This window comes from Aedes aegypti, chromosome 1 (assembly GCF_002204515.2).
Source record: "Aedes aegypti strain LVP_AGWG chromosome 1, AaegL5.0 Primary Assembly, whole genome shotgun sequence".
NCBI lineage: Eukaryota > Metazoa > Arthropoda > Insecta > Diptera > Culicidae > Aedes > Aedes aegypti.
The window spans coordinates 148266928-148324379 of record NC_035107.1 but is presented as its reverse complement, the minus strand read 5'-3'; the positions used below and the strand labels follow the sequence as shown (position 1 = coordinate 148324379).

General features: G+C 38.8%; 1 protein-coding gene across 1 annotated transcript; it reads left to right on the top strand.

Moving 5' to 3' along the window:
* The first annotated feature begins 18374 nt into the window (after positions 1-18374).
* LOC110678085 (CUE domain-containing protein 2-like) lies at positions 18375-50372 on the top strand. The gene is made up of 6 exons (XM_021850662.1): positions 18375-18657; positions 18868-19033; positions 42570-42717; positions 42775-43000; positions 43058-43227; positions 49312-50372. Exons 2-6 carry the CDS (start codon positions 18868-18870, stop codon positions 49502-49504), a joined length of 903 nt encoding a protein of 300 aa, XP_021706354.1. The 5' UTR covers positions 18375-18657; the 3' UTR covers positions 49505-50372.
* The last annotated feature ends 7080 nt before the right edge of the window (positions 50373-57452 follow it).

The following is a 57452-nucleotide window of genomic DNA, read 5'->3' as shown; positions in this document are numbered from 1 at the left end:
GCTTTTGTTTCATCAAAAGCTGTGCAGCCCTTTCATTTGTGCCCATAGACGCCGGCCGACGCTGATGAGGCCTGTGAGTTGACGCCTTTGTTTACTCTAAAATGTGTTGAGGCCTTCTAGTTGTGGCTTGTTTTTTCATCATCTTCTGATGTGGCCTTTTGAAAATTGGTTCAATTGAAATAATATTGCAATTGAACGTTATTTTTCATGCAATTGAAACCAAATCGTGTTTTTGTTGATAATTTGTGAAGTACAGACAGGCTGACACAGGTATTATTAGGTAGTATGATACAAAATACATCAGTCTACAGGAACCCGACGGAAAACTTGATAATGTTCGCCGTTTAGACAACCACTGTATAAAATAATACAATGAGCAGTCGCTCCGTAGTATAACCTGCATCTACTTAGTAAATTTGGAACGTTTTTCGCAATCTACATTGCAATTTTGATGTTTGTTTAATAGGCCTCAACTCGGTTTCCGTCAGATATAGAAATGAGGCCTTTTTGAGAAAAGGCCGCATTTGCGATGAATATCCTGGTTAGCGGAAAATGAGATGGGGCCTTTTAGAAAAATGTTATTTTTTCAACTTTTATGCATATTTTTATATGACTATTGTATGTTTTAGTAAGAATAGGCTCTTATACACTAAAATCAGCAGAAAACCGATTTGTTTACATTTTGGACTTGAGGCCTTTTCAATTGTTGGTCTTGAAATGGGAGCAAGTCGACAATTGTCACCTCATTCGACTCGTGTCACCTCACACGCCGCGCAGAATAGGCACGTTTAGCAGATGAACAGGCTTATTCTGCTCGGCGTGTGAGTCGAGACGAGTCGCTCTCACTGCGAGTGACGTGAGACGACTAATGTTAATCAAATGAGAGCGAGTCGACAATTGTCACCTCCTTCGACTCGTCTCACCTCACACGCCGCGCAGAATAAGCCTGGAAGTGTTGGAAATCATGGGTCATGGTGCTATGCCACCCGGCAAGTGATTCGAAGGAAAACGTTTTTTTTCTGTAATGGCGAATATTTTAGAAGCATATCAATGCCCGAAAGTGTATCTTCTTCTTCTTTCTGGAGTTACGTCCCCACTGGGACAGAGCCTGCTTCTCAGCTTAGAGTTCTTATGAGCACTTCCACAGTTATTAACTGAGAGCTTACTATGCCAATGACCATTTTTGCATGCGTATATCGTGTGGCAGGTACGAAGATACTCTATGCCCTGGGAAGTCGAGAAAATTTCCAACCCGAAAAAATCCTCGACCGGTGGGATTCGAACCCACGACCCTCAGCTTGGTCTGACTGAATAGCTGCGCGTTTACCGCTACGGCTATCAGGGCCGATGAGAAATGCGAATTTAAACGCGATCGATAGTGTTTTGTGATGAGTGGTCTCAAGCTCCTGTTTCCACGATTCTGTGGTAATTTGGGGGTGATGTCAGATGGTGCATTTAACTTCTTGTGTAACACGAGCGTGCTGTGATTGGAACGGGAAGTCGACTATTTAGGTCCAAAACATTGTGAATCTGCGTGGCGCGTGTGGTCATTCGATGAATGATTGCTTGTAGAACAAAGATACCGGGTAAATAAAGCTCAGTAAATTGTTGAATGGTCGTTTCCCACGTGAAAAATTCTCCCAGTCGTTTTTTGCTCGTGCTTATAAAAATGTTACCACTTTCGGCTAATGGATTTTACTGCCATTCCGGTTCGGCTGATAAATACTTTCACGTGTGTTCTGTTTTTTGTTGAGCTGTTGGAGTCCAGGAATCTGATGTCAACGAAAACAATGGAAAGCCAGTGTTGAATGTGGTCGTTCTACAACTCACCTACACGATGAGTAATTTTGGCTACAGACAACAATAGCGTTATTTGGTGAGTTCGTTCCTACTTATCTTTAGTTTTCGACAAATAAGCCCTCGAGTCTCCTCAATTTTTCGTAACACTGAACTACACTACACTGAACCACAGACAAACAGACGTAACACTCTAATTATTTCCATCGTACAGCATAATATATTTATTTATTTATTGTCGTCAATCATGTTTAAAGACCGTTAAGTTGAATTTCTTATGTGCTAGTTTCACTAATACATTCAATTTTCCTACTTAAGATAATGTGCGGAAGTATTGTTTTAGCTTCGCTTTGGACCAAGTTAAGTCAATTAAATCATAATGTTTATTATAAATAGTCATCATTTGGTTCATTGGCCCGAATTTTGCATAATTAGTACGGTGATAGTTGATTACAAATAGTTCTCGATGGCGTAAACGTCTGGATGGTACATAAAAGTTTAATTTAGATAATAATTCTGGTGAATCAACTTTATGAGAAACAATATCGTTTATAAATGAAATCATAGCATATTCACGACGCTCTCTTAGTGTTTGAATATCAATCAACATACATCTAGCTTTGTAAGATGGTAATGGAAATTCAGTCCAACCTAATTTGCGAAGAGCATATAATAAAAATTGTTTTTGCACCGACTCTATCCTTTCTTCATGAACCGTTGAAAAAGGTGACCAAATTATGCTGCAATATTCAAGTATTGATCTAACATAGGCAATAAACAATGTTTTTATTGTGAATGGATCATTGAAGTTATAAGCGAAGCGTTTAATGAAGCCTAACATATTATTGGCTTTATTTATCATAGTGTGATCAATGAAAGTAAGTTTTGAATCTAAAATTATGCCTAAATCTCTGATTGTATTACATTTTTCAACATTCTGATTGCCTAAAGTTATTGTTATATTAGGAATGTTTCTTTTCCTGTTAAAAGATACCAGGTTACATTTTTTTACATTCAGTTGTAGTAGACTTTTCTGACACCATGTGTGAAAAATTTGTACTTCATATTTAAAAGTATGTATATCCTGTGCAGTTTTTATTTCCAGATAAAGTTTCATATCGTCAGCATATATTAATACTTTTAGTTCGTCAAGAATAAAAGACAGGTCGTTCACAATAGCACCTAATCCTAATATTTGGTAGTTGGCCGACTGGCCACTCGTGGCGCTCGCATCACTTTTGTTCGAGTTTGACGTTTGCTCACTACCGCCACCTAGTTCACGGTTGGCCAAAATGAAATATTTTAGCATTGGGCGTAAATGTTCACGTGACTATGTTTTAAGTTGATAAATGTTCAAGCTGTTACGTCTGTTTGTCTGTGACTGAACACTTGTCAACTACCCTTCATAAAAAATAATTCTCTAAATTTACAATAATATTTGCTGTTCTTCAGAAACTAAAAGTACTTTTGCATTGTTTTACCCATTTTCTCGATTGTAATTAAGTTCTAATTTTTTGTTACATTATAAACATTCCCACGACATTTAATTTGATTCATCAAAATACCATAAATGAAGCTTTTAATCATCTATGACTGCTGCGGGAGAGGTCAGGATAAGTTTTTATCTCATTTCAGAGAGCGAGTAAAGGCGCTGTAGCCTAGGCTTTACCGCCAGGATATGAGTGAAAAATACCCATGTGCCATCCCAGGAAACGGAATAGGACCACAAACGGAGTGCGCATTAACGTTCTTAGCAAAGCCACTCGCAACGATGTATCTTTTCCCCTGAAATGGAACGGTTGGTACGGTTGTCCCCATTTCTTCTTGCAAAAATTGGAAAATTTTCGTCTATCATGTTATTCATACGTGAATAATCTGATCGCCGCAAATTTTCAAATTGTCTTCATACCTAAGTCTGCACAGTGGGCCTGGCCATTTTAATATCTGTATCATATCTCTGATATGCTGCAAATATTAATACTGTCAAGAAAATATCAGGAGACGTTCCGATATTTCCAGGATGCTTTTCATTATTAGCTGTGCAAGCACTTAGAATAGAATAGAATAGAATATGGGAATATTTGTGCTTATTCTGCGCGGCGTGTGAGTCGAGACGAGTCGCTCTCACCGCAAGTGACGTGAGACGACTAATGTTAATCAAATCGTGCATATTCTGCGCGGCGTGTGAGGTGACACGAGTCGAATGAGGTGACAATTGTCGACTCGCTCCCATTTGATTAACATTAGTCGTCTCACGTCACTCGCGGTGAGAGCAACTCGTCTCGACTCACACGCCGAGCAGAATAAGCACGAATGGGAGCGAGTCGACAATTGTCACCTCATTCGACTCGTGTCACCTCACACGCCGCACAGAATAGGGACGATTCCCAAGTAACCATGGAGCATTATATAATTGCAGCTGCACTGCCGTAAGCCTACCATTAAAGTAGTTTAAAAGTGGAAAAGGGCACATTTACAGTTAAATTAATGCAAGAAGGACGATAAAGCAATGAAGCAACTTATAAAGTAATATAAATGCAGTAGTACAATTTATAAAGTGATGTTAGTGCATTGATACATTTGTAATGTAGGGTTAATGCTTTATTGCTTGACAGCTCTTATAATTTGTTGAATAAAAGCAATGTTGCATCAATGGTGTTGATATGCAGTAGAATACGTGCAATGTTATAATGCTTGTGGTTACTTGGGTTATTAGTTGAGTTTTGGAAGCATTAGGAGAAATTTTTCATTTTTGCAAGTATGAAGAATCAATATCCAAACTTTTTTGCAATCTACTGCAAATGACTGGCGGAGAGGCCATTATATTCACTTCAGAGACCTTCCAAAACGACTTTGAACAAACATTCAGTTTTGTCGTTATAAGTAAAACAATTGTGTTTCTTCTCTTCAAGATGTTTGAGAAGAAGTTCGTGATCTTTAAGAGTTTCCGGCAAAACGCGACAGCCTCCTTTCTCTGAGATATAGATGGAAACCTTGGTTCCCCTAATGGAGTTCAAGATCTCCTGCCTAAGCCCTAAATCCCCCAAATTCGGAACAAATGACCACGATAGGCGCCACAACGTGTCTAGGACCTGATGGAATTCCCTCCCTGTTTTTGAAGAACTGCATTGACTGCTTACTCGTTCCCCTGCGAACAATTTTCAACAAATCTCTATCATCTGGAGTGTTTCCTGCGTGCTGGAAAAATGCGTATATGTTTCCAGTTCACAAAAATGGAGACAGGAAGAATATTGAAAATTATCGTGGAATATCATCACTGTGTGCTGTTTCCAAACTCTTCGAGCTGGTCATAGTAGACCGACTATTCTTTCACTGCAAGCAATTCATCAGCCCTAATTAGCATGGATTCTTTTCCGGACGATCAACCGCCTCTAATCTATTATGTCTCACCACATACGTGGCTGAAAGCATGCGCCTAAGATCACAAACAGATGTTCTATATTTGGACCTAACTGCAGCATTCGACAAAATCAATCATGAAATCGCGGTAGCGAAGCTCGAAAGGTTTGGTGTTCACGGTGCACTTTTAAGCTGGTTTAAGTCTTATCTTAATGGGCGTCGTTCACAAGTCGTCATTGGTGAGTCTAAATCAGCATATTTTCCGATTCCATCCGGTATTCCACAAGGCAGTCATCTTGGACCGTTGATATTCCTGTTGTATTTCAATGACGTCAACACTGTTCTTGATGGACCAAACTCTCTTTCGCTGATGACTTCAAGCTGTATTTTAAAATCAATTCTGACGCCGATGCCTGGTTTTTGCAACAGCAGTTAGACGCTTTCGCTCAATGGTGTCACAGTAATCGTATGACCGTAAACCCAGAGAAATGCTTTTCCCGTTTGAAAAACCCGAAATTGTTCAACTACACCTTCTCTGGCGTCATTCTGGAAAGAGTTGATCGAATCAAGGATCTTGGAGTGATACTTGACTGTCAGCTGACTTTTAGACATCACTTGTCGTACATGTTGCACAAAGCTTCAGCATCCCTTGGATTTTTTTTCGAGTGGCCAAGACGTTCACTGACATTCACTGTTTGAAGGCGCTCTACTGTGCGTTGGTTCGTTCAATTTTGGAGTATTGCTCAACTATATGGACTATCAAAATGGAGCTGAAAGGATAGAGTCTGTCCAAAGACGTTTCGTTCGATTCGCTTTTCGCCGGTTGCCGTGGCGCGACCCATTTCACCTCCCGAGCTATGAAAGCCGATGTCGCCTAATTGGCTTAGACACTCTCAGAACACGCAGAGATGTTGCCAAGGCCCTTCTGGTTGCTGACGTTTTGCAGGGCCGAGTCGATTGCTCGGAAATCCTACAGCAGGTTAATTTATACGTACGACCAAGAGCTTTGCGTATCACCTCAATGCTTCGGCCGCAAACCCAACGCACCAATTACGGAGTTAACTGCGCCATAACCGGTCTACAAAGGACGTTCAACAGAGTAGATGCAGAATTCGATTTTAACGTGTCACGTGACGTGCTTCGTGGTAGATTTTTTACTGTTTTCAGATAATTTTTAAGTGTTGTGACTTAAATATTTTTCGTTTGTAGTCTGTGTATTGTTAGTATAATTGTTAGTCTGTGTATTATTAATTAATTATTAATAACCATCATTGGGGCTCAATAGCCTGTTGATGAAGAAGAAATAAATAAATAAATAAATAGATCAATTATCACTTCTCACTTGAATCAAAAAACCTGGGCTAGATGCTGCTTCGATTTGAAGTTCGAAAACATTGTCTAGAGCAGTGCTTCCCAAACTTTTTTGACTTTCGCCCCCCTGAGGCCAATATATTTTTGGAATCGCCCCCCTGATATGTTTTCGAAATATTTATATTAGACGATCTACTTTGCTAAAATTCAGACCAATATAATATTGCTGTTTGCCTTTGAGGTGCAAATCTTCACCAAATGTACTCCAAATGCGGTAACACTAATCAATCAAAGGACACCTGGCAACGATTATCAAAATCAAGGCCGACCTAACAAGAAAATCTTTATTTACCATCGCATTTCTTGTAGAAAATCTTACCGCGTTTGGTGCTCCCGCATTTAATATTTGCATTTCAAACGCACACTTCTTCTTCTTCTTCTTTTCTGGCGTTACGTCCCCACTGGGACAAAGCCTGCTTCTCAGCTTAGTGTTCTTATGAGCACTTCCACAGTTATTAACTGAGAGCTTACTGTGCCAATGACCATTTTTGCAAGTGTATATCGTGTGGCAGGTACGAAGATACTTTATGCCCTGGGAAGTCGAGAAAATTGCCAACCCGAAAAGATCCTCGACCGGTGGGATTCGAACCCACGACCCTCAGCTTGGTCTTGCTGAATAGCTGCGCGTTTACCGCTACGGCTATCTGGGCCCCATCGCAATATGATAAGTTATCAAAAATTGATTTAGTTATCAAGTTTACTGATGTCAAAATTTCAAACTTATGTGGTTTTGAAGCTAATTAAACATATCATATTCATCGATATTCTTGTATCATTAACGCTATCTGAAGATCTGCATAATATCATCATGATAGATTTTCTTAAATTTCAATAAACGACCGTTTTTTCCAATGATGTGCTGATAAGTAATTCATAACAGCAAACAACCTAAGTGCCACTGCCCCACTGCACTAAATAAATAAGACTGACTTTCTGAATTTCGAAACTTAGTGATTTGATTTATTAAATATGTTGTTTTTGAAATTGTAAAACAAATTATAGAAATTTTAAGAAATACATGTTTGAGAATTTAAAAACTCCATAACTTTAAAAAGAACATTGATTATGGCCGCACGGGACGTCATCATAATCACCCTATCCATTTCAAGAAGCAAATCCCAAGAACCACTCCATATATCGATGCGAAAATGAATCACTATGATTCTATATATGTAGTGCACAACCCGATAAATTTTCAGCTTCATCGGTTCACTAAAACTCGAAATTTGCTTCCACAACGTTTTGATGATTATTGTTAGAGTGAGACGAAAAATAGGGAAAATAACACGGTCTCCCGTGTCTCCTTGTTCAAAAAAAAAAAATTTTCATTGCCTTGTTGACTACAATGTAAGAACATTTCTTGTTAAAAAAATAGATTTTGTTTTTTAAATCTTTAAAGTTTTTATCCGATAATTCTTCAAATATTTTTTTAGTTGCACGATTAACGTCCACGGTCATTATCAGTTTCATCATTGGCACCTGATTTATGCAAACAAAATTTTCTGTATTAATTCAATAGTTTGTGCTATAAGTAACAAGTTTTGTCGAAAACTTTTCATGTGATGACCTGCCAATAATCGTAACACTAGCTGCCCAATTCCGAAGCTCTTTTATAGATAAAACATCTACTTATTAAATTTAGATACTTGAACCAATATCTAAAAATTTAAATAGTTAAATTAAATTGATCACTTTAAGAACTCTTTCAAACCATCTCCGACTACAAATCTATATAAATAAAAATGGAGTGGTGTTTGTATGTCACGAAATGGCTCAAGAACGGGACAACATATTTCCACAATTCTTTCACTGTTGTCCTCTTGAAGGGTTTCGACGTGTTCGTGCGACGAAAAAGTTTAGGAATGTTTTCGGAAAATTTGGTGAAACGGGGGAGTACTAATATGTTATTTTGTATGGGAGCTCCAATGACATTTTTCAACAGCCTACTTGATGGCAAGACGAAGTTTGCCGGGACCACTAGTATACAATGAAGTATTAATACGTTATGTTTTGGGAAAATTTCAGTTTCCAATTCATAATTTATAGCGAATTTCAACACTTATGCTAAAAAAGTAGATGTTTTACAAACATATTATGTCTATGACAATGTGTGTTCAAGTTTTGTCTATCCTGATTTTGAAGAAAATGTTGAAAGATACAAACAAATAGAGGGAAAGATTTAGATGTGGAATCATCAGATTATTAGAAAACAATCTCCTTATAAATTTAATCTCTTCTCCAAATTCATCGAAGTTTTCAGTTTCATCCACTTTCGCCCCCCTTCTAGTATTTTCGCCCCCCAAATTCCATTTTACAAATTTTCGCCCCCCTGGACCTGAAAATCGCCCCCAGGGGGGCGGATTCGCCCACTTTGGGAATCACTGATCTAGAGCATCGAACTGCTCAATTTGATGCAAATATCAAAATCAACCATTTCATCCTTGGAGAAAGCGCGCATTCCGGAGAAACGTCCTTTCTTCCATTTTCAGAGATTCCCCCTTCCTTTTGTTTGTGGTTGCAACCATGTTTTAGGACTGTTCATTTTATAAAGTGGACACTTTGTTTTTGCTATATCTTTTTTATTTATTGATAAAATCGTAATCGGTTTTCTGTGCATCTTTCAACTATTATTCTACAATACTATTAAAATATAAGATCTTAGAAAATGCTTTTGGTTGAAGAGCCAAATAATTTTTCCAAAAACTCCTAAGAAAAGCTGTTTGTCAAAGTTTAACATTATTTTTCGCAAAACAAAAATCCTAATTTTTATGAACATATTGTATGTTTGTATCCTTTACTATTCTACAAAAGGTATAGCTTTAAAAAAATCAACTATATTCTACCATTCTCTGACATTAGGTAACTTTAGTGATGTACCCATTTATGGCCAAATTTGCTGATACACCATCCTTTCACTCCCTGCAAAAGAGGAAAGTAAAAAGCGTGTTCAAAACTGGTCTGGTTTACTAAATAACCTATATTTGTGCAAACGAGAGCCAAATCGTGCGTTTAAACCACAGTCCTAAACACAAATTTTACTGTTTATGGTAGTTTTACTAAAAAGTCTCATACTTTTAAAATCGTGTACGCATATTTATCGATCTGCAGCAAATTGTAAATGGTTTTCTCCGAAAATTTCAATTGGTAATCTCAGAATAACATATTACAAAAATAATAGGTGCAAAATGAAGTCGATTTTATTACAGCAGTGTTGCCAATTTTGGTGATTGTCAATGTACTTTGAAAGGTCTTCTAAGAATAAAGCAATTGTGTATCTATTGTGCTTTAAATGTCACCTGGGGACTTAATAAGTAACTCTATGAAGGCGTAAGTCATTTTTCATATTAATACTATATTAGGACTTCCGTCAGGACGTACTTTTAACCAAAAAAATTCTACTCATACCGATCCCCTTCAATTTTAAAATGGTTTTCTCTAAAAATATAGGGGGAAAATGATGTTATTATATCTGTAAAATTGTTGTTCCAAAAATAACTTGATTTTTTCCATCAGGCTTCTAGTTGATGATACTTTTGAAGAACAAGCCCTTTTTGAAAATAAAAAATATAAATTGTCGAATTTTCCAGCCAATTTCTAACAATCATTGATTTTGATAACCTCCAAAAACCGACCGTTCTAATCGTTGTTCCATATTCGTGTGAAATTTAATTAATTTTGGAGAATTTTTATTATCACAACATTGTACAATACTAGTCAAACGATGTGCAGAAAACCGATTGAAATTTCATTGATAAATTAAAAAGATACAGCATGCACAAGGTGTCCACTTTATAAAATGAACAGTCCTTAGTGTACACTCGACGAATCCGTCTAAGAGGTTTTTCCCAAGACGGTATCCAGACGGTGACAGATTACCACCGCTAGCTTTCGCTAAAGAGTCCAACGAAAAATCGAAGGCACAGATCCAAACAACGATCGAAAAGGGATCAATATTATCGCATTTGCTCAAAAGGACAGGCGGAGTTTCTCAGAGGAAAGGAACAACCGCGATTTTGCTCCCTTTTTACTTCATTCTTATGGGAGATAACATTGCGGTGTTTCGTCAAACGCGGTTGTTCCTTTCCTGGACCATTTGCCGCGTGGAATTTTGGGCAAATGCGCGTTTTGGAAACTTGACAACAGCCGCGCAGTGTATCATATCCAGCGGACCAGACAATAGTAGAAAAAATAGTATTGAAAAGTGTTAGCAGTGTATAAGTGAGGCAATATTTTTACCCGGCGCCACTACACTGCAATCATTACTGCAGTAGAGAAAAAGTGCAATCAAAACTCCTGTGAATTTTCGTTCCCGTGTAACAGTCCGATCAATAAACACGTTTCTACAGTAGTCGGTACGAGTACGTTTTATTTCCTCGTTATCACAAGTTCCCCGGGTTAATACCGTCCGCTTTCGGTGTTGGCCTGTCCACTTCGCTACCTGCTGGGTGTCCGCCGGTGAATCCCACAAAAAGTACTGTTTATGGAGCACTGAAAAATACCGCTCAGAGAATACTTAACGGATTCAAATATTTGTTGTCAGTGTACTGGTACACATATCTAGTTTCTAGAAATGGCCAGAGGAACTCGTAAATATTCCTGTGGCCGCAGTTATTCCGGTGGGTCACTGGGTCAAGTTGGGTAAAAAAGGGACATGTCAAGTTATCTTTATTCATTTCCAATGGCTATCACTTTAATTTGCATAAATCATTATTATCTTATATTCAACATTTTAAGTGAATAATTTTTCACCGTCTATAATGTACCGGATATGGCCACTCGGATTGAACCTTCATCCAGCCAACATACTTCTCACACGCAAAAAACACACTAAAATGTACATAATGGATTTTGTTGAAATTTTCAGAACTTCTCGAAAAACTACACGGGAAAAAATTCTGTGGTAAAAATAACTATTTTAGCTGACTACACCCATTCTTGAAACTACCATGGAAATTCAGACCAATTTACTATGTTTACGGTACACCCCACCGCATTACTGGTACATTTGACAGAAATAATTTACAACAATCTGATTCCGACTATAGACATGGTAAAATCAAGCGCATTTCTGGTCTGCTGAAAATTGCCGGTGCGAGCGCTTAAGTTAACCCCCTAAAATGGTAGTTTTTACCGCACAATTTTTTTGCGTGTAGTTTATGGTCCAGGAAACTTGGGAATATGGTCCCAGTGATTCCGGAGTTATTCCGGATTGTCTTGGGGTATCAAAATTGGCATCATCGGCAAACTTGTTCAGCAAATCAATGGCTATCCGGCAGTAACCAATCTAATTCAGAATTTATCCCCTAGGTGGCGCTAGTGACAAATTTTCCTCAATCTTCTATAACTTAAGATCCTGATGTGCTAGAAGGTTGATGTCTTCGGAAAAGTTGCACAACAGACCAAGAGCAGTCCAAAAGCTCATGTCGAAAACACTATACAGTCGACTCTCCACATCTCGATGTTCTACATGTCGATGTCGATAATTCTTTCGGTCCCTTCATTCTGCATACATTTTTACTCTTCATATCTCGATATCTGGATGCTTTCGACGGTTATGAGTTGCACCGGGGATTTTCTTAGCGGCTTTCAGTCTCAACGAAAAATCTGGACAAGTAATGTCCCAGAAGAAAACCTAAAGTAAACACTGATGAAACTTGTGTAAGGTTTAAAGTACATAACTCTTGATGTACAAGGATCCCTGAAAGAACTTCTGGACACATGAGGAAGTTTTAGAAGATTTCGTAGATCAATTGTTAAGCTATTGAAAAAAAAAATCAATGAAACAGCTTAACCCGTAGAATCTTCTGAATTCTAATTTCTTGAATAACATCGGAAGGAATACCCAAAGAAGTTTGTGTGAGAATGATCAGAGTAATTTCTGGAAAATTTGCAGTGGTGTTAACTGGTGTGGAACCTTAAATAAACTTTAGAAGAAGAAAACCCTTGGATTTTTATTCCAGAAATGCATTGGAAAACGTAGATGAAAAAACCGAATTTAGTACTATACCATTTAATTTCCCTAGAGTTTGTATCCTTTGACAGATACGCGTATTTCGACCTCAACAGTAAGGTCGTCTTCAGTTTTATGTACTAGTCGAGTCTAGTAATGTTATCTTTGATAAGCTGTGTAATGTTACTGCTACCTTTGAAAATTTATATCATGCAGATTCATAACCTGCAAGACATTTTTTTGAATTACGGATAATCAATGGTTTTAGTACTTTATGATAAATATATGCGTGACTATTCTGCGCGCCGTGTGAGGTGACACGAGTCGAATGAGGTGACAATTGTCGACTCGCTCCCATTTGATTAACATTAGTCGTCTCACGTCACTCGCGGTGAGAGTGACTCGTCTCTACTCACACGCCGCGCAGAATATGCACGATGGTGGATTATTTGAAAGCATTTCACGGAAAACATCCAAGTTTATTAATGAACTGAATCGTTCAAGTAGCATTTTTAAGCGGCGCAGCAAAAATATTTCCCTGAGTGAGACCAAAATTCCCTGAGAATTCCAGGTTTTTTCCAAGTTGAATAAAATTCTCTGAGAATTCCAGGTTTTCCAGGATTCTCCAGGTAGTATCCTATCGAGATGTAGAGAGGCGACTGTATGGCATCGCTTTGAATTTCGAGGCAAAGGGATCCAAAAATAGGACTTTTGTAATATTTTAGATAAAAGAAATTTTGAGTGTAGTCAAAAATTTCAATTTCTGCTCAAACATGTTTAGTTGACATCTACAAGTAGATTCATGCCGAAAAAACTACATATTATACCCTTCAGTTTTGATTTACAGACAAAAAATCTCAGGAATTATGTTTCTTGTGTGGTGTTCTGGGTAAAATAAATTTTGAGTGTTATCAGATTTTTTTACTCTTACATGTTCACTTGACTTTCAAAATCAATTTCATGTTAAAAAAAACTATATGTCATCGCTTTGAATTTTGAGTTACAGGCAAACGGGTCCAAAAAAGGGTTTTTCGTAATATTTTAGATAAAAGAAATTTTGAGTGTAATCAAAAGTTTCAATTTCTGCTCAAACATATTGATTACACACAAACAAGCAATTTATTGTTGAAAAAACTACATGTCATCTCTTTAAATTTTGTTTTATTGTTGAATTTGTGACAAAAAATGCGTTCGAAATAATACAGGTATGTTCCGTTTTTATCACGTTCCGATTTTGTCACGCTCCGATTTTGTCACGTTCCGATTTCGTCAACAAATTATTCCGTTTTTATCAACACACAAAAATTGTTTATTTTTTTATTTTTAAAATCTTTAGAGTATAAACTAAATACTTATCTTTAAGCAATTTAAATGTTTTTCAATAGCCTTAGAGATGATTTTTCGACATTATGTTAATGTTGAGCACCTACGATACATGATAGGTGTCAAGTTATATACGATTCAATAAGGTTTGACTCCTTCTTATGCACTAATCAATTGGAGTTTTCAAACTTAGCATGGTCTGTTGGACAAGATTAACCCAACAACAATCGGGCTTGGCTTCAACAATCGAGAGTTGCTCTGGCCACGGCCAATTGTGGAATTTGTGATTAGTTGAAAACGTACCTAAGAGAGTTGCAGAGACCTCTCCTTTCTCTAATTTTTCTTTCCCATGAAAATTGGATAGACCCTATATTCTTTAATTACGTAAGACAATTTTGGCGGTTTTTCGACCCCTTCTCCTATGGTATGATTTTTTGTATGAAAATTAAACAAAAATTGTATGGCACGTAAGATATATCAAACTCTCTCCTCCCCTTAACCCTTATGTTCAGTTCTTTTTTTATAAGGGATGCACTTGAGAATGAACTCAAGAATGTTTGAGCAATGACAAGAGACATGATCGAACTTATTTTATGTTTGATAAGACTGTCGACCCCGTCATATCTTGAACATTATCTTCTATTTCTTGAAATCGATAGCATTGATTAGATCGATTGATTAGATCCTGTTTAAGGGGTACAGGAACGGGCCCAGCAAAACTAAGCAATCTATAGAACATTTTGAAGTCTCCATATACTTGATAAGTTTGCATCGAGGAAGAGGATGAAGGGCTGAAATAGCTGAAATTTGAAAAACTGTTGATACTGGACGTTCTCACATTACGCACGTTACCATCCCAATAGGGTCCTAAAATGTTTAATGAAATCTTGTTTTTATTCCAGGCTATCGACATGATGGAGACACCATCTTCTATGGTGACAGAGGGCTCGATTGGTTTGTCAGATAGATCGGGCCCGGGACATCCTGTCTACTGCAAATCGCTGCAGTTGATATAGGGCATGTCCATTGCCTGTTTTATTCAATACATGAATACATGAATACATGAAAGAGCATGTTACTGCAACTACTTTAGCAATTTTTCCCGCTCAAATAACGGTTATATCATGTTTAAACTTTAATTTAAAAATTGGATCCATTAAATGAACGTTGACACTTTTGATCATGTTTGACGTTCGCTTAATCGACAAAAACACCACAGGGGTTTTAGTTTTAACACTGAGGTTGTTCCTATCTGACATTTCCGAAGAGACACGGAAAAAAAATACTTCCAAAAATTGAGTTTAAGCCAAGGGGTGTGACAAAATCTAAAAGAACATAAAAATATGTTTTTTTCGTCTTAAACAAACGAAAAACATAAAAAAATGAGTAAACATGTGTTTTTGGCCTTAACTCAAGCGGTTGGCACTAAAATTTGGACAAGGCTTTAGGACCCTATTTTACTGGGATCTTGATCTTTGAGCAGACATGAACCCCTTCCCCAGATGGAGACTAAAATGTTAATTAGGAGTCTCATACCAACAGCCATACGCTTATTCATAAAACTTTACAAAAGGGTTTTTTACCAAAAAGTTCTAATTTGTTGATGCTTGTTCTAGAGTTTATACACTTTTGTGTATTTTATGATCTTCTATATAAATAAGAAATGGAATGGTGTTTGTATGTCACGAAATATCTGAAGAAAGGGCTAATAGTCTTACATGATTATTTCACTGTTGCATTGGTCAAGAATTCTGACGTGTTTGAGTGAAGAGAACAATTTGGAATATTCTCTGGAATAACTGGAAAAAACAACTGAAAGCTAATCTCTCGTGTTGTATGGGAGATTGCATGCCATTTTTCAACCTACTTGATGACAAAATGAAGTTTGCCGGTTTGACGGGCCACTAGTATTTAATATTATTTTTACTTTACAAAAAACTAGAACTTTAGGTTTATTCATTGCCAGTCTCTTCGTGTTCTAACGTAAAACTAAAAGGCGTAACTAACGTAAAGCTAAAAAGATGACGCTGTTCCAAATTGACAACTAGTGCATCCCTGTCGAAGTTGGTAGTATGTAATAAAAAAATAAATAAAATCAATAAAATAAACATTCCCACAATCATTTTACTGATAACATTTTGGCAATTCAAAGCACATTAAACCGTAAATATTCATTTCAGTTTGCAAAACTTTCGTAACATAACTCCACATTAAATCACCAATCGGGTGTGGCCAAGAATGCAAAAAAGTACCTTGGCAGATCTCAGTTGATAACTGCGGAAGTGTTTATAAGAACACAAAAAGAAAAAGCAGAAGGATGAGGATGAACAGTGGAAAGAGAAGATATTTCTTGTATATATATATATTTGTGTAAAACTAAAACTATTAATTATTTATTACATTATATTGATTGATAGGAGTCTGCAATCAACTTTCATTACCAACCTAAAGGAATAAACAATCTAAATGCTCTTCACAGCTCCTAAACATCAATACTGTGCATTTATATGATGCAAATGTGTATTATCCTGACAAAGTGCAATTTTATTTTCAAATTTGTAAAATATTTTGCCTAAGAAAATTATTCCGTTTTTGTCACGGTTCCGTTTTTGTCAACTGAAAATTGCCGATCGTGTTGATAAAAACGGAACATACCTGTAGTAGTGAACAGTCTTCAAAAAATCCCTTTCCAAGAGCTGCTGAGATTTAAAATCACCAGAGCAAGATTTGTTTCGCGCGCATTTTTGGTTCAAATCCAGGCATGCAATGAATCATGCCACGTGTATGGGAGGATTGAATCCCAGGATTCAATCCTTGATCAATTGTTTGATGGTGAAATGAATCGAGCCAGCATTGATATTTCTGGCAATGTTAACTGAAAATTCCTGTCAGACAGGACGTTTGGGATGAGTCTATCGTCAATTTCTGACAGCCTTCTGACCTAAACATATGTACTGAAATGACTTCCCATTTAGATGGGACCGCTTGCTTTTAATCAGAGAATATGAACAAAATGGTATCAGAATTTTAGAATTGACATCCACAAGACCACGACTTAATTTACCAATCATAGTGCTGTGATGGTCAAATATTACACTTAACCAAGGCTGGTAATGACCTTCAGTAGAGCCAACTAGTAGGGTGGTTTGATACAACTCTTGGGCGTTTCAGATGACCGATATAATTTTATTGCTATCCTTACTACTGCGCTTCTCGTTCCATAGGCTCGGTGCTTCCCAATCTCCATAGAAACGTCGAATATTCATATTGGACACGAGGAACATTTTGTACTATTTCATTCGGGGAGGGTGCTGTATTCTTGTATTCAATCAATCTCCAGTGCGCTTTAGTGATTCAATCCTGAGATTGAATCCTGGCACAAATCCCGCACGCTGAGATTGAAAAATTCAGGATTCAAAACGATTCCGCTCATTGAGCTGAATTCAAAGCATGCTTATTTGAATCTTGGAGCAGAAGGATGATCTTAGAAGACTGGTAGTGAATGCCGGCTTTCATACAACATGCTCAACTGGGGCATGCTGCAACCATGGCATAAATTACGCATTCTTAATATTTCACTATTTATAGCCATTACAAGTGTTTTGGAACATGATTTAGGGTTGAAGACTCTTTTTTGGGCGTAGTCACTATTTTTTGGTTGTCATAGGGCGAAATTCTAACAAAAATGCTGCTTTTGAATCTATATGAGATCAGAAAAAAAAATTTATTGAAACCCATATTTTTCACGGGTTTCGATGAAAATTGATTAGTTAAGTTTTTAATCAAAAATTTAGGTCAGCTATTTAACGTCTGAACATGTAGAAAAACATGTTTATTTTTAACTTTTCGTATGTATTCTCAACTATTATATTAGATGAATGTTTGATTTTGTTTTTCAACTAAAAAATAAGTTTGGAAAAGGGGTTTTTGCCAGCTGTTTGAAAATATGAACCAATGTGCACTGGTCAAAAAGATAACCACCATGTGAAGAGGCTCAAAATAATATTCGTTTGAATAATTCAAATAGTTGCTGTTTTTTGAGTTTAATATATATTTTTTATACATCATTTCAACAATTACAAATGCATTGATTATACAAAATATTTGGTTAACAAAAATTTACAAAACAAAATCTACTATTATTTTGAACAATTTCATCTAATGCTTAACTTCTGAACCGGTACATTAAAATAATTCAAATTTTGCTACAACTGTGTAATAAAATAGAGCATATTTGTAGTTCTCTGTCAAAATTTCATGCCAATGGCTCAATGGGAAATAATGTTACAGCATGTCCGAGTTGAGCATTTTGTATAAAAATCGGCTTTCACTACTTACTATTATTCTGAACACAACTGTAGGTTGTTTTTTAAACAGTGTTGAAGTATTTGTAACGTAAGATGCACATTGTGCTCGTACCTATCGTTCCTCGTTTATAACTTGAACTTGCGCATACAAACGCGTTCGCATCCAGCTTCTCGCAATATATGTAAAGCTTACGTTGGGTAGTTGTATGCTAAGGCAGGATGTATGTATATGTTGCCGACCAGAACTGTAATCAAAAATCGGCTTTTGTTTGAGACTGTCCACCTATCATCCTACTATAGTGTAGTTCAAATCCATATCTTGCTACTGGATGTACAAAATTGGGTGTACTGTGCAAAAAATATTTCATTTGAGTGCGTGAATCCGTTTCTTAAGTTTATTACCAGTGGTAAAAGCTTAACAGTTATTACCGTTTCTGTTCGAAACAGCGACTAAACCATTTTAGTTAGAACATCCCAGAACCATAGGAAATTAGTTTTCAGCTTCCACTATAGGGCGGAGTATCAGACATTTTTATTAAAGCTTCAAAAGTAAGCAATTTAAACTTCTATTTCTTAATACGATCAAAGACAATATTCTGAAATGGAGTATATGTCTTTAAACCCCAATTACAGCATAGCAGACGATTAGAAATCAACATAGAAAATGCTTGACATATTGCATAAAACATAGCACCTACAGGAAAAATCGATATTTCCTTCAGCCTCATATTAACATCAAAATACTTTCTTCCTTCCCAGATGACAAACATTGCTCAACAGCACGATGTTGTGAAAAACAGTTTCTTTCAATTCATAAACACTCATATTCCGGATGCCGATCTCAGCATTGTTGACGACATTGTGCTGTCCTATGTAATCTCAATATTGGAGGAAGCTTCTCAGGATCCGTGCTTTGATGTGGAAGGTAAGTATATGGTATTTTGATTCCGAGTAATCTGTATTTATCGGATAAATATTTATGGTGTGGCTAGTTTCATACAAACAATATTGATTTGCTTCTATGATAGTCAAAATTTGATATTGATTGTCTAATGTTTCTGAAGGTACTTTGTGTTTGCTATTCAGAAAGTAAATTTTGTAAAGGTCTTTATGATGTGTATATAATTAAAAATTCAAGTAAGAAAAAATAAATTATTCTGAAAATGAGCAGGTTCGATAATCAAAGTATGTTATCACAAACATATTGATAACATGTTTTGATTTGAATTTCCTATATCATTTTTACTTGAAAATGTAGGTCGTTTATAAGGGTAGGCGGGTAAGATGAACACTAGACTGATGCAAATTTTGAAGTTCGTGCTCCCCTATGCTTAAACGATGTCAATTATGATAAAAATCATTCTCCCTAAAAGTAATTTGGAAGAAATTTAGTTGTGCACACGCCATTTGAAGTTTATATGAAAATTACTATGGAAAAGGCAAACCTTTTGTGTTCGGTCCTCTGACAGCTCGTAATGGACAAATGCATGGGCTCACTATTTGACGTTTTAGCGGTGCCGTCTTATTTATGTGACCATGGCAATGAGTGAATTCGGCACCGCTCAAACGTCAAATTAGTGAACTCGTGCATAGGTCCATAATAATCTATGGAAAAGTGAACATACTTTTCTCATGTGAATTCTTCCCACTTATAACTTTGCCGAAGACCACATTTTGATTGGACGTAAGGATAATTTGTTATTATTGCCAACAAAGTCTGATCCTTGCTGAGATGATCATTCAATTACTTTCAGAGCAACACTGCTTTTTTGCTGTACTGCCCATAACTGCATATTTGTAACATTCGACAAAAGTAGGCATTGAGTAAATTGAACACAACATGTGCATTTTATGGCAGTATGGGAGGAAACTAAAATTTCTAAAAATTACCAGGAACTCAAAAGTGCTTAATTGAGGCTGATATTTTGTACAACTCATATCACATATTTTGTGAATAGTCAGAAAATAATTCTGATAGAAATTTCATTGCTATTAGGTGTACCGGGGGCAGTATGGACACCCGGGGCAGAATGGACACCCCCTGTATCTTCGCATATGCGAATAATTTTACACTTTAGATGCAAACAATATTTCAGTTGCCTGTCGAATAAGTAAGTTGGCCACTAAAATTTCAGAAAAAATGTTTTATACATTGATTTTAAACCAAAAAATGGAGCATGATTTTATTGGGTTTAAAAATTATAACATTCACACCTCACCAAATAAGGTTTCAGAAGCAAATGACTGCAAGTTGACCGAAAATGTAGCTCTTGACTGAATCTTCAATTATTTATGGTAAATTCAAAAATATAGTAGATTTTTTTCTGCTACTTTGAGACACTGAAAAACTTATATGAAAATTTCCTGTACTGTTGGGGCAATATGGACACCGAGTGACAAAGTAGAGCTGACACTTTAAAGAAAAAGAAATGTAACTTCATACACAAAACTATCCAAAAACAATTAAGCATGCAATGCAATGATTATGATTCGGAACCACAAATCGGTTGAAAATCATCAATTCTGTATTAAAATTAATCTGGAGGCAATATTTAAGGCATCACTACGAAAAATGTCGTAAATTGGTTTGAATCATGTTTTCAGTGGTACAGTGATCTATCGCTATGGTTTCCTGAATGTGTACTTCATTTTTCGAGGTTTGGGAATGATCGTGGGACAATTTTCTTATAAACGTTAAGGTGTCCATACTGCCCCATGGGGGTGTCCACTTTGCCCCGCTAGCTTGATGGTGACTACCAAATATGAGCTTTTTTTAAACCCATTTTTGCAAACAAAATATTTTTTTCAAAATTTTGCAACAATGTTTAACAAATGCTTGAGAACTCTAAAAAGCATACTGCGCATGAAAACTGTATAATATTCGTGTCTTTACAGTCAAAATAGGAAAATTCCTTAGGGTGTCCATACTGCCCCGTGTTCCCCTACGTTACGAAACTCAATGTGACTGTTATGCAATTATAATTACATTAGAACTGACGTAATTTTTGGGTCGGAAGACTTGAGGTTTTTCAGTGAGGTGAATATCGTTATGATATGATGTCAAATCTGATACATTTAGAATTCTTTTTGAATGGGTTACAATCATTATTGGATGTATTTTTGGTGGGGCAATGACAATTTTCAGAAATATTTGTTTTGCTCACGTATTTTGCATGGTGTTCATTTTACCACCAACCCCTGTTCATTTTACCCACATAGTGCAGGTAAAATGAACATTTGCATCGCTTTTCGATAGCGATGAAAATATGTGAAAATTTAGCTATTTTAGTCTGAATCCATGTAGCTGCTATAGATTACATCCCTATTTTTGATGTTGTGCGGTTGAAATATACAAATTCCTCGTTTTTCTATCAGAAACAAGATGATTTCCTTAAGGTGTTCATTTTACCACCCCTTCCCCTATTTTTTTAGACTTTTCTAGAACAATCTCACAGATTTCAGTAAAATGATCGAAAGTATTTATCATTTGATGACTCTCCACGGTATTAACTCGAAATCTACAAACATGACAAATGTGACTGTTATGCAGTTATGGGCAGTGTAGAACATAGTAGCCTGGATTACTTTGATCTATTCTAACCGCCAGGAACACCACTGTTGCCGAGCAGTTGGTTAAGCATGCAAAATGCAAACCCACTTCATGATTATGAATAGCAATTTATCCTGATGTCCAATCGAAATGTGGTCTTCGGCAAAGTTGTAGCTGAAAGAATTTCACATGAGTAGAGTAACAAACACTTTTCCATAAAATATTATGACGGCGAGATAGATGGCTGTACACAAAAGATTGGCGTTTTCCATAGTAATCTCCATAAAAACTTCAAATGGCGTGTGCAGTCAAATTTCTTCCAAATCACTTGCTATGCTGGATTTAATGGATATTTAACATAATAAAAGCCGTTTATTTAAGCATAGGTGAGCCAAAATTTCAAAATTTGCATCATTCTAATGAAAATCAATGATTAACTCAGCTCGCAGGTCGTTTTGATATATACGACTGTTTCAAACTTACATAAACCGTTAATGCATGGAAAATGTCTTTATTTTGATTGAAATTAATTTAATTCAACTAGTTTATCCATGTAACCGTTACAACACGTTACTTACATAAATTAAAGCTGTCAGATTTTTTTTTAATGTAGATAAACATGTTTGGTAAATTTATGGACTAAAAGCGTAAAATTCCTGCGGTTTTCCATTGTTAATCGAATGATTGGAATATGCGCAAGTATATGAAACAAACAGCATCTTAGGCTGTGTTTCCAATCGAATGTAAAAGCCAGGGGTCCAGAATGTTTTGGGGGTGTCAAAAATAATGAAAAACAGTGATTTACAATGAAATTATTTTCTACGTCTTTTGGACTACACATTAGTCATGTGAGAATTTTTATCTCATAGAAAATAAATTTCTCTAGGGGTACTGTGGGTAAAATGAACAGGGGGTGGTAAAATGAACAGGTTTGTGTTTCACGGTAATTATTGCTATAAATCTATGCAAAACATAGCACTATCCATAGGGCCCATATAGCCGGTAGCGGTAAAAGCGCAGCTATTCAGCATGACCATGCTGAGGGTCGTGGGTTCGAATCCCACTGGTTGAGGATCTTTTCGTAAAGGAAATTTTCTCGATTCCCAGGGCATAGAGTATCTTCGTACCTGCCACACGATATACACATGCAAAAATGGTCAATCGGCAAAGAAAGCTCTCAGTTAATAACTGTGGAAGTGCTCATAAGAACACTAATCTGAGAAGCAGGCTTTATCCCAGTTGTGACATAACGCCAGAAAAAAGAAGCACTATCCTGAATCCTCAGATAAAAAAGCTATTTCGACAACTCCAGCGCAATCTTGAACTGTCAAAGCTGAAAAAGTAAACAAAAACAAAGTACGCCTCTCCGTTTTCTCATATGATGTAAATTTTCAATCGTGGAATTTAGGGTTTTTAAGACAAAAATCATTAAAATCTATTGAACAGCATAACACATCATATCTTTAAAGTATTTATGATAAGTAGAAGGAAATTTGAAGTATTTTTATCTTATAAATTCTTAGAACAAATGATTTGAAGATGTTGATTTTTTGGGGGTAAAATGAACCACTCGAGATGGGATTAATATGAACACCATTGCAGCAAGAATACTGCCGGATTTTATTTCGGATGCCGAGTGTTTTCAGGAAGAAATACAAAGACAGACATGGAAATCCATCCGTATGGTCACGGCTTGACGTTCCATCGATTCCGGAATGTCTGTGAGATATGCATTGATCATGTACCAAATGCCGAGAATCATGCCGCAACCCGTTCAATTTGAATGATGTTCATTTTACCCCCAGCATGTGTTCATTTTACCCTCAGTATATGTTCATTTTACCCCCATTGTATGTTCATTTTACCCCAAGTACCTCCAATTTTACTCACATGTTTGGAACATTGACTCTGTGGAAAGAAATTTTCAAAATTATAATAATGTTGATAAAATTCTATTTCCATCACAATATTTCAACTTGTTACATTGCATAAACATCCTTCTTCAATGCTGAGCAATTGAAAAATAATCTGACATAAGCAAGAAAACATGAAAATTGCTTAGGGTGTTCATTTACCCCCAAGTTGGCAAGTTCATTGACTTGGTTATGCTGTGCAATTAACAAATTAGGAGGAAAACTCATATTCACTTCCTAGGGGGGTCTAAAATACGACCGTTACCCTAAATAATGTCAAAAGTGCAAACCCGGGTTGAGGTGAATGACAAAACAATGATTAAATAACAACACATTTTGCAATCATATCTAGTTTTATTATTATTTATTAATAATACATGAGATTCAATATTACATCAATAACAAAACATGCAATCATGGCAAAATTTGTTGTTGATATGTTATCTTTTAAGATCATCGAATAACTAATTAATAACAAAATATACTATTAATAACGGTTAATGAAACGGCCAAGGAATGATTCCACAGCCGAAATTACTTGTGCTGTACGCTGCTGAGAAGTAAAGCTGATTTTATAATGTCGGTAACGCCTGCCGTACAAATCGTACAAATCAAATGGCGCTGTCACTTTTCCGTACGGAAAAATGCGAAAAATGTGCGGCTCAATTATTCCGCAAGTAAAAGTGACACTTCGCTCATACTGGATCAGCTGTCAAAATTACATTCCCGGGTAGAGGTGAATAACAAAATAATGGTACAATAACAACAAATTTTGCAATCATATCTAGTTTAACCCTCTAATACCCAACCCCGCCTTTAGACGGGGTACACTTTGGAATTTTGTGTATTTTTTCGTAGCTCGGAAATTAAAATGATTTTATTTTTGGCTTAAACCTTGACTCATAACACGCATATAAGAAAAGTTTTTTATGGTTTTTGAAACTTATTTGTATTATTGAAAATTGTTTGAAAAATTGTATTCTTATATAACCAACAAATGCCTGGGATTCATTTAACGTGTATTATAAAAAATCGTAATTTTTATATTTTTCTACGATCAACCTATCACAGAAGAAGAGCCTGATGGTAATGAAATAATTTCAAATCTGTTTTTCCGTTAATTACACGGAAAATGAAAAATGTTCCAGAAAAAAATTAAAAAAATCATATTTTCAAAAGTATAGTAAAAACTCAAATTTTTATTATTGTCAAAAATCAGTAACCAGAAGAGGCTTCAAGAAAAATATTAAAAGGTTAGGGATGTTCAAAAATAAAAATAATAAAAATCAAAATTCATAAATTTGCGAAGAAAAATAATTCATTGCCCAAACCGTGTTTAGAATGATTTTAGAAAACGAAAAATAATATTTAGATCGAAAACAAAAATTTGGGTATTAGAGGGTTAACCATTATTATGTTATTAATATATGACATAAATATCTCATCAATAGCAAAACATACAATCATAGCAAAATTTGTCATTGGTATGTTATACTTGAAAGTCATGTAATAACTAATCAATAACAAAATATACTATCATGGTAAAATTTGTTATTTGTGCAAAAATACTAAAAACACATTAAATATCTAAAGAATAACAAACATCGCCATCACAGTAAAATATGTCATTATTTTAATATTTGAAAACTTTATTGAAATAATTCATGAGAACAAACCAACATCAAATTTTGCCATAATAGCTCATTTTACAATTCGTATGATATTCATTGAAGATTTAAAAAGCAAATGTTTTTTGTAGGAAAGCTAAAAGTTTATTTTTCAATCATGCTCAATTTAGATATTAAAGTCAAAGAACTAAAATTACCATTATTTTGATTTACTCGTGAATAGCTTATTTAGTTATTATTTTGTTATCAATATTAAAATAATAACATATTTTGTTATTTACTGTTGCCCATATTTTTACTATTATTTTGTTATTACAATGGCAAAATATGATATTATTTAGTTTTTATGCCATATAAACTTAGTTATTATTTTTGTTATTTTATCTCTTATTTCAAACAAACAAAGAACTAATTTTGCTATTCAAACATTCTATTTTAATGGTAAGTTTTGTTATTCTTTTGCAATTTTCCTCTACCCGGGTTGATAAAAAAGATAAATTTTACTGGAGTGCTTTACGTTTCAGGTGGATACCACGCATAAGACGACGTGCACAAATTACGTAACGCTAGAGGGCTCAAGCGCAGTGCTGTAAAACGGTGAACAGAGTGTGTTCATGCACACCAGAAAAATGCCACCGCATCGGTGGTTCATTTTGTGCGATTGCGTTCTTGCTTTCTTTGCTCACGATCGCCCGAACACATATACTGTAAAGGGCATCGCATAATTTTATTTTGACATGCAATCACGCGTCCGATTCCCTGTGATATTTCTACAATAACACCACATATCGGTCAATTTTCTCAATACTGTCGTACATTAGTTTGTAATCTATCTATTATTATCATAATACATCCAATTATTCTCAAAATTAGCTATGAAAGGAAAAAAGAACGGCTGTGAGCAGACTCTGCTCATCCAGCAATCACGCTCTTTTTACATTTGTTTTGTTCTGGTTCTCCGATGCAAGAATCTGTGACCAAATCGGTCGCTGTTGGTTCGTGAGCGTGTGAGCGTGGATCCTGCTTAATATTGGTTCATTTTGCGTAAACGACATGATTCTTTCCACCACTGCTCAAGCGTCACGGCTCTCACAAAAAAAAATTACAAAAACGTTACGGACGGGGGGAGGGGGTTGACAATTATCAATTTTAGTGGTACGTAATAAATGAACACCTTATCAGAACAAAATTTACCCTTATCTGTGAAAGCTCATTAAGTTATTAATTTGTCATCAATATCACAATAACTTATTTTGTTTATTCCCTTGTCGATATTTTTCATCTAATACTCGTTTACCGATGTGAAATTCCATGATATTTCCAGGTTTTACAAATAATTCCAGGTTCTATAAATACTCCTATTTTTAAGTGTTTTAAATTTAATAGCTATATACAGTCGACTCTCCATAACTCGATATTCAAGGGACCATTGACTTATAGAATTATCGAGTTATAGAATATACCGCAAAAATCAAAAGAACAATTTTTTGTATTTCATATACATATATTCACTTCTGTATTTCTTATTTTGTTAATAGTTTCTTGACAACTATTTTTTGGTAACTTTTTTCGAAATGCTCGAAAAATCACGGTATTTTTACTGACATTTTTTTTTATTATTTTTTGCATGTTTTTCAACTTTTATTACAACTTGCAAGTATTTATTCACATCCAAACAAGAAGTGGTATTAGTTTCCCCGAATTAGAAAGGTTAAAAAATGGATATCGAGTTATGGAGGGAAAATTGCCTCTCACGTGACATCGACTAATGGAGATATCGAGTTATAGAGATATCGACTTATGGAGAGCACGATGTATGGAAATTTGAAGGGACCGAAAAATCCATCGAGTTATAGAGTATATCGAGTTATAGAATATCGAGTTGTGGAGAGTCGACTGTATATACTTCTAGACATATTTTTTTTGGGAATTTCTCATGACATTACGACAAATATTTTTTTCATGTTAAGATAGATAACATAATTTAAGAGATTTTCATTTTTCTTCATGTGATCATTTAACGATCAACGCTCCGTCATCGTAATCATCATCATCATCGAAACTTCAAAAGCAGTTTTTCTGTTCAAAACTAAAAATTATTCGATAAAAATGTGTTCACTCTGTTTCGATTGGAGAATAGAATACAGTGAACGCATTATCCTGTAAATTTTATTGATTTTGAACGAAAAAACTGCTTTAAAAAATTCCGAAATCAATGACGTATCCTGCCCCCTTAATGATTACCTATTTGCTATGAAAACCCTCAAAAAAAATCTAAGTAATTCTTTCAAAAATGTTTGTTCTCACACAAAAAAAAAACTCAGGAGTACCTTCATATATTATTTCACAAATTTTTCAAATATCCCTCAGTTCTCCAAAATTTCATTCAGTGATTCTCCAAGAGGTTTATCTAGGACATCCTTCAAGACTTTCGTTTGAAAGATGTGAGAATATTCATCCAGAAAGTCTTCAAGGTCTTCTCAGGATTTTCTACAAGATTATCCTACAGAATTTCTTTAGAATTTCAATTAGAAATTTCTCTAATGATACCTCCAGGAATTACTCCAGAGATTGCTTCTAAGATTCATTTTTTCAAGCATTCTTCCAGAAGTTTTCAATGCATTTCTACAAGAAAATGTGAATGAAATTGTCCAGAAAGCTGAGAAATTGTGAAAAAAAAAAGTTATACGTCACGAACTGAAGCTAAAGCAAATCGTAGGGTAACTTCTGTTAAATATAGTGTATGGTCTTAAGTCACCCTTGAATAATAAGGACTCACTCTTGAAGAACTTTAGAAGATATTCATTACCTGTTGCTAAAATAATTGAAACAAAATCAGTTGTATCTCTGAATAATATCTTGCAGGCTTATGTGAAGGAACTGTTGGAAAACCATAGAACGAAATCCCAAAAAAGTGTGTAGGAATGATCGGATGATTTCTGAAAAAAAAAGCTGTAGTGTTAACTGGTGTGAAACCTAAATAATCTTTTCAATATTTCATGGAGAATTTTTTGAAAAATTCTTTGAATTTTTTTTGAAAGAACTGCAGTAATCCTTGAATGCTGGAAAAAAATTCTAGAGAAACTCAATAATGAAACACAGGTCGAATTTAAGGAATTATTTGAAAATGTTCGTAATAGATTCACTCGAAAAACTTCTTTAAGAATTTTTGGAGCAATTCTTTGGAATAACCGTAGAAATTCTTGTCGAGTTTCTTGAAAAAAAAAATCGTTAAACGAATTTTACCAAAAACTGTGGAACTAACCCTTACGGGTTTTCTTGGAAGAAATTCTGTGGAAATGTAGCTATTCTCGAAAAATGTGAGAAGACATTTTGCATCATAATTATCTGCAAGCAAGATAAGGAAAAAAGAGATTTTGAAGACCATTTCGGTTAAAATATAGAATTCATAGACCTTTTATCAAACAATATATCTTTAAAAATATCTTTTAAAGACCTGCATAAAAATAATCTCTAAAAAGAAACCTGCTACCAGCCCTAGATATGTTAATCCTTTACTAATTAAAGGCTTCCCCAAATCAACGCGATCAACGCGCCACAGCAAAAATCGCTGTGAAATCGCATCGCTGTGGCTTAGACACGGTCATCAAACTGCAGCGAAACATCAGCAAAATCGTGGCGATTGTTTGTCGCTGTCGTCGTAAAAAAATCGCGTTCATTTGGGGGAGCCTTAAATATAGAGATATTATCAACATCAATCATGTTTTGGTAAGTCGATAAAAGTTCATACTCGAAAGGATTCTCACTGAACAGCTCAAATAGCGGCGCAGCCGAATTTTTTTTTTCGATTGAAGAGAATTTTCTTGCAAATATTGTGCTCTGCAAAAGAAATCCACGGAATGCGTTTATATGAAAATCTCGATATACCGTCGCAGTGAAAATAAAAATCAACAAATGTTTCAGATTTGGCAACTTTGGAACATTTGCGTCCTTGCAGAACGGAACAATCCAAGCCTACTTGGAATTTGACGTTGCGTTTGAATTGCGCGCATATTATCTGCGCGTTACCGCCGCCGCTGGATGTGGATTTAAAATGAGCGCCGCAATAATAATGGTTGCTCTGGATTATGACGTGTACATATTCTACACAGCATTACTGCCTCAAAATAATTTCCCTGATTGTGATCGAAACTCCCTGAGAATTCCAGGGTTTTTTTTCCAGGTTGACTAAAATTCCTTGATAATTCCAGGTTTTCCAGGTAATAGACACCCAGTTTTTGTCACTGGTTCGTTATTACAGTGGCAAAACGAGATATTTGTTAGCTTTTATGCCATACAAACTGAGTTATTTTTTTTTTGTTATTTTGACTCTTAATTCAAACAAACAAATAACAAATTTAAACATTCAAACATCCTATTTTAATGGTAAAATTTAATATTCAGTTGCCTGTTCATATAAGATTTGATAATTTAAAAATTATATTTTTGATACGTATACAAATTCGTTCATACTGCGTAGTTATAGAAAATGTTAAAGCAAAATTTTTATAAAATTTCAATATTATTCAGCGCATTGCCTAATTCATAATTATGTATATATGAAAATACAAATTAATATTGCAGCAACTATTAATGTCATTTTATGCTACTACGATTTAGAATAAGTTTGAATCACAGATAAAAGCAAATAAGGCTTTTTTCGCGGCCTATAACAATAATCAGTGGAGGCCCGTCTAAGTAGAAACATTTTTTCTAGTTTCCTAAGCGTCCATGGTCCATGCTAAGACGCAATGTCATATTCTGTGTTAACAATTTCATTTCATTTATTTTCTTTTTTTTTTTTACTTATTCGTTTATTTGGTAGGCTCAAGCGCCGACAGGCATAACGGAGCCGAATTCATTTGATTTGGTTTACAAAATCTGTTTGCTTCTTACACATCTGTTAGTTTTGGGGAACCGTAAAACTCGCGGTTTGGTCGAGGTTAGGGAATACAATTATCTTTTGGAAAAGGATGGGATTTGAGGGTTTGATTGATCACAGACAGCAGCAAAGTGGCGGTATGATGCTGTTCGTCAATCATGGGGCGGACTTAAACGACCTGTAACGATACAACAAAATGGTTTCAAGGGGAACGAGGCGGACAAGCGGAACGACAGACAGGGTAATCAAACAAAAACATCAATTTTCTTCAAAAATTTGAAGAGGAGGAACATGTAATCGAAATCTAACCTACCCAACACATCTCTAATGTCTTCCTTATCTGGTTTTCCTTGGGCCCTGAGGGATGCACATAAATTGGTTCTGGCAATTTCGTATTCGGGACAGTACCAAACAATATGATTGATGTCTTGGTAGCCTGCGCCGCAACTACAACGATTGCTGTCTGCGAGGCCTATTCGATAAAAGTGTGAGCCCAGGGAGTAGTGATTGGACATCAGACGACACATTACCTTGATAAAATCTCGGCTCATGTCCAACCCCTTAAACCACGGTCTATTCGATACCTGTGGGAGAATAGAATGTAACCACCTGCCCATGTCCCCTTCATTCCATTTTTGTTGCCAACTGATCATGGCTTGCTGACGAGCAATTGTGAAAAATTCATTGAAGGTAATACGCCGTTCGTAAATATCACCTTCCATAGCGCCCACCTTGGCGAGTGAGTCCGCTTTCTCATTGCCCGGAATCGAGCAATGAGAAGGGACCCAAACCAAGGTGATGTTGTGATTCGATAGAGCACTCAAAATGGATCGTATTTCCCGTAAGAAATACGACGAGTGCTTTACCGGCCTCATTGAACGAATAGCCTCGATGGAGCTAAGACTATCCGTGAAAATGAAGTATTGATCAGAGGGAAGAGAGGCAATTCGCTCTAATGCGTAGTGTATTGCCGCTAATTCAGCAACATATACGGAACAAGGATTCTGAAGTTTATGGGCGGCGCTATGAAATTCATTAAATACACCAAAACCAGTGGAATCATTTATTTTTGACCCGTCTGTGTAAAACGTTCTGTCGCTGCTGACTTGGCCGAACTTGTCTGTGAAAATTAATGGTATATACTCCGAACGGAGTGGATCTGGAATTCCATGGATTTCTCGCTTCATGGTCAGATCAAAAGCTACAGTTGAACTGGAGAATACTGGGAAGCAACAACCGTGGGATACATTCGAGGAAGGATTAATCTCCAGAGTCATGTACCAGTAGTACAGTGTCATGAATTTTGTTTGAGGATTTCGTTCGATTAGCTTATCAAAATTTTCAATTACCAATGGGTTTAACACTTCACAGCGGATGAGGAACCGGAGCGACAATTCCGCGAAACGATCTGATAATGGGAGAACTCCTGCTAATACTTCTAAACTCATTGTATGAGTTGAGTTCATGCATCCTAGAGCGATTCGAATACAGCGATACTGAATACGCTGCAGCTTCAAGATGTGAGTTTTCGCGGCGGATTGGAAGCAAAAGCTACCGTATTCGAGGACCGAGAGTATTGTTGTACGATATAGCTTTATCAGATCTTCCGGATGAGCTCCCCACCATGTTCCTGTGAGTGTACGCATGAAATTGATTCGTTGCTGGCACTTCTGATGCAGATACTTGATGTGCTTTCTCCAAGTGCATTTGGAGTCGAACCAGACCCCTAGATACATGTGCGAAAGGCCTTGAGTGAGTTCCTTACCCATGAATTGAAGCTTGATCTCTACTGGGTCACGCTTCCTAGAAAAGACAACTAACTCAGTTTTCTCCGGAGAGAATTCGATACCCAGCTTTACAGCCCAAGTAGACAAATTGTCTAAAGTATCTTGCAGTGGTCTTTGCAGATCATCCGCCCCTGGTCCTGTTACGGAAACAACGGCATCATCTGCAAGCTGTCTTAACGAGCAATTTTCCACGAGACAGTCATCGATGTCTCTGACATAGAAATTGTAAAGAAGGGGGCTTAGGCATGAGCCCTGGGGGAGACCCATGTAACTAATTCGTGAAGTTGTTGAGGTTCCGTGAGAAAAGCTCATACGTTTCTCAGACAACAAGTTATGCAAGTAGTTATTTAAAATTGGAGAAAGACCACACTCGTGGAGTTTGTCTGAAAGGACGTCTACATTTACTGAATCAAAAGCCCCTTTAATGTCCAAGAATACTGAACCCATTTGTTCCTTTTGAGCATAGGCCAGTTGGATTTCTGTAGAAAGCAACGCTAGACAGTCGCTCGTTCCCTTACCTCTGCGGAAACCAAATTGCGTATCTGATAGAAGGCCATTCGATTCAACCCATTTGTCAAGCCGAAAGAGAAGCATTTTCTCTAATAGCTTTCGAATGCATGATAACATCGCGATAGGTCGATACGAGTTATAATCCGACGCGGGTTTACCGGGTTTTTGGATGGCTATTACTCTCACTTGTCTCCAATCATCCGGAACAATGTTGCCCTCCAAGAATCGATTGAAAAGATTCAGCATGCGCCTCTTCATGACGTCTGGGAGGTTTTTAAGCATGCTGAATTTAATTCCATCCATGCCTGGGGCAGAGTTGTTACATGAGAGGAGAGCAAGTGAAAATTCAACCATCGTAAATGGTGCATCCATCTCGTTTCTGTTGGTTTGCGTGTCGCGAATGATTTGTTGTGTTGGAACGGAATCCGGGCAGACCTTCTTGGCAAAGTCGAAGATCCACCGAGGAGAGCTTTCGCGATCCTCATTTACTTTTGAAGCGTTCCGCATTCTTTTCCCGACGGTCCAAAGTGTTCTCATTGACGTTTCGCGCGATAGCCCGTTAACAAAATTTCGCCAATATCCGCGTTTTTTCGCCTTTACAAGGCTTTTAAATTTTCGCTCGAGCTTGGTAAACCGGTCGTAATATTCTAGTGTACCGTGTTTGCGAAATTCTTTGAACGCGGCGGATTTATCGCGATAGACCTTAGTACACTCGTCGTTCCACCACAGAGTGGGTGGCCGGCTTCGTACTGCAGATCCTGGAAAAGGGCGACGCTGGGCTTGAAGAGCACTCTCAATAAACCCGGAGAGAAATTGGCATTCTTACATCGGAGGAAGAACATCCACTAACTGTTCGCCATCGGAGACCCCCTTGGCGTATTTTTCCCAGTCAATGTGCTTGGTGAGATCATACGCGAGGTTTATCTGACGAATTGGATTCGAATTATTGGTAACTGAAATTCTGATAGGCAAGTGATCACTACCATGGGGATCTTGAATTACTTTCCACGTGCAATCCAATGATAGTGAACTCGAACAGATTGAGAGGTCTTGCTTGGAGGATCTGGAGGTTTTATTCGTGTTGCTTCCCCCGAGTTTAAAATTGTCAAGTTGAAGTAGTCACAAAGGTCATATATCAAGGAAGCGCGGTTGTCGTCCCTCGGTGACCCCCAGGCTGTACCGTGAGAATTGAAATCCCCTAGGATCAACCATGGTGCAGGCATAGCGCAGCATATGGCCGAAAGATCTCTGCGAGATACTCTGACATTAGGTGGTATGTACACGCTGGCTATGCTGCAACTTTTACCTCGTATAGTAACATGACAAGCAACTACTTCAGTGCCTACCATCGGGGGGAAATCAATTCTATAAAAGGAGTGGAGTTTATTGATCCCTAAAAGCACTCCTCCATACCCATCCCCTCGATCTAGACGAATAGTATTAAAATCGTGGAAAGGGACATCTTTATCGGAAGTTAGCCATGTTTCACAAAGGGCAAATACGTCACAGCGCATACTGTGAACTAAAAATTTGAACTCGTCTATATTTTTTAAAATGCTTCTACAATTCCACTGTAGCACTTCGATCATATCCCCGACCTCGTTGGTTAAATTAGCCATCGAAAGATATGAACGAGTCAAGAATTGGCCAATTTGAAGCCAGTTGCTTCAGAAGAGGTTTTACCAAAGGAAGAATCATATTGATAAGGTTCCTTATTGCGGGCGAGACTTCGAACATTTGGAAGATGATATCCACTAACCCAGAAAGAGTCATTTTTCCGGAAGCGTCGACCTGTTCATGTCGACTTTTCTGGTGACAAGATTGTTGGTTTTCTGAGCAAAAAATGGGGGCATCCGGGGTTTTGGATGTTCCTGGAAGTGACGGAAATTCTCCAACTGAGAATTTAAAACCCGGAGGTACTGCATTAGTAGAGTTTCTGTCCCTTCTTGATTTTACCAGAGATGGTTGGAGAACCTGTCCAACAGAAACGTTTTGAGGATCATGCTGGCGTTGTTTGAGCCGCTTTGCAATGGCTCGCTTCCTCTTGGTTCCTGTGTTAATGACAGTGTACTCTTCTCCATCCTCAGTGCCAGAGCCCAGATCGTCAATAGGCAGGGAAGTGAAGAGGTTATTGCTGTTACTCGATTGGGCTGGTGGATCATTGGTCGGAGCGATCTTTTTCAGAATTTCTGCGTAGGATCGCTTCGATCGTTGTTGCAAGGATCGAATGGTGTGTTTCTCCCGCTCTATAAACTTCGGGCATGCGACTAGTTCATGTGGAGCTTGTCCACAGCAGGTACATTTCGGTTCGCTTGGACAAGGGCCCTCCACTGCTCCTGCTGTTCTCCGCACTTGCTGCAACGAGGTTTGTTACAGCAGTACGTTGCGGTGTGCCCTAATTGTTGGCATTTTTCGCAGTGCATGACCGTCGGTTTATAGAGACGGACAGGTAAACGAAGAAGCCCAATCACGAGGACATCCGGGAGGGCTGACCCAGAAAAAGTCACTCGAAACGAATTTGAAGGTTTTTTGGTGCCATCAGATGACACGTGGTTCATTTGTTTGACATCAATTATCTGTACTGGAGGAACGGCACGATTTTTAAAACCTCCAGTACCAGATCTGATGTCCTCACATGTCAAAAACGGTTCGGTAACTACTCCTGAGCACTCGATCTCTTGACTAGGCAAGTAGACATGGTACTCCCTCAGAAAAAGCTCGTAGGCAGCAATCCGATTTGCTTGTTCGCGGTCACTGACGGTGACCCGCAATTTATTACGGTTGGGCGAAGACACCTCGACAATGTCTCGAAACGACTTTGCCAGATCCTTCTGAATTTGAAGCTTGTTTAACGGTTTGCCTTTGGGCCGAAAAAAAACCAGAAAGGGACCCTTAGATCCGGGCGGATAAGCTTTAAGGCGGGGGGTCGCAGTGGAAGAAGCGCTAGAAGAACCATTTGTCTGGGAATGAGGAAGACTTATTGCTTGGGGAACCACAGAATGCATTTTCAGTATTGCTCATCCCTGAGGTGGAGGGAAGCACAGCATTATCCTCGACGGACGTATCCATCGATTCTTGGAGCTTACTCAATAGTTCAAATGAGGGAGATTCTACTGATTCTACATCATTTATTTATTTATTTATTTATTTATTTATCACCGTCTTGAATTAAAAATAAATTCCCCAGACTGTATCTTACTCTAAGTTCCTTATTCTATTTTTAAAAACAAACTTTGAAATATTGAAGTCGAACACAACACTCACATTATTGAACGCACGAAAACATTTATCCAGAGGGTTATGAAAACCGTATGAAGTCCTATGACGTCTAACAAAAAGCAGGTTACGTTCACGTAGTTGACGAGACGGGACATACAGGGACACATTTTCCAACAGTGACGGACAATTGACATTTCCTACAATCAGATCGAACACAAGCAGTCTCTGTAGTTTTGTACGTCTGGCAGAGAGCGTTTCCAAAGCGATGAGGTTACACCGGCTCCTGTAATCCGGCAGATCAGTTGGATTTGCCCAAGGCAACTGCGAAGAGCGTACCGAACGAAGCTACGTTGAACTCTTTCCATTCGGATGATCTGCGTAGTATGATGTGGAGACCACACACAGACGGCATATTCCAGAACGCTTCGAACTAGAGCACAGCACAACGACTTCAAAGCGTAGATATCCTGAAAATGTTTTGTACTACGTCGAATAAATCCGAGGGCAGCGAATCCTTTGGCAGTGGCGATGCTGATATGTTCGTTGAATTGCAGTTTATAATCGATTATGACACCAAGGTCGCGGATGGATTCAACGCGCTCCAAGATATCTGGGCCCACCAAATATTCAAAGTCGATTCGGGACTGGCGTCGGGTGAAAGAAATTTGTTTGCACTTCTTAGTGTTCAGCTCCATTCCATTTTCAACGCACCACAGTTGAATCTCGTTAATATCGGATTGAATAGCACAGCAGTCGAGAAGGGACGAAATAGTTCTGTAAATTTTCAGATCGTCGGCAAACAGCACTTTGGGTGATTTAAGCCGGAAGCAGAGATCATTCACGAACAGCACGAAAATCAGTGGCCCGAGGACGCTACCTTGAGGCACACCAGATGTAATAGCGAAATTTCGAGATTTTGCTCCGTTTACTTTGACGAACGCCTCACGGTTTGTCAGATATGAATGGAGCCAATCAGTAATCCAGCGCGGAAATCCCAGATGGTTCAGCTTCGCAACAGCGAGATCATGTGGAACTCTGTCGAAAGCTTTGGAGAAGTCGAAATAGATGGCATCAACTTGTTGTCTGTTCTCGAGGGCCGTCGATACGAAATCAGTGAACAACATCAGATTCGTAGTGGTTGATCGCTTTTTAACAAACCCGTGTTGCGAATCTGAAATTAACGGTTGAGCAGCTGCATACAACGCGTTATGAACTAAGCTTTCGAAGACTTTAGCCACGCAGCACAGAATGGAAACGCCGCGGTAGTTCTCGGCAATCTGATTGGAACCAGATTTGAAAATCGGACTTATTGAAGCTACTTTCCACGGCTGCGGAAAAGTACCGTCACGGAGCGATCTGTTGAAAATAATGCAAAGAGGCAATTGCAGAGATGCGGAGCATTCTTTTAGGAACACTGGAGGAAGATTGTCGGTTCCTGGTCCTTTGGAAATATCAAGTTCATTCAAGGCTGATGAAACATCGTGTTGATTAAATTCTAACAGCGGGAAGTTTATATCAAACACAGGAGACTGCCTGAGGTTATCGGGAATAAACGGTGGCGAGCTGTTACGGTAAACGTTTTCGAAGCAATCTGCAAACATGTCAGCTAATGTTTCAGGAGAGTTAGCGGTACAATTATTGTGTGTCATCTCAGCTGGTATCCGATTTGAGCTTTTGCGGTTACGAATAAAGTTCCAGAACGAAGAGGGGTCTTGTTTAGCAGTCGTCTCCAGTCGTGAAATATAGGCCCGAAATGTTTCCGTTTGGCATTCGTTATACCGATTTTCTATTGAACGGAGATTGTCATAATCAACAACCGTTCTTGTCCGAAAATAACGCCTACGAGACTTCCGGAGGACATTCCGTAAGTTCTGTAACTCGGAAGTCCACCAAGGGTGCTTAAATGGTTGGCATCTACGACGTCTTCGCGGTACATTTTCGCTGAGAATTCCATTCAAAGTATCATAGAACATACGTACCGTCTCATCTGTAGTCTTACCGTGAAACAGCGTAGTCCAATCGATGGAGGAAATGGTGGTGTCGAGATCCGCGAAGTTGCAGTGACGAAAATCGTAGTCATATGTTTGATTCGAATCCATAACGTACTGCAATTGATAATCTTCTGCGTTGATTCGAAGAAGGAACGGCATATGGTGGTTGTCAATCCCGAGGAGAGGTGCTGGCGGTTTGATTAACTCTACATCACCTGGTTCGTTGACGAATGCCAAATCGAGTATTCGGCCGTTCGTGTTTTGCAAGCTATTGATTTGGTGCAATCCCGAAGCTACCATCGTTTCAACTAGGACGACTTCTTGTTCGGATGATGCGTTAGAGGGCAGCAATGCGTTAATATCGTCATCGATTTCCCAGCTTAGACGAGGAAGATTATAATCGCCCACGACGACGATCGTATCTGCTTCCGACATGCCTTCACATATGCACTGGATCGCTGAGAAGTGTGCAGAGTAGAGAGTGACTTGCGAGTTGGGACGTAGATAAATGCAACATACATAGATCGACGACTTCTGGAGTTTAATGCATATAACAGCCTGTTCGAGGTTCTCGCAGTTTTGCAATGCCACAGACTTGCAGTTGAGAGAGGCTTTAACCGCAATTAAAACTCCGCCACCACGTTGAAGGTCACTGCTGGCCGAGCTCCGATCACAACGAAATATGCAATAGCCTGTAGCGAGTTCCGAATTGGATATATTTGAGTGCAGCCATGTTTCTGTGAGGACCACGATATCATAGTCGCAAGACGAAAGCCTCAAGAACAACTCGTTTGTTTTAGTACGTATGCCTCTGACGTTCTGATAATACAACGTCAGATAATTCGGAGATGAGTTTGTCGAGCAAGATGGACGACTTCGGAGTGCGGAATGATGTTCTTCTACGTAGACATCTGAAGAGCGATTTGTGGCTGCATTACTATCGAAGAAGTTGCTCCCGGATCTAAGCGCAGTGCTGGTCTCCAAAAATTCTGAACATTACTATCGTGGTCGATAAACTCACGGAATTGTATCCCTTCAGGCCAGGTAGCAGGATCCATAGCCTTTGATTTGAGATCCTTGTGTACACCAACCTTGAAGGATACAAACGACAACATCGAAAGCGGTTTTCCTCTAGGTACCAACGATTTCACAACAACGTCGGCAGTCTGTAGTCGATCCTGAGCAAGACACTGAACATCACTTTCAGACACTTCGGGTGATATTTTTGTCAAATACACCCAGAACTTATCGTCAGCATTCGCTGCCAGTCCTTCTGATGTACTCCCAGCTGATTGGCCGGTGCCGCAGAATATTTTCGATGGTTGCTCCGAAGATTGTGCGGATTCTTCATCACGAGTTCGCTTGGGTGTGTTACGATCCCTGAACTGGAAACGACGTGGAACTGGTGAAAGAATAGCAGGAGACAATTTGTTGAATCCTCCTTGTATCTCTTGTTTCAACTCGGCCAAAAGGGTATTTTTAATCTCCGCTTTCAAATCTTCAACCACCTTCTGGTATGCATCTCGAAGTTCTAGAGAAGCTGCATGCGTTGATGTCATAGCATTCTTGAAACGAGCACTTTTCATAATTTCGCAACATCCCTTGCAAAGCCAGAAGACAGAAGCATTTCCGCAAATATCCTTATATAACGACTCCGACAAGTGGACGCATTTGTAATGGAAATTTGCTTTACAGAAGCCACTGCACACCACTTCAGACGAGGTCATGCTTACTGCGCAGCTGTTGCAAATTTCCATAATGTCAACCGTCGATTTAAACAAAAAACGTAATCGAATTTCAAGCGTCACTCAAGCGTTACAGCGTTATTGATGTTAGCCGCTAAACTGGCAACACTGCCAGGGACAGATGCGAAAATGACTGCACTCACACAAATGTCGGTTCTTGGAATGGTTGACGGCGCAATGTTTGTTTACCTTCGTCGATCGTTGAATGAATGGCTACGATGAGATCCGATCAATGGAACCGATGAACTACCACGGATTATTTCTGGTGGGACTCCGGTGGTCTATTCGGATTGTTGAGTGAGAAGATGGGCAAGATCAGGAGTAGTGTATTGGCTTGATCTTGGTTACAGCAGGGTGCTTAATGCAAATATGACGTTTTTCGGAGGAGGTATTATGCTCGGCAAACGATGGCAGTTGATGTTGTGACGAGCGATGTTTGTACACAGAGTAGCGGGTCAGAACAGGTGGAGAGTGGCGAGGTGGGAGATAATTTATTTGGGCAATGGCGGTGGGCAGTTTTTCTCAAACCACGCTCTAGCCAGCTCGGAATAACTTGGATTCACTAATCCTACCTGACTGAACGCTGCTTTAAACTGCTGTGGGAGGAGGTTTGAGCGGTTGTGGGCGATTTGATGCGGCTTCAAGCGATTTCGGGTGGCGGTTTCGATGAGATTGACGCAAAAATTGTTGGAGCGACGGAAGAGCACAACTAAATAACACGGCAGGGTTGCCAGAATATCATCAGAGATATCGAACCTTTTCGGCCCCCGCCGTCATCGGTTACGTCCATTGAGATGGCTTAGCACCACCCTAGTGGACAGCCGAAACCAAAAACAATAGTAAAACTATCAACAACTAACCTAATATTCACAAAACAAAACAAAAAAAAAAAAAGAAGAAGAAGAATACTAGTAGTAATGATAATGATAACTGGGGAATCAATCCAAATATTAATAATAATAATAATAAAAAAAAAACAATTAAACTTACTAACGTGGGCCGTGGGCCGTAAGTTGGCAACCACTGATATGTACCCGAAAACAACTATCACGTGAGACGGTGGATGGGAAAACAATAAGGCGAAAAGCAATAAAGAGTCAAACTACTTATCTATCCGTTCGGGGTGTAGGTAGGTTTTTTGTTGCTGCGCCAATTTCCAATACAGCAGCCGTACTCGTCTATGTCGCCGTCGTCGTTGTTGTTATTGGCGACCAGATGATGACGATGATGGACTTCGATGATCGTCTTTGGTTATAGATGAACGATGCTGCAATGGCATCGCCAATGCCAGCTCGCTTCCCGTCGTCGGCAGGAATCACCTTGCGAAGAATTGCACAAGCAGGATGGCAAGGATATAAAATAAAAACCTCAGCGTGAGGAAAAAACAAAAACTCCACTTGTTGAAAGATTATCGCGCGATGAGAAACGGAACAATGCGTCTGACTCGTCCGAAAGCTCGACAGGGAATGATTTCATTTATTTAGTTAAAATCTAAACAGATAACACTGAATCAACAATGTTACGCCATAATACTCGAATCGTTGCCGCACCTCTCCTCGGTACTGCGCCATGCTCGCCAAATCGTTGTACCTTTCATATCACAGGATATCCGCTACCTACCTCGGATACTCATCTTCTTGTATCAACTGTATCCGAAGCGAATACCATCTATGAAGGGTTGCTATCCGCCATTTTTGTATCATGCCCTGACTGGGTTTGCCATAGAGTTGGGAGAGCTTGTGGTTCATCCTTCGCCGCCACACATCGTTTTCCTGCACACCGCATAAGATCGTCCTAAGCACCCGGTGTTTGAAAATTCCAAGATCTTGCAAGTCCTCCTCGAGCATAGTTCACGTTTCATGCCCGTATAGGACTACTGGTCTTATGGGCGTCTTGTACAACGTACATTTGGTGAATGAGGAAATCTTTTTTGACCGCAGCTTATTCTAGAGACCATAGCAGCCTCCACTTTCACTGATGATGTACCTTCGTATTTCACGGCTGACGTTATTATCAGCCATCAGCAAGGATCCAAGCATAGCAGCATAGATAACATAGAGCCGTCAGCTAGGATTCAAGGTAGACGAAGTCGTACCTCGAACGTAACCCCGCCCATCGTCACACTGCTTCTTAGGCGAACTCTGTCGCGATCGACTCCACCTATTAACATGTACCTTGTCCGACTTTTGCTGCCTCGCGTTCCAGGAGGATGTACAGGTCTGCCTATTTTTCAAATATTCGGCTGACAATGTCCATATGATTCGCGAAGCAAACAAATTGACTGGATCGCGTGAAGATCGTTTCTCGGCTTTTAAGCCTGGCTCTCGATATTGAACAAGAGGTACATAAGTCCATCACCTTATCGAAGTCCCCGGTGTGATTCAAACGAACTGGAATGCTCACCTGGAATCTTCAAACAATTTTGCACACCTTCCATTGTTACTCTTATTAGTCTTGTGAGCTTCCCGGAAAAGCTATTCTCGTCCATGATGTTCCATAGCTCTACGCGGTCGGTACTATCGTATGTGTAAAGTAATAACTATCCAATAAGTATTATATGGTACTATCAATTTGTGTGATTTGTGCTAACGTAAGAACAACACGACATTCACGAAACGCGACGCGAGACAAGACATAACACTTATAGTTCTTACTAACGTCAAGAAAGCTTAAAAATTACCTTTCTGTCGACCGGTTTCGGGCGCGATGTAGCCCATCTACGGGACAATGTCCGACTGATTGCTTCTCGTACGTTGTTCGTACGCGTCGTACGACGATGCAGTAACATTTCTCTTCGGACGCGTACGAACAACGTACGAGAAGCAATCAGTCGGACATTGTCCCGTAGATGGGCTACATCGCGCCCGAAACCGGTCGACAGAAAGGTAATTTTTAAGCTTTCTTGACGTTAGTAAGAACTATAAGTGTTATGTCTTGTCTCGCGTCGCGTTTCGTGAATGTATTATATGGTAGCGATAAAGTTTTAAAATTGTTCTTGGTTCATGTAAACGTCTAGTGTCTGGGCGTAGAGGCTGTCCGGTCATGCAGGGCTCTCCCCTACATCTTAGTCCTACATTAAGAAATAAAATACACCAAAGCCAAATCAAATGGGATCTTATCCTTAAAATTAGATGAAGAATTTTGCTTTATAGCAACATATTCGCTCTTGAACATTCACAAGTCCGGTTTACTACATTATACCGCACTAAGAGTTCTCTATTCCTTTTTCTTTATAGGTTTTATCGAAATGATGTCAGCGTATTTCAACGATTTTTCCAACATCGAACCGGCCACAGTTTGCTCCTGGATATTCCAGCTGGAGAGTCAACTATCAGAGAAACACAACAAGCCAAACAACAATGATGTGCAGAACCTATCGTTGAAGTATGCCTTACGCCGTTAGTCATGACTGTGATGTTATAATTATATTTTACTTTTAAGTTCTCTGAGCTTGGCCGATATTCTCCCTGAGGAGAAGCTTCGCGGTCGTCAATCATCAATTTCTGAAAATGACCAAACTGCTAATGGCGGTGGTTGTCATCCCAAACGAGTTCAGCATCTCTCAGAAACAAGTGATGCAGGTTCAACCGATAGCTCGAATTGCGATCTTTTCAGCGACGAGTGCGAAGCGTTGCAAGAAATGTTTCCCGAAAGTTCACTCATTGAGGTTTGTACTACATTACGCCGCGAAGCTCCATTGAGATTATCTTCGTTTGATTTTCAGGTTAAGCATTGCATTTTGATTGCGAATGGAGACATCGATCGCGCTACGCAAATATTGCTCCATCGCCAGGAAGCAGGGCAGAGCCTGAAAGGTATCCCAAACAATTTGCAAACCAACAAATCGCTTCCGCAAATCGACGAGACTGAGCTGAAGAATAGAATCATTTCAAGGTAAGATGCAACATGTCCAGTTTTTTGTTTGTGAAATGACGTCATTTTGGGGGCCTAAGTAATCGTGTGATGGCACAGCAGTCTCGATCGGTCCAGGATCACTTCAAAATGGAATTTTCCTTGACTTTCTTGAACATAGCGTACCATCGGGCCTGCCACGCAATGGGCGATAATGGCAACATTAGTAAAGAAAACTCTCAATGATAGTGCTATTAGAGGATGAGAATTAAACTCAGACCCAGAAAAAGAATGTTAATCCGTATGTGACCATTATGAAACATGTTCGAGTAACGAACCTACCGATAATGTATCACGCGTTCCTGCTGATAGATGGAAGTGTGTTTCCTAGATTTTACTTACTGCTATATTTGTTCAAGTATACGAAAATAAATTTTGTCGTATTTAGTGTATTGTAATCCTTAACGCATGATGGACAACACAATATGGTCAGAAGTACAACGACAAATTTGTCAAATCAAGAATGTTCCTAATCATGACTACTCCACACTGAATCACTAGCAGCTGAGATCACTAGCATTCTAATAATATCTCCAATTAGTGAAAGTGTAGGTACAGCGATGTCTATGAGTGTACTTGTTTCATCCTTCTGTCGTAGACTAAATTTTCGGCGCGGTTGGCTCGAATGAGGATGTCTATTATGATCTCGCGATTTCAGTACAGCTTTACGTAACTATTTTCCAGAGCCGGGTCAGACAGATACTTGTAGCAGGGTACCACAATCGGTCCACAAAGTTGTGATTAAGCCCAAGCTGTCTGTGCACAATCCTAGCAGCTTTGTTGTCGATTGGGATAGGCTGAACCAGCTAATACTGAACAGCTGGCAACAACATGTTCGATAGTCTCCCCTACTGAATTGCACTTCCTGCAGCGGTCCTTCACGTCTTTGTGCAGTACACACCATGCACGCTGCCTTACCGATGTGCTCGAGCTGTTGATGGGGGTGTGTTCCATGCAAACCCTTCTGCTTCCTCGTTGCGATAATCTTAGCGACGGTTTTGATGCCGCAGTTCAGCTGGTAATCCTCCTGCGCCAGATGCATAGCGCTGAAACCGTGATCAGCTTCGCACACAGTGTAATACATTTTGTGGCGGTTCTAGCTTTCTACGAAACGTGATCGCCACTCGTACTGCTCGTTCTATCGCCTCCAAGCCAGTTTTGGTCCAGTTTACCACTCCGAAACTATACATCTACGGGGGCACAGAGTTGACACGAGACAAGAAATTTTCCTGCTGCTTCTTCCTAATCATCGTGTAACGAATATCTCTAAGTTGCATGACTCCTTTTCGCCTTCAACCATAAATCGAATCTCCTCTTGCTCGTTGGCGCGGAAACAACTAAAAGCATCGCCTTGAAAATGTCCCTACTGATGCTGAGAGTCCTGGACCTATAACACAGCTGTACCGTCGCCGCCACACAATGTTCTCTTGCACACCGCCGAAGATCGTTCTCAGCACCCGGCGTTCGAAAACTCCAAGAGCTTGCAAGTCCTCCTCAAACATCGTCCACGCTTCATGCCCATAGAGGACTACCGGTCTTATAAGCGTGTGTACTTCGTGCATTTGATGCGGGGGTGAATCTTTTTCTGTAGCCCATAGTAGGCACGACTTCCACAAATGATGCCGCCTTGAAATCGATGAACAGATGGTGCGTAGGTACCTGGTACTCACGGCATTTCTGGAGGATTTGCCGCACGGATAAAACCCAGATTCGTTGTCGTGCGGCCGTCGATGAAACCTGCTTGATAACTTTTCACGAACTCGTTTGCTAAAGGTGGTAGACGACTAATCTGAGATAGCACTTACAGGCGGCGTTTAAGATAGTCACTGCACGTTAATTTTCACACTCAAGTTTGTCGCCGTTTTTTGTAGATAAGGCATATAACGTCTTGCTCCCACGACTCTGGTAGCTGTTCCGTTTCCCAGATTCTGACTATCAGCCGATGCAGACAAACGGCAAAACTCTTAGGGCCCATCTTGATGAATTCGGCTCCGATACCATCCTTGCCAGCGGCCTTGTTGTTCTTGAGCTGTTGAATGGCATCCTTAACTTCCCCCATCGTAGGAGCTGGTTGGTTTCCACTGTCCGCTGTGCTGACGTAGCCATCGCCTTCGCTGTCCTGACCTTCTGTGCCTGTGTTCTCTGAGCCATTCAGGTGTTCATCGTAGTGCTGCTTCCACCTTTCGATCACCTCGCGTCCGTCCGTCAAGATGCACCCATCCTTATCCCGGCACATCTCAGCTCGCAGCACGAAGCCTTTGCGTTATGTGTTGAGCTTCTGATAGAACTTCCGCGTTTCTTGAGAACGGTACAGCAACTCCATCTCTTGGCATTCCACCTGGAAGGCGCTTTTTGTCCCGGAATAGGCGGGTTTGCTGTTTTCGCTTCAGTTTGTATCGTTCCACGTTTTACCGCGTACCATGCTGCAGCATTGCAGCCCGCGCTGCTTTCTTCTCCTCTAAAACCTCCTGGCACTCCTCGTCGAACCAAACATTTCTTGAGCTCCGTTCCACATATCCGACAATGCTTTCAGCAGCGTCGTTAATGGCTGCTATGACTGTCCTCCAGCAGTCCTCAAGAGGGGCCCTATCGAGCTCGCCCTCATCCGGCAACGCTGCCTCAAGATGCTGCGCGTACGCATTGGCGACATCCGGTTGTTTCAGCCGCTCGAGATTGTACCGGGGCGGGTGTCGATACCGTACATCATTGATGACGGATAGTTTTGGGCGCAGTTTCACCATCACCAGGTAGTGGTCGGAGTCAATGTTAGCGCCACGATAGATTCTGACGTCGGTTATGTCGGAGAAGTGCAGTCCATCGATCAAAACGTGGTCAAATGCGTCCTTGTCATCATCAGTGCTTCCAGAGTGTGGGCTATGCACGTTGATTATGCTGAAGTTAAAGAATCGGCCTTTGATTCTTAACTTGCACATTCGTTCATTAATCGGCCACCGCCCGATCACGCGCCTTTGCATATCACCCATCACTATGAAAGCTGTTCCCAGCTCGCGTGTTGCCGCAGCTCTGGTAGATGGTATGATTACCTCTAAACGTTCGCACCAATGCTGCTGTCCAGCACACCTCCTGCAGCGTAACGATGTCGAAACCGCGGATATTCAGTACATCGGAGAGTATGCGTGTGCTTCCGATAAAGTCGAGAGATTTGCAGTCCACGTACCGAGTTTCCAATCGCTAGTCCATTTTCGTCGCTGTGGTCTTTGCCGATTGTTCCGGTCCGTATTCTCTCGTTGACGTTCATGTGCTGATGTGTTTTTACGGTTGGCTTGCAGGGCCTGACACCATAGATAGAACTTCCGCATTTTTTAAGAACGGTACAGCAACTCCATCTTCAGCATTTTTCACTCCATCTCCCCGCCGGCGCTTTTTTCCGGAATAGGCGGGCTTGCTACTTCCACTATCGTTCCACGTTTTGCCACGTACCACGCTGCAGTATTGCAGTCCGTATTGCTTTCTTCTCCTCCAAAACCTCCTGGCACTTCTCGTCAAACCAATCGTTTCTTGGACTCCGTTCCACTTATCAGACAATGCTTTCGGCAGCGCCGTTAATGGCTGCTTTGACTGTTCTCCAGCAGTCCTCAAGAGGAACCCCATCGAGCTCGCCCTCATCCATCAACGTTGCCTCAAGATGCCGCGCTACCATTGGCCACATGATATACGATTGCCACATGACATACGAATGCAAAAATTGTCAATTGACAAAGTCCTCATCTTTTCTGTCCTATAACTGCTGTGAACATATGAAGTGCTAGTTCGTCTCGTAATTGCTGTTGTTGCATATCCCACTGTCCGTCTTGGAACACTAGGTGCCGTCAAATCACAACTCTCAATTTCGACCTTCTATTTCCTTCTGCACTGCCAGCGTGATGTACTCTACTTCTACTTTATGAGACATATTTGCACGTTGCCGTGTGTACAGCTTGTTCAGATCTATCTGGTACGCAAAGCGAGGGAATTATTCGTTGACCATCTCCAGCATCCCTGATCTACCAGACATGTCCGCCTTCATCCTTGTGCAGACATGATAGCAGCGAATCACGTACATATTCATCTTCCTCGTCCATATGATCGACTGCCGTCGGCCGCCTGCCAACATGCGTGACTGACGTCTATCAGCCACAGCATCATCAGTAGGTGTTGCTGCCGTTTGATTTTCGCGTTCGCGGTACGGGCTATGCCCGTTGACAAAAGGGCCGCTCTTGCAGATTAGACTTGACTTGATGGGCTACAATTCGCTACGATGAATCTGCGCCGGATGAGTCTTCTCCACTGGGCTCGGTCCTGGGCCAATCGCTTCCAGTCGCCCTGAACGTTAAGTGCCCTTAGGTTCTCTGCAACTGCAAAAAGCCATGGTGTGCGCAGTCTACCACGAAATCGGCGGCCTCGTGCGGGTTCTCCGTTGAATATTATCTTTGCTTGTCGTTCTTCCAGCGTAGGGCAACGTGACCAGCCCAACGCAGCCTGCCGTGTTTCATGCGCTTGACAATATCCACGTCTTTATACAGTTGGTACAACTCGTGATTCATGCGACGCCGCCAGATGCCGTATTATAGTTTACCGCCGAGTATTGTTCGCAGTACTTAACGTTCAAGCAGCCCGAAAGCTCTCCGGTCGACTTTCTTCAATTTCCATGATTCATGGCCATATAGGACAACCGGAACGATCAGCGTCTTGTATAACGCGAGTTTCGTTTTCGTTTGCAGTCTACGGGACTTCAGCTGGTTACGGAGCCCGTAGAAAGCCCGACTCGCAGCTGCAATACGCGGGTAACATCAATACCGCATGTCACTAGTGTTCCAAAGAAAGAAAGAGCGTCACCCTGTTTCAATCCATCTAAGGTTACGAACGATGGCGAAATCTCGTCCATCACCCGCACACTTGATTTCAATCCATCAAGCGTTGCACGAATCAGTCCAATCAGCTTCGCCGGAAAGCCATGTTCGGACATAATTTGCCACAACTCGTTTCTCTTCACTGAATCGTACGCTGCTTTGAAATCTACAAACAGATGATGCAAGTTGTACTCCCGGAATTCATCTAGGATTTGACGCAGGATAACCATTTGATCCGTCGTTGATCGGCCTTCTCGAAAACCAGTTTGGTATTCGTCGACAAAGGACTCCTCATAAGGTCTCAATCTGTTGAACAGAATTTGTATTTGAATTTGATTATGTACGCCGAATTAAGGAGTGTTATCCCTTGGTAATTGGCACACTCCAGTTGATGCCCTTTCTTGTAGAAAGGGCAAATGAGACCTTCCAACGAACTAGTAGGCATTTGTACTTCCTCCCATATCCTCTTGTGCATTATCCTCCTATTTTTCATCGAGCGGGTCTCCAATGGAGACTCTCCATTGCTGGGTTTACTTTCATATTCCGGGAGCTACGGATTCTGCGACTGGATTGGTGGTCTACTGGCAACCGCTTCTGCGTCATAAGCGGAAGGTCATGGGTTCAATCCCAGGCCCGTCCCTTTCCTTGTACTTTGTGGTTGTATCTTTTACTTGCTTCTATCTTCCACTCCTAATCTATCACAGTTCATAGCATTTGCTAGAACCCGAGACGGACAAAATAACCGTTCACGCCTTTCCTTACACCTGAAACATCTGTTAACCAAACAACAAGCCTCGCTGCCATAAAATTATACCAGCCCTACACCTTCCTGGATGAACTGGCGTAGATGTACGGGTACTTCCCGATCTACTGTGGGCCAGTTTTAAATGCATCATCAATTCCTCCTCTTTCATCCCATTGGTCATCATTCTGACGTGACAGGCGCCATTGTCGCCTAAAAAAAACGATCACCAGCACTTATACACTGAGGGTGTATCTGGTTGGTTCCTTGTGTAAGTGCAGCTGGTCTGGCAATACTGGAGTAGCAACCACGGGCGGCCAATCAAGCTCAAGCCTCAATTCCAGGGAACTATGGGTTCTGCATTATTTTTATTTATTTTTATTGAATTGGCTTTTTGCCCATTGCGAGTTGCATGGTGATTTTTGTCTCAACAGTATAAATTGGAAAAATCAATAATGCTTCAATTTATTTCAGATACTCATACGTTGATAAGGAGGACCACCGCGAGTACAAACCGGTCGCACCGAAAGTAGAGCCGAAAAAGCTGATTCGTTATCGAGACAACAAAATTGTGTCATTAAAAGGCGAACGATACACCGAAGTATCGCGCCGTGGAGGAGATGAAGAGACGGAGCTCAAAAAGCCCAAGAAACCTATTTGTCCGTAACTAAAATGGATCCTGCTGCTGATGCTATTCATAGCCAATACAATAGCTACAATTATCAAGTTTTGTACCCCAAAAATTGGGGTACAACACAGTCAACAATCGAAATTACTATTATTCGTCGTGTGTGTAGTAATTGTAACCATGATATGCATTATAATTTCCCCGAAAACGTGTAACAAATTAACTAAGAATAGTCAACAAAACCAGCAGCAAGAAGAAAGACTATACGAGTTTGATAACGACTATCTAATAGCGACTAGTAACCATAATCACCGTATTGGATCCCATGGAACTTTTTATGTTTTGACTACATATTGCTTTGAATTTCTGCGGCGAAATGAGAAGTCACTAGAATCTCTTATAACCAGTACTGAAGCTCCTTGTTTTACTTCATACATTCAAAATTGTCTCAAAAGACTTATGCTTGGAAGTATATTATTACTTCGTTCCACTAAACAAGGCTTTCGTTCACAGTGTCAAAACAGCAAAGAAATCTCATTTCACATTTTTTATACAAGCCCTGTCATAGATGTTCCTAATCATCATTATTTCTATTTTATATTTATTTTAGTGATACTATTTCGGTACTTATTATCTACTATGTTCACGTTTATTATTGTATTTGTTAGTATTAATTCTATCGTAACGCGTCGTATAGTTTATTTCGTTTATTCGCGAATATACGGAACCTCATTTAAACTACATTTATAGTTTTGATTGTATCCGAAATTCTTTATAGTTTTTTGTTTCGATATTGTTGATGCTAAGAATACCGTTGAAGTTGATTCAATTGCCTGCAGCGTGTGAGGTTTGATACTTCTTTGACAAGAACGAATGTGATTCGATTTGTGATAATTTAGTTATCATTTAGTTAAAATAGATCAGACTTAAAACTATGTGAGTAGGTGTTTATAGGGATTTACGCAGGAAGCTATGTTGCCCCTTTTGGCAAACTAACACAGTTATTTATTGAACACGTTAATATTCTTGCATTGACAAATAAGTCGAGAGTGGGGAAAGTAAGAAACATTTCAACGGTGTTCTTATCATCGTCTCATGGGCTGTGCTTTGGATTTAAACGTTGTTTTATTGTCTATAATTTATATGATTTAGTAAAAATAGTAGTTGACAGTGGTAAATTTTCAATGACATTGAGTTTACAACTTTTGAACCCTTTGACCATAAAAGTAACCTGCCAAGAAAAATCGATCTATTTAGAAAAGATCCTCAACTGGATCCTAATTCGAACTTGCCACCCTCAGGATGATTTGGAAAAAATTTAAAGCCGGAAATCTGACTCGCGTCAACGCTGTTAAGGTGAAATATCTCGAAATCCAAAGAAGGCCGTCACAATGACCGACTTTTGCCCCTACTCACATTTTCAAAGGCACTAAACTGGTGAAATAGTAGGCAAACGTTCCTGAACTTCTAATTTTAAGCTTTCTGCTAGTGCACAAAGCCAAAATTAAAAGTGCGCTGTTGTTATAAATATGCTTCCTTCGCGAGATTAGTGCCTTTAAAGTTTTAGTGCAATTTTTGAAATTGTTTCACCTTAATATTGAGTAGTATTTTCATCCCTCCTGTTTAGAGCTTGTATGATTTATAAAAATCTAGGTTAAGTTGACATTCATTATTCGGTCATATTGACCATAATAGCATAATTTTGCTTGTAATTGATATGTTCATAGAGGTAGCTTCTACAAATGTCATAATTTGTATTTTTATTTATTGTTGGCTATTGTGTACGATAACTTGCTGTTTATACAAACTTTTGTTCAAGTCAAGCAAAACCATTTTGAAATTGAATTTCATTTGATAACAAAGCTTTCAACAAAAAAATCAATTGTTAAATTTTCGACTGAGATAGTTCCATAATCTTTTAGTTGCATCTGCTTTGATTCAATACGGATTTTCTTATAACCGAATATAACTCGAAAGGTTACAAAGCTCAAAGTGTCAAATTACAGCATGATTCATTTTTATTTTTCAAAAAGCAAGGCGTAGGTTAACCCGTTAACGCCCAAGGTATCTCACAATTGGAATTCAGCTCCGTTTTTGTTATTCGTAGTCGTATTCCCATAAATCAAACCTTATGTCACCAAAAAAAATGTGGGGATCCAAAAAAAAAATCTTGAAAGTGTGTCGTCCATATCTAGCTGTTCTATAAGTTTATTTTCGAGATTAATCAAATAGATTTTTATGCTCTTCGACCAACTACAATGTGAACAAGTTGAAAAAAATACTGCAGGTGAGTGGTAATTCATAAATTACGTCACGTACAGAAGAGGAAGGAGGGGGTTACAAGGAAACGTGTCTACCCATATAAAAATTGGAATCCATACAAAAAGTGTTATACAGAGGAAAATTGAGGAGCATGAGTATGGCAAAACTTTGCGTAACGTAATTTAGAGACGTACCCTGATAAAGAAATTGCAACTCAAAGAATTAAAATTTCAGAGGCGAAAGATGCATGCCAGGACTAAATTATTTAGTGACTTGAATTCAATTTTCTGCTCTACCACGTAAGTAAGATACAGACATACATACATTTCTATACATGTACATGTACAATTATGCACACTTACACCATTTATACCAAAAATACAATCTTACGTCAAATATTTTGATTATAAAAAACCTACAGATGTTTCAGAATAGTCTTCAAAAAGATTCCATTACACTTGCCAGCTGATAATGAAAACATAACTATCAAAATATTTTTTCTGGGTCAAGTTATTAGTGTGGCTTGGATCTGACAGCGATCGAAATATATATTTGGCAATATCAGAATTTCGTTAGTGCTAATCAAAAGTTAGTCCTTCAGTCCAATTGACAGTCAAATATTGGACTCCAACTATTACATGCTTTACAGACTTGAATAATTTGAAGCCAACATTATTATATAACGTTGAAGTTACTGCATCACTGATGCATATGGTCTAATCTGCCGATAGAACCGAATCCACGCGGTCCAAGATTTTTGACACATTTGAATTTTATGATTTTGCAGTAGCGCGTAGTAAATAACTGCTTGCAAACAATATCTTTCAAGCGCAGTTATTACCTGTAATTTTGCGAATAATATTTTTTATGTTTTCACGTTTAGCCATAAAACTGCTTCTAGACTTAAGTTGGCGGCTGTTTAATTTTACTCTCATTTGACAGCCGCCCTTCACCCTTGGAGTTCAGTTCATGGATGGATAAGTCAATTTGTCTTTTTTTCGTTTTTCACTCCCTTTTGATTTAGGCAGACCAATTGCTTATTGGTAATTTCCTTGATGTTTCGCACATACAGGCAATTCCCAGCTAATATGTTTTTTTTGCGAAAATATCTCCTTTAGTTGATCATCGTTTTTGAAGATACCAAATTTTTCATCACTGGACTTCAATATAGGCGAATAAAATATTTGCCGACTAGCGACATCATGAGAATGACTTCCGAACTAAGAAGGTTTTAGGCGAATAGCTTTCTTTGGATTTAATCAGTGGACTGATATACAGTGCTATTCTGAATAATAGCAGCGCATGTCGATTTTCATACAAAATGCTCAACTTTGACATGCTGTAGTTTTGTTCCCTTTCAAGCAATCGAGCTGAAATTTTCTCCACAGAACTACAAATATGATCAATTTTGTAACTACAAAATTTCAGTTTTTTCTGAGTCCCTGCCGAAAAGTGAGACACTAGGCGAAATTTTTCGAAAAAATAGCAGTTTTTCATTTTAAAATTTTTCTTCTACAAATATTTTAAACACTTTTGGTTTAGGTGTTGGTTTGATAAGTAGGAGGAGATTGTTCCAATGGTAAGTGATATACAATTTAAAACTATAATGTCAAGCCGTAATTCAAATTTTTAAAACTGCTATTTTTTCGAACAATTTCACCTAGTATCTCACTTTCCGGCAGGGGCTTAGAAAATTTTGAAATTTTGTGTTTACAAAATTGGGCATATTTGTAGCTCTGTGGAGAAAATTTCAACTCGATTGCTTGAAAGGGAACAAAACTACAGCATGTCAAAGTTGAGCATTTTGTATGAAAATCGACATGCGCTGCTATTATTCAGAACAGCACTGTATAAGCGAATGAAATGTGTGCCTAGTAGTGCCATTTTGGTGATTTCCGAAGTAATAAGTTTCCAGGCGAATAGGTCTCATTTAGTTCTTCAAGTTTGTCAAAAACACTAACTTTGTATCCAATCACTGGATTGAGATATAAGCAAATAATATGTTTGACTACTAGCGCCGCATTGAAAGAGTTTTCCAAACTACTATTTTTTTGGACAATAGCAATAGCATATTAGCAAATAAAATCTTTACCCACTAGCGCCATCTAGTGAATGTTTTCCGAACTAATAAGTTTTCGGGCGAATAGATCTCATTCAGTAAAACACATTTGTCGAAGACACCAACGTTGTATATCATCACTGAACTAAGATACAAACAATCAACATGTTCGACCATTAGCGCCATCTTGGGAGTGTTTTTCGAACAAATAAGGTTTTAGGCGAATAGTTCTCATTTAGTTTATCAACTTTATCAAAGACACCATTTGTGTATCTCATAACTGGACTGAGATATAAACAAATAAAATTTTGGCTCACTAGCGCCATCTTGGGAGTGTTTTCCGAATTTATAAGGTTCTATGCGAATAGATATTATTTAGTTGTTCAACTTTGTCGAAGACACCAATTTTGTATCTGATCACTGAACTGAGATATAAACGAAGCAAATATTTGTACGCTGGAAAGTCATTTCATATGTTGCTTATATATGCGACATTTGTTGGCGTCTGTGCGCCACCTGGTGAATTAATTCTGAATTAAAATAGTTACCAAGTGGAAGTCAGCAGTCCTGTGATCAACTTTGCAGAAGACAGTTTTCTCCTAAACCTCTTTATTTTCAAGATATTTGCACTACAAGTACTGTCCTATTTATAGGACGCTGGGCGTTCGGGGCTTCTGTCCTATTTTTAGAACGCTGGGCGAATATGGGTTAAGTCGGGGCTAGATGGACAGAACGCTTCAAACTTTCTGAACATAAAATAAATTCTCGCACAATTTATGATAAGGACCCCAAGTCCATCGGTAGTCAGGTGTCCACAAGCTCACCCTATCGTACGAATAAGTTTACCATTGAACATATACCTCTAGGTAGCCGTGTTAAATAATGTAAAAAATCGTTCATATGCTGGAAGCTGCGTGCTACGCATGTTTAGATGTACGCACATCTACACACAAGCGGCTTTTAGAATCGATCTTTCTGCCCCAGTGAATCAAATTGGCATTGAAACAGTCGCAAAACAAACAACAATGTAAGCCTGTTCACAATCATTTTGCGGATTGTGATACAATCTCAATAAAAATTGTATGACAAACATAGAAAACATTTTGTTGCAACATTTTCAACTCGTGATTAATCAGTTATTTTGAACACAAACACAAATTTGTTTTGTGTTTGTTATTCAATAATATAGCAACGTTTGCCAAAACGGAGAAAGTTTTGTAAAATGGCAATGCAAAGCCTAGGAAATCTTTACGTGAGCGATCATTGTCATGTCATATTATGTTCGAGGAATAAGATTGTTGCAACAAGATTAGAAGTGGACACTGTCTGTGCTGCTGCGTGTTGGTTGACAATTGATTCACTGATCTGCTCTGATGCATTTTTTCTTTCATCAACAAAAACGTTTTTCTCTAGTTTCCTAAGCTTCGCATAAATATTGACTGAAAAAGAAAGAAAAACTATATGGAATATCGAGTTATGAAGAGTTGACTGTACCTTATTTGGGTGTTTTGTTTTACGTTTCTCGTTTTCTACAAAATTACAAAAATATTTTTCCGGGCTAATATCGTCTGGGTGTAGTCATTTGACATAAAGGACATTTTGCAATTCTGGTTATGCCAAAAAGCAAGCATATCATACTCAAAAGTTAATTTCGGTCCCCTATTTTACCCCGTCTTATCCTACTCATCTACCAAAATCGCCAAATATAGTCGGAACAAATGTTGAGCCGTAATTCATTTATTATCTACAACTACATCTACCACCGTGAATCAAGCCTTTCGCTTGTATACACATAAAAGCAGATTTACCTTTTAAACGAATGGAATTTACTAGTCGTATTATAGTCTGAAAGGAACAGAGATGATGAATACCTAATACTCGATAGTCAATAACGGAAACAAACAGTGGAATTCAAGTGAAATATGTCAAAGGTGTTTTAAAACTGAGATGTAGTTTTCGTGACCATAAAACTAAATAAAATGTGAATCAGATATATGCGTTGTTTTACTATCGGAATGCGATTTCAAAACCTACACTGTCCCTGTTTATAGTAACATAGGGTGGGAGACCAAAGTATACCTTATTCCGCTACTGTGAGAGGCTAGGGCAGTCTAGTTCTTGAAATAGATGTCATGCTCTAATGAAGCTTTCTTACTCTGATTGACTAGATAGTGTATTTTTTTAAACTATTTATTATCATCCATTGTTTAGTGATTTCTTTATATATAGTACTCTTCATAATGATGACTACCCATAATCGTATACAGCAAAATAAAAATAAAGAAGGAAAGATCTAATGTCTAGTTATGGTTCTTCTTCTTCTTCTGGACATTACGTTCTCTTTGGGACAGAACCGGCTTCTCAGCTTAGTGTTCAATGAGCACTTCCACAGTTATTTTTGAGAGCTTTTTTGCCTAAGTTGCCATTTTCGCATTCGTATATCATGTGGCAGGTACGATGATACTTTATGCCCAGGGAAGTCAAGGAAATTTCCATCACGAAAAGATCCTGGACCGACCGAGAATCGAACCCAGACAACTTCAGCATGGCTTTGCTTTGTAGCCGTGTACTCTAACCACTCGGCTAAGGAAGGCCCAGTCTAGTTATGGTTAAGGCCCACGATTGTAAAATTATTTAAACACAATTAGTATTATTGATAAAATTGACATAAGCATAAACATAGATGACCGTACAATTCGTCGTTACTACTCCTTGATTGACTAGAACAGTGATCCCTAATATAAGCGAATTTGCCCCCCCCCTGGGGGCGATTTTCAAGCCCAAGGAGGCGAAAATTTTTAAAACTGATTTTGGGGGGCGAAAATGCTAGTATAAAAGAAATTGAGAGCAACCAAATCTGTAGAAGACACATTTTAATGGAAAATTTTACTCTAATGGAATTCAATAATTATTAATTCCACATCTTTCTTTGTTTATACCTCTAATTATTCCATTTTCAAATCCTGACTATTGTCAAAGAAAAAATGTTTGTGTGATGCATTATTTAGCTACGGTTACGGGTTTCCACGCACAATTTTATCAACACTGCTAATTTTGGAACTTCTGAAGAAAGGAAGGAAAAATCTGAGTTTTCCTAAGCTTGCAAAAAACATCACCTTTTTACATATTGTTGCTGTGAAATAGAAGTGGCAACATTTTCTGAGTTTTCATACAGTGGCGTAAGTGGTTTTGGTGTCCTTGCCGTAGTTTTGCAGTCTAGTAGTTCAGACTACTATCAAACTATGATAAGGCCCGAAATGCTACTAGAGTGGTTAAAGTGAAGAACGAAATAGTTTTATTAAAAGGTCCTCATTCCCCATTTCATTTTATCACTCACTATCGACACTATCACGTATACCACCGAATATCATCAACAACGTAAAACACTTCAGATATATTATCCATTAGGTATATCACTTTTCACTATCACAACTACAAATTTTCATCAAAATTACATCACACCATTTTCATATAAATTCATTGTTATTATCATTTACCATCTGTTATCATTACTAAGTAATTAGAAGATATTCAATTTAATTTCTTTATTGTTTATGTTGCTGTAGAGTCATTACTATTCAAACTACTATTTAGCACTACGATCAAGAAAGTTACAGTAAAAAAATCACTTCGATCCATTCTTCTGCATTTGCTGTCATTATAAAC

Excerpts from the sequence above, each read along its gene's own strand:
- LOC110678085 (XM_021850662.1), top strand. The coding sequence starts at position 18,868 with ATGACAAACATTGCTCAACAGCACGATGTTGTGAAAAACAGTTTCTTT. Across the intron at positions 43,001-43,057 it reads CCGAAAGTTCACTCATTGAG|GTTAAGCATTGCATTTTGAT; the intron begins GTTTGTACTACA and ends TTTGATTTTCAG. Across the intron at positions 43,228-49,311 it reads AAGAATAGAATCATTTCAAG|ATACTCATACGTTGATAAGG; the intron begins GTAAGATGCAAC and ends AATTTATTTCAG.